Raw genomic sequence first — 71,145 nt, forward strand, 5'->3', positions numbered from 1 at the left:
ACTCTAAAAGCAATGTCGGTTTTATCTGATTAAGATTGAAAATGACCTATTTATTATCAAATTTGCACCACAAAGACAAATCCCAAATAAAGGAAATTTTTTTTTTGATCAAGTTCATTAATGGCAGACCAAAATTAGTTCTTACCGAGTCATAAGGGACAAGCATTGACATTGATGAAGCCATTAAACAGTAAATGATCGTCACTATAACAACAGAACCAGAAATACCAATTGGGATATCTTTTTCAGGAATTTTAACTTCTTCAGCCATTGTTGAAACTGCATCATATCCTATATAACTTAAATAAACCATGGCTGCTCCACTAAATACTCCTGATACACCATATGGAAAAAACCCACTTGGTTTTTTTGGATCAGATGATTCTGTAAAATTCTTCAAATTTCCTCTCCAAAATCCAATCAATATTATAAAGGAAATGAATAGTATATGAATTGCTGTTAATATCATATTCAATACTGAACTCTCCTTTGTACTGTAACAAAAAAAACAATAGAGACCCAAATCAAAACCTAGATCAGAATTTTTGGTTTTTAAGAACAACCCAAGATTAGAAAAGACTATTACCTGTAACAGATAATGAGAGTGATGATAAGAATTACTGAAACAGCTATGAAATCGATTTCATTAAACCCTTTTGGAAGACTTGAAATTGTTAACCTCCATTTTTCTGTTGTTGCTACACCAATAGAAGTTCCTAAATAAGCTGTAAAACTTCTAGCAATGGCGGCATTAGAAAGTACATACTCCATTACTAAATTAGCACCAGTTAAAAAAGCTGCAAATTCACCTAAACAAAAAAACAACAAATACCCATTTTCAGATTCATGTTCAAAAATCAAATTATCAAAAAAAAAAAGATTTGATCTTGAAACTTAAAAAAAAAAAAAAAAAAAAAAAAAAAACAGAGTATGCTAAAATGCGCACCAAAAGTAACCCTAAGGTAGCTAAATGCACCACCAGCAACAGGCATATCAACAGCAAATTCAGTATAACAAAAAGCAGATAGGAGTGCGCATAGACCAGCAACGGCGTAAGATAAGACAATAGCTGGACCAGCATAAAGAAGACTGGCTCGACCAGTTGTGACAAAAACACCAGCACCAACCATACCACCAATACCAAAACCTATTAAATCAAACCATCTTAGGGTTTTTTGCATGTTTGGACCGGACCGTGCTCGAACACGGCTCATTTCTTCAAACGTTGTTGATACCGAACCGGCTCTTAATGAAACCCGATTTGGGATTTCAATTAGGGCTCGACCATAGGCTCCTAAGCTTGAGAAGGAGGAACTAGAATTCTCCATCCTTCTCTAATTTGAGTCTCTCTCTCTCTATATAGATTTCTTCTCTTCTATTGATTGGAGTTACTCAAGAGGAGGGGAAAATATGTGTAATATATAAAGGCAAGGTAAGTAAGAAGGAGAGGAGAGAGAAAAAGGGTAAGGTCAAAGTGGAAAGACCAAAAAGTCTGACTAGTCAGATAGTGGGATAATAAATACTAGTACTACTCAAATGGATAAAGTTGAAATAAATACTACAAGTAGTAACTGTTTTTTTATCTCTCTGGCCTGGCCGATCCAGAACAGAGGGCTACAAGCCAATAATAGCTAGTATCAGCTAAGGGGTGGGAATTGGTTCAGGTCTAGTGCCTATGACTATAAGCTTTTGAATGAATTAGGCCATTAAACAAATTTAGGTGCCTTATTGGTTTGACAAATTAAATTGGAAAGGTCACATTTCAAAAGGGTTTTGCACCCATGATAGCTTTGGAGTTCTCAAATATTCGAGTTGAATAGGTTTAGATTTGGCAATTTCTTATGAATCTGTTGTTGTAAAGTGAGGAAATGAGAAGATTTCTACTAAATATTCACATTTCTTGTGAGAGATATTGAGGAATATGATTTTGTGAGAATCTGAAGATTTTTAGGAATATCTAAAATCTAAAGGTACGAAAAGTAAAGAAATAAAGATTATGATCATGTTATTTATAGCTCGGGTAACTCTTTCTATTCCAACAAAAGGTTAAATTCGAGTTTGACCCATTTAACTTCTTGGTCTAGACTCTCGAGTAGGTTAGCCGGTTACGTCGGGGCTTAGAGCCCATGGGCTACCTTGGAATTGAGCAAATGCATAAGGTATCAGTGAATAAACCTTGTTAATAGCCCTGTTCATTACCAATGATATACAACCTTTAATCTTTTAAACCCTCAAAGAGTTGGTCTTCCTTGCAAGTCTTTTTTGTTGTTGTTCAAAGTCTTACTTGCAATTATATGGAGATTTAATTAATAAAATTATGTGGAGATTTAATAACATATTATTGAAATGGCAAAGAACTGCAATTATAGCTAGAAACTCACATAATTTAATTAAACAAAATGTAGTTGTTTTAGCTAAAACTAACAACAATAAAAAATCAAAGAATGATTAAAAAGGAGTTATACAAGAGGCATATCACCTTATAACTTATTGGACCAAGCTCAATAATTGTTGCACATTAGTCTTATGTTCTTGGTTATGAGATTTCTTCTTATCGAGATTACTATCGCGTCTGACTTTCTTTTGAGTTCTCTAATATATATATATTTTATCGTTGACATGATATACGTGTGACTCATGACTTGATCATGCGTGAATCTGTCACTAATAACTATTAAATTTGTGGACATAGAACATCAATCAAGAGCAACAAATGTACTCTATTTACGACAAACCATTTTAGTTTTCATAGCATTGGTGTACATGTATAGAAATAAATGAATTCGAGGAATCTCATTTGTTTATTAGCTCGAAGAAATTATAAAAAAAAAATAGTTCATATTGAAGGTGGAATCTTTATAAAATAAAAATATTCTAACACTTCCAAAGAATGATGTGGTCCAAGGCTAAGTGTCTGACACGTGTACAAAGTTGAATACTCGAAAAAATTAACTTAAATGTTTAAACACCGCCTAATTGAGTAGCCGTGAAATTCGCAGATTTGATCCATTTTTTCATGTTCTCAATTGACATTGAAAATTAGTATTATATACATTTTATCTTCATTTATTGTACTTTTTTTCCCTATGAATATCAAGTTTCATTTGAAATGTGAAAATGCATGGATATAGATCAAGGGATTGCTTCATAGTTAATTCTGCAAAAAATATAGAAAATGAGTTCAATTTAAAAAAAAAAAGAGAGATATAGAGGAAGCGTATTTGACAGACAAACGGATACGAAACTAAAATCCAGTAAAGTTGTTTATGTAACTCTATAGTAACTCTATTGTGTACATAGTTGCATCGTTTTGTCTCAAAAATCACTAGCATATTATATATTGTAGACCAAGAGCAAGTTTTGGTGGTACAATTATTCATTTTTTTTAATACTAAAAACAGATATTTAATTAAGATAGATTTTGGCCCAATTGTGAAAAAAAATGTCATAGAATAGAAGTAATCTTTTTTTTTTTTTTTTTTGTTAAAAGGAGAATAGAAGCAAGCTAACTTACCATGGAAGGTTATCCTAACTATATAATTGAGAAACACTTATTCTTTCTTAAATCCAAGATATTTAATTAGTGGAATATTAAAAGATTAGGTCAACAACTTGTTGGTATTAAAAATTATTTGGAGCTGATTTTCAGATTATCTAAAAGATTCATTACTAGTTAAAAAAAATAATATCCATTTCTGATTTGCAAAATGAGAAAATGGATATTAAACCCAAAAACATCTCCTTAATTCAAATTCTAGGTAAATTTGTAGCACCAAAACCTACAAAAAATTAGTTTTCAAATATATTTTCACCAAAATCAATATAAATCATTGATATACTAGACTACATTTGGACGTTAAATACGTCTTCATTTTTGCAACAAGACAAACATTGAATTATGAAAACCCAAAGATGTGAGAAGAAGTGGAGGTTTGTTTTTCAATAATGATACCCTGACTGAAAAATCAATTGTGAAATCGGTCATCTAACGATGTAATTTGTTTGGTCAACATTTTACTTTTGGGTACCCAAGATCCTAGTGGTTAGTTCAACAAAAAAAAAGATCCTAGTCGTTGGCAACAATTTTGAGTTGATTCAATCTTACTATGGTCAGTCGTGTTATCAGTTGTATTATGTTTCATCATGAAAAACTACATTTTTTTTACAAGTATGATCACCATATAAACACCAGATTACTTCCCATATGTGAAAACCATGCTAGACCAGGATTGGAAGATTAAAATAGGGATACTATTACAACTATTAGTTGCAGTATTACATCAGTTTTAACAGTGTCAGACTTTATTGCTCAAGTGGTTGAAAATGTTAACATAAACTCCAAAACCCTGGAGGTCCCAGGTTCGATTCTAAGAGGAGGTGGAATCCATGGTTTATTGAACTTGGGTTATTAAAGATATAAATAATGTAATAAATTTGTCAGGCCTTAAACCTCTTTTATGTTGTTGGGCTTTAGGTCTCGCTCATGAATGGTTGAACTTAGACGGTTATCGTGCTTATCACATCTTCATGATGAATCAATGCCTTGTAACGACTAACGTAGATCGTATTCGACTTCTCAAACAAAAAAAGTGACTCACTGTACGTAACATTATTCAAGGTGCCAATCTAATGAATTTTGGCTTAGTTCCCAAATGCCCCCAAGTTTTTTATAAGCTACCCATTTGAGCCCCGCCTTTAGCAATATTCTAGTTTAGTTCTTTCTTTCCAACTCTTCATATCTTGACCATTAAACATTTTGTTATTTGCTAAAACTGCCCTTATTTATTTCTCTATCTGTGTTGTCTCTGGCTTGTATCTATTTCTTCGTTATCATTTTGAACTTGAATGGACTTTCCGTTGTGGAGGGGATCAGATATTACCTAAAACAAGAAAAAACTAACTTCTATAATATTTTTAATTAATTTCTATACATTTTCTTTCTCGTCTCCTAAATATTCTTTTAGCCTTCCCCGCCCTCGATAGCGAACAAGTCTTTTCATCACAGACTAATAGAACGAAAGGGAACGGCGACATCGCCTTCCATCTTTGGACGAAGCAGATTTCTTCCCTTACCTAACATTTGCTTCAATGGAGATACATAAATTCTATAACCACATAATTACAATGGGTTTCAAAAAATTTTGGCACAAAAGATCCAAACTTTAGCATTTTCAATGAAGAAATGTTCGTATTACCACCCAACAAAGTGAGTTTTGTTGAAGTATGCATGAGAGGGTGATATGAACCTAAGTCCTTCTCTAGGCCAGCCAAGTAGCCAACGATAAACGTAGTACTAATATAAAACTTTATTAATAACTTCAAGATTCATATTCACATCTTAACTACTATGAACTCAGCCATATATATAGGCTACAACCAAGCAAATTAGACTCTAACTAAGATTCCTAATTAGACTTGAACTAGGACTCAATATTCAGTAATATAGAAATATAGAAACTCATAAATTAGTTAGAAACTCTAAAATATAGAAACTCCTAAATTACTTAGGAACTCTTTAACATAGAAACTCCTAAATTGCTTAGAAACGCCAAAATATAGAAACTCCTAATATTAAATAACTATAGAATATCTATATAAGAATTGACATAGGTTTTGGTGTCATGTCATAACTTTAGTTTATAAATCTCGATCGTTCAATTTTCTTTTGTAAATCATGGCCCTTCATTTTAAGGAGTCTTTGAAAAGTTAGATATTTAACAGTCAAAATAACTGCCCACTCCCTAAAAATTCTCTAACTCTTTTTCTCTCTTTCCTCTTTTCTCCCTTCAAACAACTCAATATAATCTCGGTTATTATTTTAAATATATTTTTATTACTTCAATATTTGTATAAGACCAAAATATTTGATAATTTTGTATAACATATATATAGAAATTCACGTGCCCTACGGGGGCAGGCTATACTTTAGTCTTCCAAAATATAGAAACTCCTAATATTAAATATAGAGAATATCTTTCTCTATCATTCCTCCTCCCTTGACAACATCCTTGCCCTCAAAGATGTTCTTGATCATAGTTAACACCGGGTCTCCTTCATCTTCGACAATTGGTATTTCATCATCAATGACAATTGGTATCATTCCTCCTCCCTTGACAACATCCTTGCCCTCAAAGATGTTCTTGATCATAGTTAACACCGGGTCTCCTTCATCTTCGACAATTGGTATTTCATCATCAATGACAACATTGCAGATAAGTGTTCCTTTTAAAAAAACATGAAAAACAAGATGAATTTTAATTTCCTCTTGCAATTCCAACGATACGTTACTGGACCGATTCTTTCCTGTATTTTATATGGACTATAGTACTTTGGAGATAACTTCAAAGACACCCTTCTTACTGTAGAACTTCTCTTCTTAGAGCAGCTACTCTTGTTAGATGCATAGATGCTACTTGTCTGGAATATCCTTCATATATGATCAGTTTTGTTTCCTTCAGTGGATTGATGTTCATCGAACAGTTTGATCGAGGAGAAGGTCTAGGAACATTTTCTTCAATGTGAATTTCCTTATTTTTGGATTCTTTTTTTTGTATATTCATCAGGATGGCATCAATGTCGTCTTTCTCTGAGATTTTTGTGTTCTCTCTTTGAGCTTCCTTCTCCTTTACTTTGGTTGTTTTTTTCTCTATCACCTCCTTATCTTTTTCGGGCTCCTTAACCATATTTGAAAGACAATCAAAATTTTCTTGATATTCATAGTAGGATTTTGTTTGTCGTAATTTTGCTAGTGCATCCCCTGCATCTTCATACGTCGTTCTCCCGAAGCGACAGACAACCGCTTCGACAAACTCTTCCCATGAACGAATACCTTTTTTAACCCAACGACACCATTGCAATGCTTATCATCCAAGTAACTGATTGCAAACTGAATCTCTTGGTCTTGTGCAATGTCACATAACTTAAAATATTGTTTAGCTTGAAAAATCCATTCTCCCACATCTGATCCATTAAACCGTGTAAAATATAACCTTTCACCTTTAAAACGGTCACCTCTTTGAGACACAATCTCTCTATTTTTGACCAATCGACTAATCTTCTCAATCAATAACGATTGATTTACCGTCATCTCAGTCATCTTCTCCACCAATTTACCTAATTGCTCCTAAATCCTTCTCTAGGCCAGCCAAAGATAAACGTAATACTAATAGAAAACTTTATTAATAACTTCAATATTCATATTCATATCCTAACTACTATGAACTCAGCCATATATATATGCTACAACCAGACAAGTTAGACTCTAACTAGGATTCCTAATTAGACTTCGACTATGACTCAATATTTAGAAATATAGGAATATAGAAACTTCTAAATTAGTTAAAAACTCCTAAATTACTTAACAACTCTTTAACATAGAAACTCCTAAATTACTTAGAAACGCTAAAATATAGAAACTCCTAATATTAAATAACTATCGAATATCTTCCAAAATATAGAAACTCCTAATATTAAATATAGAGAATATCTTTCTTTATCAGAGTGCCCATAAAGTATATCGGCACCCTCCTGCCGACCGACCGCTCCAAGCAAATAAGAAAAGAAAATTTAGTTCAAATTTTCCCAAACCTTGTGTAACTATTATGGTAAACTCTCTACTTTATGTAAATTTCCTCAATATCTTCATATATACAAACCCTAAATTTATTATTTTTCCCCATTCTATATATATACGGGGGCACACTCCATGCCCGCCAGGAACATACAATCCTATCAAATGTGTAATCTTAGCACCGAAGAGGACTTGAAGATAAATTTGGAAGGTATAATTTCAATTCTTCGAGATAAGTTTGGGAGGTGTAATCTTAAGCATTAAAGAAGGTTTGGAGATAAGTTTCAGAGGTATAATTTCTACCATTTAAGAGGAGGGCATATTCTAAAAATGATACTTTCTTCCCTTATTATATAGATACATAAACAAAGATCAATAAACAACACTTTTTTTTCTCAATATTATTCTTCATTGTTCTCCATTGTTCTTGAATGCAAGCTTTCTATTTTTCGCATGATATCTATTTATTCTCTTCGAGGAGTCTCGTTTTCTTACGAAACTGAGAATCAATCTCGAGCTCTCAGTTTCTCTTGAAACCGAGATTCTTGAGTTTTTGATAGAGGCATATTGGTCTCCCTTTGTTAACAAGTTTATTGAGTGCAAACTTAATATTTTCACAAGCTTCACTTTCAGATACGTAAACAAATCAGAAATAAATGGGTTAACACTACGAAGGACGCGTTAGTCTATCAGGGTCGGCCCAATCAATTTTGAGGCCCAAAGCCAATTTTTTTTTTGAATGTTGACTACAATGGTCATTACAAAGCCATTGATGCATCGATATGATGTGATAAGCACGATAACAGCCGAATTACTACTTGCCTAAAGCTCAACAAAACTAATGGTCTAAACCCTGACGAAATTAATAGCCTAAAGCACAAAGGTATTACTTTATTTATACCCTATTCTAAAGCCAAATTGAGAATAGTGGTCTTTAAAGTATAAGTAAATTAAACACGAAATACTTCTTATTTTTTGGAATCAACATAAAATGATCTCGTTGCTTGAGAGTGGGTTCGAACCTTTGACTTTCATCACAAAAAATATGTTCTTAACCTCTAGGATATAGCTTAAATTTTGAATAAACAGTTCTAGTTTTATGTATGAAAAACAGAATAGTCCATTAAACTCTAAAGTAGAGGCCCTCGCATATGTTATGGCCCAAAGCAGCCGCTTTGGCTGTTTTGGACCTAGATCGCCCCTGCAGTCTATCACCATTTATCCATGGATAAAATTTTAATAAATTTCTATGAAAAATTGCAAAATATTTCGAAATTCAAATTACAAGCACAAATTCATACTTACAACTATTTTCTGCATAGTTTTCACAAACATGACGGAAAATCTAGCAATAATTTGGAGAAACAAAAACTAAAAGCATACCTTTTTCTGGAGGTCGTTTTTTGCCAAAAATGAGAAAGGGGTCAACAGATGTCGTGGAGACTGAACTAGATTGTGGAGACGTACTTTGTTATTTTAAGGTGCATCATCATCTTTGTTACATTTTTATATTCTTAAATCTATTTGGTTTACCCTTCACTTAATAATTTACATAAATTTTTATTTTAAGGATTATTTCCCTAATAGCCCCCAACTTTGTTACCGGTTTCCTGCCTAGCCCCCTACTTCATCAAAAATACCTAGATGACCCCCTTTTTTAACATACCGTTAAATCTCCGTTACTCTCTTTCCTCCATCTCATCACCTCTCTCTGCCACCTCATCTTCTTGCCGCCTCATCATCTTCACCGGCGAAGGTCGCCGACCGACAACTTTTCCGGCCGACGACCGACAACTTTTCCGGCCGACGACCTTAAACATAAAGAAAAGTTTTTTTCTCTCTCTAAAAAAAATCTCAGCTCTCTCTCTAAGTACTCCGGCAAAAGGAGTTTTCCTTCGACAGACCTATGAAGGTCTGCGAGGAGAGAGAATTTTTTGACCTATGAAGGTCGCCGGGCAGAAAAGTTTCCGGCCGGCGACCTTTGCCGGTGAAGATGATGAAGATGATGAGGTGACGAGAAGATGAGGTGACAGAGAGAGGTGAATAGATGGAGGAGAGAGAGGTGATGACTAGTTAACGTTGTTATAATGGAATCTGAAAAAGGAGGCCATCTGGGTATTTTTTTTACAAAGTAGGGGGCTAGGCAGGAAGCTGGTCACAAAGTTGGGGGTTATTTGGGAGATAACCCTTATTTTATTAATACCCCTTGTATAATTGTTGATGTCTCGCCTTTGGACGAGAAATTTACCAAAGAAATTGGTGCAGCAAAAAACTATGGAAAGGAGTGTTGAAGTGCCAACGCAGAAGTTGTCCATGTCGAATTATCACCCGTAATTCAGAGTGTTGATGCAAAACGGTGTTCCAAAAGAGATCCCCTCCTTATGCCATGAATTGACGAGCGTTAGAGTTGAATTTCAACGTTTAAACCCTCATAATGATCTTTTCGTTATTTTGCAATTCCATTTCTTTATAATTTCTTATAATTAGAAGTTGTTTAATTGGAAAAACCAAAATCAAAGTTCTCGATGCCTGAATTTCTCAGCCAAAACCTTTACATCAACTTATTGACGATAACTCCTCAAACTAACATATTTTGTTACCGGTTAATTATTAACAGCAAGAATGTTACCTTGTAGGTGTCATGTCAAAAAATTATCAACTTACATATTTATGTGTAATTGGTAATTCCCCTCAAACAAATAAATTCGGTTAAAATCCATTATTTACGTCATTTATATGTTTCGTCATTAATTAATAATCTTGTTATATACAATTGCATCAAATTATCTCACATCTATAGATTCGTAAAATTTTCACACACCTATTTCTTCTATCTCTAGATTGACAGAAATTTGCATCAAAACCGAAATTTATTTGTTGATTTTACCTTCCCTTTCCGTTAACCAAGTCAACCATTCAAACTTTGTGATTAGTCACATGCTTCAACTTATCTTATGTAAAATCTAACCGTTTAAGGAGGAATCCTACCATCCTAATCTTACCTATAATTTAGTGTATCTCTCTAGGTTTTCAAAAGACAAACGCTAGTTGGTTGGTCATATTCAGGGACGGAACCAGGATTAAAGAACGAGGGGGGCCAATGTAATACGAATTTGGTTAAAATTATGTCATTTAACTTTCATCACTTGAGACCGTCTTCTAAATAGAGATTTTTAGATTAAACTTTTACTAAGTGAGTCACAATTTGTTTTTATTTCGAATCTATGTGAATTGTGCGTCTCTTTCTAATACACTAAAAAAATTAAAATTTATCGACTTTATATGCGAGTTTTTCAACAAAAATAAGTTGCATGTGTATTAATTACAAATTCTGTATTACAATATTTAAATTTAAATTTATAAGAGAAATTAGATGGTTTATATACTATTTCCAAACACACCACCTAGAGAAGTCTTAAAACGATTGTAAAAAATATGCAGCCTCAGGGGATCGAAACTAGGTCACTCAAGTCATTAGCAAATACTTCTACCAAGAAGCCAACGAGTCACAGTTGTCACATTTAATGTATTCCTTATAATAACAGTGTAATACTTGTGCATTAGGGTTACAATGATAGTCAATACGGCTAGGCCGAGGGGGGCCATGGCCCCCTTCGGCCTAGCTGTAGTTTCGTCCCTATTCTATCTTTTGTCTGGTAAGAACAAATTAAAGATGATCATTAGGACCAGTCAAAACTCATAGCAAATCATGAAGATCTTGGCCTAGTGTCTTACCTAGTGTCTTACACTAGCTAATTACGTAGTATTTTAATTAGGGTTTTGGAACTTATTGTTTGTTAACTATCTAAAAGCCAATCAATTAGCTAAAATATATTTGAAAAGGTGTTCTAATATCTAAAAAGAGACAAGTTAGATTTGACTGCTACATTTTATATACCTTCTTCCACATGCAAACTAATATACCTTTTCTATCCACAAAGCTCACTTTCTTTTCATTTTGTATGTAAAACAAAGTCTAGATTCTACAAAGTAGAGAGAGAGAGAGAGAAAGATAGGGATAGATGAGATGATGATCTCTAATGAGATCTGGGATATTATGCTTTCGGTGGTCAAAAAAGTTAATCATAATTAACGCTGTATTGTTAACTTCATGACTAATCACTCTAATTCAACAATTAACTAATACAATCTATGATATACAACTTTTAAGACTCACATCATCTTATATAAATATTTTCAATATTTGAGTAAAAAAATTATTCAATAAAAATGTTGGTTGGAAGTTCGAACACACGTACCCACATCGATTTATTTTCTTGAGAGAAGAAAATGTTATGATACAACAGATTTTTTGAAAAAAAAATATATACATATATATTAAGCTTTAATTTATTTTACAGTTGTGATCCACGTCACTTTGAGTATGGTTCAACTAATAAAAATTGTCAACAGTTGGTAGCCCAAGTGGTTCCAAGGTGTTGACATAAACTCCAGAAAGCCCTGGAGGTCCCAGGTTCGAATCCCAGAGAAGGTGTCAAGTGCCAAATGTAACGACATACGTAGATCGTAGTCGACTTCCAAAAAAAAAAAAAAAAAAAACTAATAAAAATTAAAAGACTACGGGAAGAAGATTTTGGATGTTCTGAAATAATTGAATTGACAAATAAAAAGAGTAAACTTAAACTAATCAAAAGTGTCGCTTTTGAAAACTACTATGGGGTTGAATTACTAAAAGGAATTGTCAAATATAGTATTAAAAGGAATTGAATTACTTAAAAATGAATAAAATAATTAACAGTTAAAATAGATGATGAGATGGAAATATAGATGAAGGAGAATGAGAGTAAGAATGGGTTGACTTTATTTAAATTGTAATTGCTCTCTTCCCCATGAAATTAATGTGCCTAGGTCACTTTAATTTAGGTTCGAAACATCTTCTGTACTTGGATGTACTTAGATGTATCAAGTCCTGATTTAGTACCAAATCCAATCCCCAGTTTCTTGAGATTGCCATGGAGGATTAAGAAATCAGAAACAGCCCTACCAAGATTTCAACTCTCCTCTGTACTACAAATTATGATACATTAATTTATTAGATCCTTCATTTGTTTTTCATTGCAAGGTACAAAGTTAAAATCATAAACATCAACATTGGAAAGCTTTAAGCAGTGGATAATGGTAACATAAACTCTAAAATACTGAAACTCTTGGGTTCGATTCCTAGGCTTGGGTTCGATTCCTAGAGAAGGTAGTTTTATAGTTTATTTTATACTATAGTTTAATTGAATTTTGGGTCTGTTCTTATAAGAGTTTAAATTAGGTGGTTATCGTGCTTATCATTTCTAAAAAATAAAAAATTAAACCATAAAGACATGATTGATTTAGTGTATACAAATTGCTATATCACAAATATGAAGAACCGCATAGCTGCCTTATACGCTATTAAAAAGAACTATTTACGGGCTATTAAGGACACACAAAAACGGCCCAGGAGATAAACTACTCCATAATAGAAGTTACAAATTATGAGATCACCCATGAAGATAAACTTTGGCTTACAAGACTCGTGTCTACAAGTTGTTGATGTTTTCAAAGAGGTTCTGTCAAAGTTATTTCAGAATTAAACGAAATCAACGGTTTTCGATTTCGAGTCAACTTCATTTCACTGGTTGGACCGTTGATTCTCATTTAACTCTAGTGTAGGTCTATGTTTAGACTTTTCTATCATTTTTCTTATCATAACGTCACCTAGTTCTCCTGTGATAAAAAAGGACAATTGGTAAGATCCACTTTGTTTGGAAGTTTAAACATGACAATGACTGGTATATGAAGATGTGATATTTATCAAGATTTATGCTCTTAAGAGCTAGAGGAATATTAAGATTTATGCTCTTAAGAGCTAGATGAATATCATATGTTTACTTCGTAACTTATAAGCATCAGTGTTTCATAACGGGTGTCGGGAGCCTGAAGATTGCACGCCATTACTGCCTTAAATGGCCACGATGAATGCGTAACCTCCATTTTGGATGTCTTTCCTAGCATGTTCCAAATGTACTAGACGTGTTATTACGTTATGTACGGTTTGTGCTGCTACTCGTATTCCACGCCACAAATGACGATTGCTCACCCTTGCCCTTGGCCTGCACAAACATGGACTCATCTAACGCGTGAAACATTACTACTAGAGAGTGCAATCGCTAGAAACTCGTAGAAAATCCGGAAGTCCTACACAAGCTATCAAGGGTGCATCTTATTCAATACAATGCAAAAAAATCTTATCAGCCCCTGACATATACGAAACTCTATTATTAAGAGGGTGATGCTTTTGTACACATGTTGCATTGCTACCGTAAGCTCGTGTCATGAGATGTTTACAATGAAAGAAGTCCTCATTTTGTGTCGTTCAAGACATAAGCTTAACTTACAAATCGAATCCTTACTGCCACCAAAGTGATCCAAGGAACCCGTTACTAATTGACTCACATCTCATACTCCAAGCCCATCTTATAGGCACCTCAAACAAAACAAGATTTATGGGGTTCATCTTCATCCTACCCAAACGAAATCAGGTAAAGATGTAAGTTTTTTTTTTCTCTTAAATTCACTTGCCCTAGTTCAGTTTTAGGTTTTGCTTCATCCCCATAACATGAAAAAAAATTTGTTCTCAAGTCAAAATTTTGCCACATAATATTCTAAAAAATCTCCAACAAATCTTATTCTAAGGTGGCATCAAGAAGTGGTATACATGTTGGGTGGAAAAAGATTCCCTGGCTACAACACGTCTTCTCTAACAGAAAACAGTCATCAACCCAATAGATGAAAAACGTTACACCTTTAAAACTATTTAGAAAAAAACGTTCTTAATTTCTCATACAAACCAAAAGAAAGAATTCTTCAATTTCTTTTCCCTTCTTCCATGGATCTTCAAAATCTTGTTACGAAATTTCAAAAGAATTTGTTCAAGAAAGAAGTTCTCTATGCCTTTACCTTTCTTCTTCTCCTATTTTCTTTTCTTGATTATTTTCATTCTTCTCAACCTCAATTTCTTTATAAAAGTGATCTCTCATCACATATTTTATCAAATAATCGAAATCCCATTCATGAGAATTGTGATTATTCCAAAGGTAAATGGGTTCAAGATGAAAGTAATCAATCCTACAATGAAGATTGCCCATTTCTTGATCCTGGATTTCGATGTCATCGAAATGGCAGGAAGGATGACAATTATCTCAAATGGCAATGGCAACCGGATGATTGCAACATTCCGAGGTGGGTTCTCTATTAATGGCTTGCCCACCATGCAAAATTAAGAGAGAGAAACTCTTTCCCTATATATATATGTTTATATCATGATGAAAATTTTCTTTTGGATTACAGATTTAATGCAAGTGAATTATTGGAAAGAAGCAGAAATGGGCGTATAGTATTTGCAGGGGATTCAATAGGAAGGAATCAATGGGAGTCTTTGATATGCATGCTAGCACAAGGAGTTTCTAACAAGAGTAGTATCTATGAAGTAAATGGAAACCCTATAACCAAACACAAAGGATACCTCTCTCTTCGATTCCACGACTACAATCTTACAGTTGAATATTACAGAGTCCCTTTCCTGGTAATCGTCGATCGTCCTCCTCAGAATTCGTCAAACAGAATTCGAAGCTCAATTAGGGTTGATCAATTGCACTGGAGATCGAAACAATGGAGTGGAGCTGATATCCTAATTTTCAATGCTGGACATTGGTGGAATCAAGATAAAACTGTAAAGATGTAATGAAAAAAAAAACTCTCATCATTCTCTCTAATGGGTTTCTAATTTTTCGGATTATTTGAAGAAACTAACTAGTGGAGTTGGAAACGTTGTTACAGGGGCTGTTATTTTCAAGAAGGTAGTAAGATAAACATGACAATGAATGTAATGGAAGCATTTTGGAGGTCTTTACAGACATGGAGATCATGGGTTATTCAGAATACAGATCCTAAAAATAGCTATGTATTTTTCCGAAGCTATTCTCCTGTTCATTTCAGGCAAGTAAAACTGAGATTAAAATCACTGATGTTCTCCGAATTTCTTAAAACTAGATTTTTAACCCTAATTACGTAGAACTAAGTCATGATTTTGAACCCTAATTGTGCAGAGAAGGAACATGGGACGATGGAGGACATTGTGACACTAATACCGCACCAGAAACTAACTATAAAAAGCTGGAACCAGAGCCATGGAATAACATGTTTATCTATAAAACAATTGAAAAGATGAAAGGTTTGAAGAGAAATATACAGTTTTTGAATATTACGTATCTTACAGAGTTTAGGAAAGATGGTCATCCTTCGAACAACAGAGAGCCAGGCACTCCAGTTCCTTCGCCACAAGACTGCAGTCATTGGTGCCTCCCTGGAGTGCCAGATACGTGGAACAAGCTTCTTTACGCCCATCTGTTATCAAAAGATTACAGAACCAAGAAGAGCCAAAATGTATAGATTGTTACCAAAGAATGAGCTGTTCATTGATATTCGAAGCTCGTCTCTGGGGAAAGTATTTCCGACTCGAAACTTATAAATTGTCCGGGCCAGTTGTGATGCTATCCACCACTGCATTCTCGTCAGATTTCATTTCCTTGAGCTCCAACTCCTTCAGTTTCTCGAGCTTCCTTAACAGATCTAACCTCTCTGGTCCATATGTCGATGGTATCTGCCAAACGGAAGTAGTTCTGTTCTTAATATACATTTCTTGATTTCAGACTGGCAATTTATGGAGACAGAGAACAGGATCGAAATTCACATACCAAAGATGGAACATATCTTTGGATAGCGGCCAACATTGCTGCATGACCAACCGCCGTAACCTGTAGATCATCAGGATGCAGAACTTGGGTTATTGGGGTTCAAAAGTCATTGAGAAAGTATAATGATAATTGTTCTTTTTAAAGGATAAGTAATGGAAAGCGTAACCATGGAAAAATATAATAGGTACAAAATATGATCGAAGAACAATTTGAACTTAGCGAGTACAAGTTTACATCATGTATAGAAGATCAATGTGCTTTATGTTAACAATTTTCTTTCGAACGGTTTAGTATTAACATTTTGGTTCCAAACTTTGAAATTTGAATTGTTTTGTATGATGAGAAATCTCTTTCTCTTGATCACTTATAATGTCTACGTCCATTCAAAAATATGCTGACAAGTCGTGATTTTTATCATCAAGATGCATATGGCTCGTTATACCGACCACAGATCTCTTAGTACATCCACCAAAATGGATCGTAAATGAGACAATGCAACACATGCATGACAGAGCCCCCTCAGCCATCATCAGGAATTTAGATGAAGTGATATGCCTTGTCTTTGAATGCTAATGCATGACTTGTATACCTAAAGAAATATTAGAGAGACCAACAGATGTTTCATCTTTGTGAAGGCGTACCATCATTCGAGCAGTCTATTTTCTATAATGTACAACTGCAGTAGTAGTAATCATCAGTTAAGATGCAGATGTACAAACCTGGGGTTGGTGTTTGTTTAAGAGATTTTATTATAATAGTAAATCAGAGTAAGGGAAAAGGGATACTGAATGGTAATGAGTTTCATGTACGAACCGGAAGAAGCATGAGAATCCCAATAGGAACTACCGATGCCAAGTCGGTTACCGTTCTCCGAAGAGCCTTCTTTTCTTTTTCTGTCAGTTCATCTCCCGTAAGAACCCTCCCAAGCAACCACATAGCTGTGGATGTATCAATTGCTAAGAGCTGAGTACCTTGCCAAACATCCTGCTCATAGGAAAGATAGGATACCCATCATTGAAATGTCAGGGGCGTGTACTATTTAGATTTTTCAGAAAGATCTCGACTTCTTTTGAGTGATTAAGTCTACAGTTTTACTTAATCACTAGATATAAACTATTTTTAAAGCACAGGAGTCAGATATGTAGCCCTCAAATCTTTCAAGTTCACATAATCAGACACCTCCATGTACAGAAAATATAACCACGAAATTTTTCTTCAGCTGAAGTTTCATTTTAATTGTTGCAGATCTCGAGCAATCATACCAGGTGTGGTTCAAACTGTTTGTATTTGTTTCTAAGGACACCAGCACAAGGAAACAAAACTTATGGCTTAATGAATGTAGTATTGTAAGGCTCGGTGTCTGTAATTGTATTTTTTAATCGGGACGTGACCAATGGGATCATTGTGTTTATCTTAGATTTTTTGGCATTTGTCGGAATAAATAAGAGACTGATGATGTTGAAAGATGTTTGTACCGTGCCAGTCTCTTTCAGCTTGTCAATTGACTTTCCAATGATACTTTCTTTCTTCTGCACCATAACTAGTCCACCAGCTGCAGCTTGAGACGCGTAATTACTGACAATCTCTTCAGCAATATTTGTATCCTGCGAGAACACACCTCAGTCTATTTAATCAATCAGTAAGATGCATTCTGAATCCAATTACTCATGTGATAACTTATTGATGGACACCAAGACTGGTCAAGTTCAGGTTCTCTCCCAGCCAAATCCAGTTCACGTCTTAGGCAAAACACATTAGTTTCAGGCCAAACTACAATATTTGGGCTTCTAAGGGTTTTGTGTTCTACCTGTTAGAGAAAGGACATGAAGAGTAGATTGAGAAAAGGAAGGTAGAGGTGGTAGAAGAAACAAGAGAGCAGGAAGATACGAGAAGGATAGAAGAGAAGAAAGATTAATACTATGCATTAGAACAAAACTGTGACTCGCCAGATACAAAATGTACAGAAGATACCTCCTTCTCATCAGATTGTTGGCTACTCCTTTGAACTCGATTTTCAAGTTCAATTAACTCATGCCTTAAAAGTTCAAAGCGACGAATCTCATTTGACTCTGGTTCTGCATCATCAATACTTGAAACAGTGGTCTGATCTAAATATTTACCTTCCTGCGCAAAACGAAAGCACACTTTGCAAAGTTATGTTCTGAAAAAGCATGACATATAACACATGATATGTGGAACGGTGGATAAAGGATCATTTTTTACTTTAACAGATTCCTCAGGGGCAAAATCTCATTTAAGTGGGGGAAATAGTAAACATTACTACTTCCCATAAAATCATTGAGTGCTAGTAAAGACAATCAATACGTACTGGTGATCCAGGTTTATCAGGGGCGAAGAAGCTCCATGAACCACGGGAATTACTGACCACCCTGAAAGAGGAACTCTGTAAATCAGAGCACACCAACAAAGGAAACAAATCCAAAGCCAAGTCTTAAATAAGATAAGATGGCACTTGATAAAGGGGAATGCCACAAGAAAACTAGAAACATATGGCCAAAGAGTCAAACCTATCTGCAGCGTCGCTGCCACTACTATCTACCATCAGATCAGCACTTTTGCCAGTTTTTCTCTTTGATTTTTGTCCTTGATTACTAATTGAAGATGCTGAAAGACCTTCAATATCTTCCTGATTTATCAATAGAAACAAACACATCAGATATTATTACAATGACAAAAATTTTGAACTTATGGCACTGAACAAAGAGATTTAAGTGCATCGAACAAACCGAGATACGGGATACGAGATATGAAACGAGATATATATTCACACAAAGTTATCAGAGTCAAATGAATTGACAGGAAGATGAAGATTTGCAATATCATTTGGAGAACTGAGATCCAACTCCTTGTAATGCATGTTCTCGTAGACAAATGACATTCTGTCATAATCTAACCAGACTGTCAACTGTCGAACCCATCTATAAGTGGAATACTTTTATGCAGTCAAAATTAGGGGGAATTGTACAAAACTCCCTAGGCCAATTTTCTTTTGTGGAAAAGGATATATCATATTTAAGCCTCATCTCCTTATGAAAGGTTTGCACATAGTTTTGACGGGTTTGCACTGGTAGCAATGTGTTGTGCCAAATTCAAGAGGTTAGGCCTTGCACAATGTGGTGAGGCAAGAATCGGACCGTCTCACGACATAAAAAGATATCCATGGTCACATTATTTCACATATCTGGTAGACTGATATATGCCAATAGTGAATAATAATCATGAGTAAATTTATATTATTAGCAGTCCAATTTAATATTGCAAACACAATTTCGACACTAAGGTTGTTAATTCCCAGATCGTTCCTCGGGCCTATGGTCCACAGTCAATCCTACAACCGATGTTCTCTGACAAGTATCTATAGACAGATAATTAAATACCTCCTGAAAAGACGCAGCTTTTGCTCTGAAAGATGCCTCCAGAAATTCAGCTTCTTTTTTGAGCTTCCTTATCCTCTCAAGATCAGAGCAAGCAGCTTTTAAATGTTCTTTTCCCTGATTAGAGCTGGAAACGTGCAACTCTTGAAGCAAGTCTTCTAATCTCTTTAGAGCTTCTTCAACATTTTCCAATGCCTGATACCAGATTTCAAATATTATAAGCATTCAGAAAGATAGGAAAAAAAAGTATAAGAAAGGAAGGAAACTGAGGCTAGACATTCACATCCCTAGTCTACATGATTTTGGCAAGATAGGTGTGAATATCTGTTGTATTAGATATAGCTACACCAACACCTATTTCCCAAGCGCATCTCAACTGATTGCTTTATATGTTTGCACTTGAAAGGAAATAACAAAGAATACTGAATATTCACGACAGTTCACGCGTGTGGAATAAATGATCAAAGATACCTCCTTTGGTGTCAACATATTTCCATATTGTTTTTGAAAGTTACATTGTACCAAAAGATATGGCTACCTTGTCAAAAGAATCTAGTTCTCCCTCAGTCGGTAAATTTTCAAACCGAGTTCTCTCAACTTGATAGCGTGTCACATCGTCACCCATTTTATTCCTGCACCACATTTTGTAAAGTGTTTAACAAGTATTAATCATCCACATATTGCTAATAGAAAAACAGGCTCAATGCTTTTTTGTGGTAGTGGATTAGATTCGTCCGAGTCATATCTGTACCAGAGTGTACCTATAAAAACCACTTACTAAGAAAACAATTTCCGAATAATAATAATAATTTATAATCATAATTGTAATGTAGAAACTGGAAGGTGGTTCTTCAGTTTTCCACTGGAATGACTAAGTTCACTGTAGTATCGGTCTGAATGCAAGTCGAAAAAATCACACAGAGCATGGTCCTATTTCCAGCTTGTAAGGTATTCACTGAATAAGGGTGCACTACACTATGAATACCACCAACAAACTCCAAAAACAAGATGGTACATAGTAAGATAATAATAACTCAGTGAAATGAGAAAAAAATGAAGAACTGAATAAGAAAGTCTTGTTGCAAATGCATATTAGAGCTTACTTTAGTATTCCCAATTCTTTTGTGCACTCCTGTAATTTGTTGTGCCTAGGGAAAAGGAGAAAATATTCAGAATAACATACTGATTTAAAAAGTACTAAGTTTATGTTCCCTAAAATATACATACATATATATATATATATATATATATATATATATATATATAATAATTAAACGAATTAGTAGTTTAAATACCCTCTAGCAAGATAAGTCGCTGCTTTAATATGAGACGGATTCTCCAGCCATTTACTGTACTTAATAAAACTTTGCATCCAAAATGAGCACACATCTAACACTAGAGGAATTGCTGTTGCATTCGGAGGTCCCTTCGGTGTTTTAGTATGAGAACGAGATCGCTTCAATGTACCTTCTTTAATGGGATAGAAAGGAAGCCACTCCAGTTCTTCACAGACTACCTATGAATTTTAAATAGAACTCAAATCAACATGATTAGAAGGGCAACTACTTAATCAGAAAAGGGTACATTACAAAACATGCTGACCTCCACATACAGTTGATAAGAACTGATTGATGAAAGCTGAGGATAGTACAGAACGCTACCACCAATAAGGTACCTGAAAAACACATAGAAAGTGAAAAAAAAGGCAAACAAATGAAAGACGACAAGCAAAACCTGAAGATGTGGTATGCAAAAGTACAGGAAAAACCAGTTGTAGTATGAGGCGTACCTGATTAAGCTCTCAATGGGATCATCCACAACATCGAAGTTGTTTACGGATAAGAAGGATTGTGTACTTCTGCCTAAGGCGATAAAGAACCCAAATATTGCTAAATCTTTTTCCAACACCTGCATAATTCATGATGGAAATTGTAGGTGTCAAGTTTCTGAAGTACGCAGGTCAAGTCCTAAACTTCTAATCCTTACCAATCAACAGAGTCTGTGTTTTTAACCACATTTTAACCGCAACAAGGGGGTGTGGGTGTTTGCGAAGAAATTTGTTCGAGACTAACTTAAGAAGCAGTATCACTTGGATAGAACTACAAAATTGTCTTCAAAATTTTAAATATACATTTTCTTACCTCAATACTTTCAGATGTTGTCAGTCTAGACCAAATCTTCTCACGATCAATAGCCCGCTGCAGTTGTTGCTGTATCAGTTCCACCCAGAAAGCAAGCTCATCTGATCCTCTATCATTTACTCTACAAGATGCAGCCCGGGGGCCAAAATGAACAAGAAATTCTCTTCGTAGACCAATATCTCTCACAGAACTGTAAGCTTGACGTATTGAAATTAAGTCAAGTAGCATATCCATCAATCTACCGGTTTCATCTGGGATCAAAGAGAAGAATTGGGGGCAAGAAACTTTGGCTGGTCCAAGTTTTGTAATTGCAGCAACACATGTCAGAGCAAGCATGAGCAGTGATATGTCACTTGAGCGGCCTGAAGCCAACGTTAATCCTTTCCCGCATCTGGCAGTAATAGAAAATTACATATTTCAGCAATTTCATCGAGAAAAATGTGAACTCTCTAAAACGAGAAAAACAAGGAATATCGTACACTGAAGTTGCCGCAGTGAAGCGTGCATCCCTTTCAAGATAGTTAACAAAAGTTGTAACAACCATTGGAAGTTGCTCTGACCAAAACCATTCATAAGTCTCAGGTTGCTTGGTGGATAACTCGTCCTTAATTAAACTTTCCAGGGGAACAGATTGCCTTAATAAACTGCACCAGATAATTCATTAAATACTACATAATTGGCGAGGAAGATTAGTAGCATACTTAAGGTAAAAAAAAGCATCAAAATTGATGCTCACTCAGTATATGACTGCCTTTAGAAACATGAACAGGTGGACCAACAACACTGTAGCTTTAGATAGTTAAAAACTTAAAATCATGGCAACAACAATTCAAAAGTGATGCAAATCTAGAAAGGAAACTTGCTTATCCTATTTAGTTTCATTAAGTCAAGTAGAAAGGAAAAGTGTGGTTAAAAATTCAGTAAAACCTGTACGCCTCGAGGCGTGCCCCTAGGTGAAGTGGTCTGCTTTCGCCTCAAGGGGTACACATCTACCACATAAAACAAAACCTACAAACATCGTATATAAGAAGTAACTACATTTATATTTCTTGTTTGTTTATAATTGAAGTCTTTATATTACTATTGCAAAGTGAAAAGAGACTACATTATCTTATTTTTGTACATAAATTCGGTATCATTTATTTTTCTAAAAGAAATACTATACGCCTTTTGCGCATCGAGGCATACGCCTCAACGCGGCACTTTGCTTTTCCGGAGCAAACCGCCTTGAGGCAGGAAAACGTTATTTTTAAACATTCAGAGCCACTAAATTGAAGCAGTCGCAAGTAAAGATAATCTAGAACTGACTTACTCACCTCCGTTGAACCAAAACATTGACATCCCTGTCTCTTCTATCCCCTCGCGAAGAAATCTCACTAGCTGCTTGCAATAAAGAGTATATAGCCGCCTGGCAGAACAAATCATCGGTAAGTAGCATATAACATAAAATGTTCAAATTGACTATACCAGATCTTATTTAAACAAGCAATATATGCACGAAGAACCTTGCAGTATTTTATTCTAAGCAAAATCATGAAGGTCCAAAATTACAAAAAAAATTGACTTTCAATTTCTTTGTAACAGTGCTGGAGGAAGACAGCAAGTGTAGATCTCCTAGAAATAACTGTTATTATCTCAGTATACGGATTAAAGAAACACTCACAATACTCAAGGACGTGATACATTAAAACCAGAATCTCCTGTTTTAGCTCTAATTTGTAACTTGGTACAATCATCAATAGGATCTAAATCATAACAAAGCTATGTAACACAGAATATGCATCAAAGCTCAGATATAGTATGGCACCTACGATACTCAAAGAGTGAATCTGATCAATTCCACATGGATAATGTGAGATTTTGCACGTAGAACTTGCATGCACTTGCCCACGGTCATGTTAGGACCATAAACCATGATATGTTGACACATTTTGTGTATATTTGACAATGGTTGGTCAGAAGTAAAGACATCATAACATGAAGGACCTCCCCACGACGAAAAAAATATGGGTACAGTCACATCCCTAGCCTTTTCCACTTGCAGGACTGGACACCTCAAAATGTTTTGATGTGTCAATTGAGTCGATACTCGAACTGGTGTCCATGTGACATAGTATAGAAGTAACTACATTCTGACCATTACCCTTTTTCTTCTTTCCCCTTTTCTCTATTACTTTTAAGATGGTATCAGAAACTCTGAGGACAGTATTTGCTTTAGCTTGAAACATTGAAGCCAAAGCACGACTGAGAAACTACTGAATTTCATCAGGCTAAAGGTGATGTGTTTGTCAACTTGCAAATGCAAGATCTTTCTCGGAGCACTAAAAGTAAAGAGAAAAGTAATAATTGCATGTATGCGAAAAGTTGCAATTTGATGTAACATGACGGACCTGATATGATAGTGATTTCACCCATGCATTTTTGTCCACACCAAGCCATGCAGTTGAAAACCAAGGCGCTCTCTGTAAGGAGCTTTGTTGTTTAATGCCCAACTCAAAAACTCTTGCTGCATCATGTACGCACTGGATTAATCCATCACTGTAGTCTTCCCCTTGCAAAGTTTGATCCAATTTAGTCCTCATGTCCTCTACATCACTGCTTGGACTGGATTGAGGTGTCCCATTGACTTTCACACCGTCATCAGCTGAAGCTAATGGAAAGAAGGACCCTAATCTTCTAGCTTTACTAAACATTGGTAGGTACTCTTTGAGTTCAACCCACTTTACACAACGACTGTTCTTATCGTACTCCATTAAACCATGCCTCATTGGATATCTCTTCCTCGGAGAATAGAAGTTACACCTAACACGATTTACATCCACAATATTTTTGTAGAAAAAATGAATTCTTATATGTTTTCGTGAAGGATACGGATTTGAGTTGCTGCATAAACAGTAACAAAACCTAAAATTAGCTGCAATCATGGTAGGTGAAAATTTAAAACCACAAATTGAAATCAATTATACGTAAGTGTTAACGTGTAATAGTAAGACAACATCATTTCCAATATATCATAAATGCACTTAAATTGGCAGGAACAACGGTATAGATTCCGCTAAATTTCAAAAAGAAGAAAAAAGTGTTCATTGTTCTACAATTCGTAAGGGGAAATAAAACCTAAGTTTACTACATAAGAAGAAAACCTTAAGAATCTAACTGATTCATCTTCTAAACGTCTTAATCAAGAAAATGTTAGTAGAAGACTACCAGCAAATTTGATACAAGAATCAGCTGTTGCTTAATTCACTTATTACTCATAAGCTTGACACAAAACAAACAGATCTAAACTGAAATTGATCACTTTTAGTCCACACACAGTCAAACCAAAAGAAAAACTAGACTAATCCAGGAAGAAAAAAAAAACTTCAAATACAGCGATCGATTCCAAGTTTCTTAAGAACATATTAAAGGCATAAACAAAAATTAGATTAACAACGAAGAATCATAAATTCATACAATCTATGTTTCAGCGAATCCCTAGAACTTACGATTCCTGTACCTACATCGATAAATTAGTAATAACAGAGTAAAATTTCACTGAAACTAAAATGAAAATCAGTAGAATAGATGAGATTTGGTTGGTTGTTACCTTGAAGTGATGAAACTCTGATGTTGAAATTTAATCGACATTAATGGTGAAGATTTTGAGAGTAAAAGAAAGTAAAAAAAAGGAGAAGAAGTTTCTGGTGAGAGGAATTGAGTTGGTTTTGTTAAGGAAACAAAATGGATACGATTAGTGAGTGAGAGAGAGAGAGAGAGAAAATCAGAGAAATGGTGGGAAATGGAAGAGGAAAATTTTGGGCGCGATGATGAGTATCTGAGTTAGAGAGAAAAATGGAGAGCTGACGTGGCTGTTATCCGGAGACGTGGTGAAATAATCAATCACAAAACTGGTAGCCTCCCCTCCGCTTCACAGTACCCGGGGGTACCCATCAAAATTCAGTTCATCTTTTTTTTCTTTGAAAGACCGACTACTTAAACGGGTATAAATGTGTCTTATATTCGAAAACTAGATTATACATACTTATTTGGTTCACTCAAACAAAAAGATATCTCCGTTATACTACTTTTATTCCTATGGTCTGACGGCACACTGATTTGTTTTCCAATTGATTGTTTATTTTCTAAAGTACAGTTTCGAATTTTCGACTTGCGTAATTTATATCAAAAATACTAATTTCGACAAAAAAAAAAAATCTTTGTGGTCTCTATGTACACCGATTTTCTTGAGAGATTGAATATACGAATAAGGCAGTATTTTTGTAGGAAGGTAACGTTTGTCTAATAATTCTTCTCTTGATACAAAATTAAGCCTTTGTTTAGTATCCAGGTTGATCATGATTCTAGTAGATATTTCCACTAACTCTTATAAATCTTCAAACTAACACATAAAAGAGCTAAGAAAAATTAAAGGACGTCATGCACACTCAATTTTTATTTTGACTTTGACTCCAAAAATCATTACATCCAATAAATATATGAATTGAATAAGTTTCATAACTATCATTATCAAAGACATCTTGGACTATAAAGGTCATATAAAGACCCTTAAGGTTATCTTAGGGGTATGAATGTTTATTCCTCTTGGTATTTCATTTATGTCTTTTAACACAAGTCAATAAATGATAGATTTCATATCCACTGTGAATTATACTCGCGAGTTCCGATTTTTTTGAAGTGCACACTTTATTTGTTATTATTTTTTTTTTTAATAAAGTAACGTGCTATCAGGGTCCATGAATGTGTAGGTAATATCTGGATGGCTCAAAATTTTGCATAATGAGGATCGTCTGGAATAATGTCCGCTTCGGAGAAATAACAAAGAGTTCAACAAAAAAATCAAAGAGTTTCGGAATACGAGGACTTTTGGGTGGATTTGGTGGAAATTTTGATTTTTTTTTTATAATTGTCAGCGTGTCCCGAACCAAATTTGACTTTTCTCTCAAACACGCGCCACTATCACCTAAAACTAAATCCATTATTTCCTTTATTTAGTTCGTGCTATTCTCTCCCTCCCACAATTCTCTCCCACATTCCAAGTGAAAAATATAAATGACAATATTAACCCTTTAATTAAATTTTGAGAAGTCAATATAGATGTTATTTCTAAATGTTAGTGTAGGTAAATAAATAAAAAGTAGTTTTGATAAGCTACCAAATATAAAAAACTGCTTAGAACCGTGTAGTGAAGCTTAGAATGAGGAAGTAGTTACTACCTTTTAAATTTGTAAACGTGAGATAAGTTGGATGCTTTTAAAATGTGTCTCAAGATCAAGGGACTTTATTTACTAATGAAGATTGCATGGTCAAGATTTATACGCAATGTTTATGACATGGCATCAAAACCTAGCTAATTTGTTATATTTTTACTTGAAATGTGGGAGAGAATCGTGGGAGGGAGAGAATAGCACGAACCAAATAAAGGAAATAGTGGATTTAGTTTTAGGTTTGCTACCACTTAATCTACATCTTTTAAGAAAGGGTTTTTTGAACTTACCCCCTCATCACTAATTGGTAATTGAGTTTACCCCCCTCAATAATGAGCAATTGAGTTTACCCCCTTAGATTTGTTATTTTTGACAAAAACACAAAGATTGTGTTAGGTGTACGTGAAATAAATGTGACTACCAAGAACAATTATAATTCAATATGATTTCTCTTAATTGTTCCACTTCACTTTTATTGTTTGATTTAGTCGGTAATAAAATTAGTAAAGATTGATTTTGGTTGTAATTTGTGATTTTATCATCTCATGCCAAACATGCCCTTAGCAGTTTTGCTAAAAATACAAAATTCAAGGGGGTAAGCTCAGTTACTAATTACTGAAGGGGGTAAAATCAATTACTAATTAGTTTTGAGGGGGTAAGTTCAAAAAACCCTTTAAGAAAATCCAAGCATTGCCGCGCCAACCCATCTTTTATGTTATGTATGAATTTCTCCTTCACGTAGGACTTTACTTCAATTTGGAATCAGGGACGGATCCAGGATTTTCACTTAGGGGGTGCGGATTTATAATAATTTTTTTTTGCAAACACAATAACTAATAAAATACTTATATTCATTAATTATATTAATACATCTAGTATTACAAAATACTTATATTCATTAATTGACCTCTGCGTCAGTTCATATTTTGAAATGTTTGCATAATCAACTCATTGTCAATTTCACTAAAACTTATTTTTCAGTAAAGACTACTAAACTATCATTGCCATGCATCACTCATCATGTTTCTTAAACGTGTTTTAACTAGCTTCATAGCTGAAAAAACACTTTCAACAGAGGCAGTTGCAATCGACAAAGTTAGTGTTCGGTGAAACGAGCATTTAATTCTTGAAGTTCCATATCTATAACGGTATTGAAAATCACCACTTGATAGTGATAAAAGTTTGTAATTTGTTGTACATTCCTTCTGCTTCTCCCTTGAACTATGTACGAACCATTAAGATTAACAACTTCAATATTATGTTTTTCACAAAAAGTAGAAACATTCCAAACCAATGATGACCACTCATAGTCTCGTACATATTAGATTCTAGCTTTTGATGATTAACAAAACTCATGGCAGTCACAATATCTTGGTCTTTTCTTTGTAGTACTTGTGACCTATGCTTTAAAAAGCGGCTATTAGCCGATCGACTAGGGCATGAAGCCCTAATCGATTTTACAACCCGACTGATTTGGCGACTTTACCTGCCTAGCACTGAAATGACTAAGAAGTTAGGCGTCGATATCATCCGCTCAAACCAGTAACCTAGATTTTGGAAAAAAAAACTGATTTTGAGATCTTTTAGGGTTTTTTGTTACCATTTGTGTCATTTTTAGTTAGATTTTCTCTGCTATCTTTATCAATCTTGTTGATTAGTATAGAATGAGAAACAAGAAGAAGCAATTTTAAAGAGAAAATCAGATGAAAATAGTTGCAGCAACATCAATTGAAGATAAAAGAAGAAACTTTAGAGAGAGAATTAGAGGAGAAGAGTGAGAAGTTCAGCAAAAGTCTCGATCTCCTTTAATTTTGGGTTTCCTTCTCAATCCCTTCATCCCTGTTCTTCCTTATCAAACTGATCAGTCTCTCTCTCTCTATCTCTATCTCTATCTCTATCTTTCTCTCCCGTGTATCTCTCATCTCTTTTTATGTTAAGTCAAAACACCACGTCTCCCTTCTCTCTCTTGGCTGGCACTAGAACAAAGATACTTTTCTTTTCATCTTTTTTCTTTCAATAAGTCTATAAAGACCGTCCAAATCAAACCGTATAGAAACCGTCTTCCACCTTGTACAAAAGGACAAAAATTTACAAAGGGTCCCACACTTTTCAAATGCTTATTAAACTAATGAGTGGTTGTTTTAATTTAACGGAAGTAGGAGCATGCCGTTATTGAAAATCAATCTCGACCATTGGTTTTCAATGGTTAAGATTTAAATTTCAAAAAGCACTTTTATCTTTCTACAGCCTAAACACACCCCTTCCTTTTAACTTTACTCATTCACTCTCATTCAGTAAGAAATTTTTCTTCTCCAAAGTTAGTAACAAACCCTAGTGGAGAGATTAACCAACTATTCTGGGAGTAACACTTACTTGCATCAATTTCTCAAAGTTAGTAACAGTACTTGAAATTATTGAAGTATATTTTTAGATTTAATGTCTGAAATAATTTAGGGTTCCTTAAATTACAAAATCATATATCTTTCTAGATTCAGGGTTTGAAATCATTTTGAGTTTATGAAATTACTAAGAATTATGTATCTTTTAGCTTTAGGTCTGAAATAATTTTGGGTTATGAAATTACTAATAATGATGTATCTTTCCAGATCTAGGTTTGAAATAATTTTGGGTTTATGAAATTACTAAGAATTATGTATCTTTCTAGATTTAGTTTTGAAATAATTTTGGGTTTATGAAAATACTAATTGAAGTTTGCACCAAAGGTAATTTATGTTATAAAAAATTTAGACTAATTTCATTTCTGCTTAACAAATTATAAAGTGGAAGATACAACTGATTAATATAGAGTGGAAGATGAGTATGGAATTCTAAACCTTTTATTTTGTTATGACCATAGCCCCTTAAATTACTAAGAATTATAGTTTTCTTCAAGTTTATAGGCATGGAGATTAAGACTCATATATAACTAATGTATCTAAATATTTGCAGGTTGCACAAAAAAGTGGAACATGAGTGGATTCAATCATGGTTTATGCTATAGTTGTAGAGATCCCGGACATGATTTGGTTTCGTGTCCGAGAAAGAAAATGTGTCCGCAATGTGGAAAAGGTATAGTTCAATAGTTTAAGGTGAATAAACATTCTAAAAATCATGGTAGGTATTTCTTCAATTGCTCACGACATTGCAAATATTTCGAGTGGGATGAGAGCGAGGCATCTGGAACTAAAAACAATGATGAAAAGATATCAGTTGAAACAGAAGCGAAAGATGACGAAACTACTCAGCTGGAGCGTATGTTTGAAAATCTAGCTCAAATAGCTGAAAAGAAAGATTTGAAGATAACAACAACCGTCACAAAGATTGTTGTGTCAATGAAAAAATAGTAACTCGTAAAGCTTGAATGTGTATTAGTTACCTCTAATGTGTTTGAAAGTAGTTTCAATGTAGTCTGAATGGTGGTGTGACATCAATTTAAATGTAATCTCTGTATTTTTTGTTATTAAATTCATGAAATCTCATTGCATTTTGTTTGTTATTAAATTCATGAAATCTCTGTAGTTTTTCTCTACTAACAAAACCCATGAAACAAAGTTCATGAAGTCACTGTATTCATGAAGTTCATGGAACAAAAGCTCATGAAATTTTGAAAGTTCATGAAGCCAATGTATTTTGTTTGTTAACAATTATTCATGAAGTCACTGTATTCATGAAGTTCATGGAACAAAAGTCTTAAACGAAGTTTATGGAAAGAGCGGAAAAATTCATGAAACAAAATTCATGCTAAAACGTCTTACAACAAAATTCATAAACAATTCTTAAAACAAAATTCATGAAATCTTGAAAGTTCACTGGTCATTGTCATGAATTAAAATATAAATGTTTCAAAATATGCCAAACACATAGATTTGGGATTCTCTACCACCAATCTCTTCCTTCCTGGGACACTACCATAATCATAGATTTTGGAATTCTGTACCACCTGAAATTAAAAAAACAAAGTTCGGATTAAAACCAAGACCATGCCAATATAGATTTATATCATTTAGGAAGCATTTGACAAAAAAAAAAACAGATTTAAAAGTTTTTTACCACTCTATTTAGGATGCATTTGTCTCAGCAGCTCTCCAAAATTATAAAAAGGAGTCGCGGTGAATCCTACATTTTGAGTGACATCGAATCCTACATCTTGAGTGACATTGAATCCTACATCTTGTGGATCATAATGGTGACTTTCTTGTGTGGCATGGAGTTCTACATCTTGTGGATCATCACTCTTCTAAAATAAAATAGTCTTTAATTAATATACATGTTAAAATACATAACTAAAAATCAAATATGCACAATAACTAACCTTATTTTTCTTCTTGGTAGACACATTTTTCTTCTTTGATTTGGTGTAAAGTGTAGACTCTAACCGTTTTGTACGAGGTCGCCCCTTACGCTTAACACAATGTGGATCAAGTAAAGTTTCTTCATTAGCATTAGCACTTGAACTACTACCTACATTAACTCCGGACATTGAGGGCGGAACACCCTCTTTAAACAGAGGTATAGATTTTTTCTCATTCTCAACCCACTCAATATATCGTTTGCAACGCCGATCATCATCACATGATAAGTCGGCGAGTTCAGTAAATGCACGACATAGTCGATCATAAGTACGAAGATTTTCACTTAAATCCCAATCATCATATTCAATTGGGATCTTCGTATGTGCTCTTGTAACATCATTTCTCCATCTACGAAGAATATATTGCTCTGGAATGAAGTCAACACCAAGATCCTGCAACACCAATATAGAATGCCTACACAACATACCAGAACACTCGAACATAAAACAACTACAGTGTATACTACCATTTGTCTGATTGTAGTAAACCTTATACACCATTCTTTTCTTTTTACCATCTCCAATGACAATATCAGACCGTATGTCATGTACGGTAAACGCACCATCTTGATAACTATGTATGTCTTTGCAGTATAATAATTCAATCAACTCTTGCTGAAATACTTTGAATTTTTCAGTGGTGTACACTTGTTGGGCTTGTTTCTTAATGTTAAATCTAGTCACACATGGTATCTTGTGTGCGTATGACCTAAAGTCTGCCTCTGCTTCTTTTTGAGCTTTATCTCTCGGTGCACGACCATATTGTTCAACAAATTGTGATAGAGTTGTTTTAGCATGAACATAACCATCAAAAGGCATTCACACTTTCACTTCGTTGTGTAGTTGACATGCCTGCCCAGAAATTAGTTTTAAGATAAATTGGAACCCAAAGGTGTCTTTCCCCGTATAATTTATTCAACCATTTATGTTCATGTAAACCATACTTGTCAAGCATTTTTATCCACCCTTCTTCAAACTCTCTGAGGTCTTGTGAATCATACACCAAACACTGCAATGTAGAACTAATTTGATCTTTTTGTTTATTGCTACCAAATTTTGTAGGCAACTTCTTCAGAATATGCCACAAACACCATCTATGTCTAGTGTTAGGAAAGACTTCCACAATGGCATTTTGCATTGCCTTACATTGATCTGTGATTATTCCTTGAGGGTGACAACCATCCATGCAAGCGAGCCAGGTCTGAAACAACCAAACAAATGTGTTTGTGTCCTCATTTGAAATGAGACCACATCCGAATAAGATCGTATGACCATGATGATTTACACCGACAAATGGAGCGAAGGGCATTTCATACTTGTTAGTCAGGTAAGTCGTGTCAAATGCTACCACATCCCCAAATTCTTTATAAGCCTTTCTACTCTTCCCATCTGCCCAAAACACATTTTTCAACCTACCTTCTTCATCATGGTCCATACAATAGAAAAAATCTGCACTTTGCGATTGCATTTTCAAGAAATACCGTTGAACTGCAACTACATCACCTTTACCAAGGCGTAGTCGTCTAACTTGAGCTAGATAATTTTGGCAATCTTTCCTTGTTGCAGTTAGGTTTTCATATCCATGAGCATCTTCAACAATCGTGCCAAAATTCTTACATGGTCGAATTCCCGCTTTATCTCCTAATTCTAAAGCTCTTTTTACGGATGGTTTGATGTTTCTATTGCATTTATAAAATATAGATTTACTAGGACTGAGAGGGTGGTTGTGGTCAAGAAAAGACGACGTTACTTTCCATTTATCATCTCTTTCAAGCGTTATTCTAATCTTGACTTTACAACCTGTCTTGGATGAGGGTCTTGGTTTTAAGCAATTGGAAGAAGTACTTTTAGGTGTTCCTTCTCTACCACATGAAAATGTAACCCATCGTTGAACACCATTACAATCCTTTTTACTAGTTCTTTTCTTTGCCGGAAATCCTAATAAAAAAGCATATCTCTTAAAGAGTTCAAACACAATAGCAAGATTATTGTGTATTGTTCCTACCTTTAGTAGTTCTAATAATTCCAATTTGTTATATTTCAAAAAATTGACATCCATTTCACTTTCTACACATTCTTCTTCTATTTCACAATCATCTTCTTCACAATCATTTTCAGAATCAATATATTCCATAGAATCTAAACTATAGTGTATAGGAATTCCTTCCATATATTCCTCAAACAAAACAATAAAAAATGATTCACTAACCTTCAAATATGGAGAGAAGTGTGTTTTTCCAATAATTTGGGTGGGGATTGTTGAAGAAAAATCGATTTGTTAATGAATATATTCTTGAGGAAGCCAACGACAAGAATGAACCTCTCCACTAGGGTTTTACTTTCCTGGTGAATGAGTAAAGTTAAAGTGATGTGTTTAGGCTGTAGAGAAAGAAAAGTTATTTTTGGAATTTAAATCTTAACCATTGAAAACCAATGGTTGAGATTGATTTTCAATAACGGCATGCTCATTGTTCCGTTAAATTGAAACAGCAACTTATTAATTTAATAAGCATTTGAAAAGTGTGGGACCCTTTTTAAATTTTTGTCTTTTTGTACAAGGTGGAAAGACGGTTGCAATGCGGTTTGATTTGGACGGTCTTTATAGACTTACTAGGCATAATCCCCGCCCTACGGGCGGGGAAATGCCCTTTATGCAACGCAGAAAAGTAGACCGGATATTTGATCATTTAACTTTTCTTTGTTTCTCGCATTTTGTAGTTTTAACTTTTCTTTGTTTCTCGCATTTTGTCACAAATATCATGCATATGGGAGAAGCTTAATCTCCTTAATTTAGAATTTTTCTCCAACAAACTTGAATCTCAAATGAGTGGTACCAAAACATAGAGATAGACTATATATATTATTATTATTTTGAAAGCTATCATCTATTGGAATTTCAAAATTAGGTAGAAAAGTATATCAAGAGAAAACACAAGAGACTTATATGACATGAGCTAATGTAGTGGTTAAATTCCATTCAATGCAACTTCGAAGTAGAAAAATAAATCATGAGCGGAGTTAGGATTTTTGCCTCTTCCACCGTTACACAACCACCAAACCATCTTTTCTACCATGGCAATTTTAGAGAGATGAAGATAAATAAATCAACAATCGAATTAGGGCTCTGTCCTACTTTTTTCATTAGACAACCACCAAAGCATCTTTTTTACTACATAAATTTTAGAGAGAGAAAAAAAGAAGAGGGAGAAGGAAAGGGGGCTTTCTAGCGTTTCATTTTAGGGAGATGCTACAATGACTTAGAGGATGACATAATGACATGGAGTACACTAAAAACACTAAAAGACAAAAAAATTTTCAAAGTTTGACTACCGTGGGGACCCATTTGTTCCCAAATGAGGAAACATGTCATCTTCTAAGTACCAAATTCTAAGTTACTCTATCATTTCCCTTCATTTTAAGCCACATTTTACTTCGGTGGAAAACCTCAAATAAATAAACCCTTAAAACCTTGAATGCACTGAAAATTTAAAAACAATTAAACCCTTAAAACCCTGAATGCATTGAAAATTCAAAACAACACAAACAAGCTTCTGATCTAAAATTTCTGTTTTTGCCGCAACAAACCTGCCGTGTAGGCAAAAAAAAACTGAAGACAACTTTATGTGCATACTTAAGTACTCTCTACTATGTACAAAAACACAAAAAGACATAGTTTTTCAGTACAGCCCCACTTGAAAATAACCCACAAAGAAAAAAATCTAACAACCGAATATATGATGTGGGTGTCTGATTTTTAGAGTGATACGACATGGATTTCATTTATAAAATCAGAACTTATATTATATTAGAACCAAATAAGTGAAAAATGAGAAAATCGATACGACAAAAAGAAGTTCTACAACTTGGGTTTCTTCAGAAGATGAGAATTGGGTTCAACAGATTCATATGAAGAAATAGAAGGAATAACTTCAACATGAAGTGAAACAAAATCTGTTGCTCATGTAATTTAAGTACAATTAGAGCTTCTTTTGATAGTCAAAAACCATAATTTCTCACGACTTGTCTTGAGAGGCTGGACCTTTTTGTCTTTGAAGAATTAGGTAGACAAAGAAGACCTAAATCTAGAGAGTAAAAGCCACAATCTTGAAATAAAATATCTCAAATGTTAAAACTCACCTTAGTTAGAATGTATACCATTTGCTTTGCAGGTTTGAAGTTAAACTATGATTCCATTGATTTAGTTGCCACTTCTTTGATGTGTGTCCTCGCCAACCACTATCTTAAAAAAAATGGTTCTTGTTTTTTTTTGACTAAAATTCCTGAATTGACGAAGAGGGATGATGTGAGTAAATATGGGTTGTAGAATGTTAATTCACTACTGAACCTAATATGCTAGTGAATCCCAAAGGTTAACATATTATCTGTGGTTATATAGAGGCATTGCAAGGGTTTCAAAACACGATTGATAAGCAACATTTCAGCCAACTGTTAAATAGGCAGTCTAGATATTAACACTCAATATATCTTTTTCCATTCGGCAAAATAAGCAGTCACTCAAACTTTATAAAGGTCCAAAGCAAGGAGAACCTACTATTAAAATGATATAATTGTTGGAACGTATTACTAACAACTGCAACACTTGTGATCAAGACGTAAATTTACCTTTACAAGTGCCCAGATACTAAACTGAAGTTGTTTGTTCACTTTTGAAGCTGACACGCATCGATTTGCTTCCTTACAGGACCAAACTCAACACCTCCTAATGTTGTTGAAAAGTTAGTGACAATAGTTCCTCACCGAAGTCATTCCCTGACGAACAAATTTACACATATATCGTAAGTCTTCCAGTGAACCCCTGCAATGTAATACGTAAATGTAAAATACCAAAACAGTTGAAAACGAACTTTGTCTAAGAAGTTCACCTTCCTTAGTTCCCCCTTCGGATGTGTCACCAACCACCAGTTGTGGGATATCGTCATGGTCGTCCTAATAAGTTCTTGCTGCTTCAGTGACATCTGAAATACTTTGTTAGCTTCCTTAGTGGTCCAATTTGTCTGGTCCTATGGGAATGAAATAATCACCAAATAGTATGTAGTTAATACTATTAGCAAGAAATATCTAAGTTTCGACTATGATCGATTGGGGACCTCTTGTTCGTTAAAACGTTACATATAGGCAAATACCTATTTGGCTAATGATGTTGGATAGAAGACCTTCCAGTTTTGCATAACACGTAATAACCCATATTTTAGTTAAGATCGCAATAAATCAATGACAAATAGAACTCAGTTTCTATAAACAAAAATATAAAGTCACCGAGTGCTTACTTTTTATTTGATGAGTGCCACTAACAGTGTAAGCATTCACAGAGATGACTTGAAAGAAATAACTACAAGTACTTTTAGTACCATAACCATGCCACTAATCGACGAAGGAAGCCTATTCTTATACAATCACGGCAGGAAACCAGTTTACCATCTTTTGATTGCTATAGATTGATCTACATACATAACCAGAAAATAAAATGTCATTTGTATAGATTGATTTCATGTAAAAAAAACCACACCACATCGATTGACAAATTGAAATACCAAACATAAGATCAAGTAAGAACAAACCTGGCGAAATAACCCACATTCGAGTTGAGGCATTTTATCAAACACCTTGACAACAATTTCTTATTTACAAGATCTAACTCTACAAAAATCTGATGAAGCTCTGATCTAATTAAATAGGCAAAATGGAAAATCGGAAAATAAAAATTTATATCTTCTTTTATGAGCTTTTTACCGTTATCTTCTTTGTTGGTTCCAGTTCACTGAGTTCCTCGTAGAGTTTAAAATGCAGATTTTCAAATTCCTCATGATGATTTCGACAAATTTTTCTCTCTCCTGTGCACCACCATCTATGGAGTAGAAAGATGTTGCATAGGAGAGTATTAGATGAAGAAGAGTAAATGAGGAATTTACTTTTTTTTCTTTGATGAAGGAATGAGGAATTTACTTAGGAGCTTGTAACTGGAATCTTCACCCTCTTCAGACATAAAAGAGGGAATGAATAATGAAGCAATAGATTCACGGAGACGGAGGAACAGTGAGGAGCATCATCAGACATGAAGGATTGAACGAATTTGCAGATTCAATCAAAGAGACAATGAAGGTGTAGGAAGATAGGTGAAGAGTTTTGGCGTTTCAGTTCAAGAGAAAGAGAGAGGCGAACATCATGTGGGCGTTAGATTACAATCAAATCAATTATGTCCCAGTCTATATTAATTATGTCCTAGTGTCATGTCCATGTGTATAAATTTATCCTAGTCACATTGCCAAATCATAAGATAAATTAATTGTGTCCTAGTCACAAGGATCTGTTTTGTATAATAGATTGTTTTTCTTTTATCAATACTATAAATATTTTAGACTATTGAGGAACCTATATGGAGTATTAGTTTTTTTTAGCTGAAAATATATTTGTATATAATCTATATAAATGAATATAATACATAATATATGTATATAATATATTTTTTATTATATATGTAATTAATATTATATAAAATGTATATAATACATAATATATGTCTTAATATTATATAATATCTATATAACAAATGACATAGATTTTGGTGCCATGTCATAACTTGCAATCATAAATCTCATCCGTCAATATCTATAGTTCAATTTTCACCATTAGATTTTTCCCCACTAATTTAACTACCTCTCAACATATAACTCCCCACTTATTCTTAAAATAACTACCTACAAATTTCATCTTAAATTTGTGTTGGTCATGTTAATATTGAGGCAAAAAATAATTTTATTTTGATTTTCAAGAGACGAATTTAGTAGGAATTTGATCGACACTTCTTTTTGTTGTATGATTTTAATTTGTCTTCATCTACTAACATAATCGACAAATTATCCCGTGGCGGAGACACGGGCTATACCCTAGTATATATATATATATATAAACCGATGAAATGCGACTGGTCCCGTTGTAATCTCGACTGGTAGCTAGGCTCGGGTAGGCCGACTAGTCCTGATTTCTGACTTTTCGAGCATAGCTTGTGACTTTTCGAGCATGGTAGATGAATTGAAGTTTATAGGATTTATGATAGATGAATTAAAGTTTGTAAGGGTTTATGGTAGATGAATTGAAGTTTATAGGAGTTTAGGGTAGTTGAATTGATTATGTATGAATTTAGGATAATTAAATTTAATAATTTCAAAAATGAAATTTAAGATGTGGGAAGTTGGATTTGAACCCAATATAGTAAAGGACACATATATATACAAAATAAATAAATTAAAATGACTCGAACCCATGACTTAACCTTCGTGATGAATTGTAACCAGTGTCTTAACCACTACACGAAGGCCGAATACCTCAAGGTAAGTCGTCCACAAGACACACTGTTAGAACCATTAAGCTATGCTCTAGTTTTTGTCATCTCCACACACGCACAACTTGATATACAGTTAAGGACACACATATATACAAAAAAAAATTAAAATGACTCGAACCCATGACTTAACCTTCGTGATGAATTGTAACCAATGTCTTAACCACTACACCAAGACCTAATTCATGTCATTTGTAGACATCATTACATACATAATTATATATACCTACATATATAAAAAAAAAGTATTACTATTACGTACGTTTTTTTTTTCGGGAGGATCAAGGGGTGCGCGCACCCCCATGGATCGCCCCTGTTTGGAATAAGTATATAATTTCGGCTCACCCGCGGGTCCCAACGTGGGTCCACCCCTGGGGAGGAGAGGGTGAAGAAGAAAAAAATGTATTTTTTTTCTTTTAAAATCTGTAACGACCTTTGCCAAAGAAGATGTGGTAGTGGAAGTTTGAAAAAAAATAAAACAAAACAAAATCTTTTCTCCAACCAAATTTTTGTTATCTTAAAAAAAATGTCCACCCTTAAGCAGCCTTTGAAATCCCAATATATAAATTCATCAACTTTTAGTTGTGAATTTTGAAATATACATCTATAGATGAGTTCAATATGCACCCATTTAAGTTTTAGCCTTTTTATTTCTAGCCTCAAACAAGAAACACTTACACTTATCTAAATCAACTCCACTAATATAACAAGTAGTATTGTAAGTGGAATTTGTAGATTTCCAATACAGCCAATTCAAAGTTGGATTTTAGTTTATTCATGCCACTGTTCTTGATTTATTTATGATAGAGGTGATGCTTTTACTTCCAATATTTTCAAGAGCAACTCCTCAAAACACCTTCCAAACTTGTTCTACGATTTTATATATACGGGATAAAAACTTATGTCCATTGTCCAATTTGAATCTAATCTAAACTATACAACTGAAGCTGTGAAGCATAATAATCAGAATAACAACCTTCCGTAATCTAGTAGATACAACAACCATATTGACTAACCTAAAAGCCAACCTACCTAGATTATGACATTCTTTGGACATACTCCTAAGTAGATCAAGATGATGTTAGGTGATAGAGATATATGCTTAATTAACTATTTAACAATTAGACTGGGGTTATCGAGCTTATCACATCTATGATGTATCAAACTATTTAACAATTAGGTGATAGAGATCAAGATGATGTTAGGTGTAAATAATGTTGTTGGCCTTTAGGGCATGTTCTAGTTGGGCTATAGGCCCGGTCCTGTTAGTGTTTGAGTGGGCGGTTATCGAGCTTATCACATCTATGATGTATCAAGTGCCAAATGTAACGACATACGTAGATCGTAGTCGACTTCCAAAAAAAAAAAAAAAACAATTAGACTGGGGTTGTATTTATCTCCTCTAATAACTTTCAAGAGACAGATTCAAATCTTGAATTTTCAGTGGCCTACAAGAAAAATTGTAATTGTTGCTATGGAAATTAGGGGGTAATCAACCAGATTCATTCATTTCCCCACATCCCAGATAATCTCAACATTGTAACTAAGCAGTCGAGGATAACAAAATGGACCCCACTTGACTATCTATAGTACGAAATTAATACAGACGTTTCGTTTACTGACATTAAGAGTTGTACCGATATTATAGTTTTATTGATATTATAGTTTTATCATTGATCATGATCATCAAGCCAAATTCATGGAAACAAAAGTGTCAACAATCTATGGTAGAACCAGCGAAGAAGGTGAAGCAAAAGTTATTTTATTCAGTGTACGATGGGTGGTTGTAAACGACTATAAACATATCATTACAGAAAGTGACAATAAAAGTCTTATCCAACATTTACACGATTTTAAAAGAATGATACAGTGCAATCAACAACTCATATTCAACTAGTAAAAAACCTTTTCAACACACCAAAAAAAAAAATTAAGAAACCTCATTCCACAGTTCAATAGCATCAATTCTCCTACGTCAACAGAGCACAAAATAATCCATCTGACAAGCTAGCAAAATGGACAAAAAAAAAAAACAGGCAATAGATTCTAAAAATACATTCCAAATTTTATTTCTAACATATATTGTAATCGTACTTTTATATATTAAAATTATTCTCTTTTCAACAAAAAAAAATTAGGGGGTGCACTGGATAGAGATATTCCTGGACACTTATGGCCGAAATGTTCGTATACATTTGTCAAGACATTTTAAGATATTGTGTCCCTCAACACAATATCTTGTAGACATTTCAAGACATTTAGTCTGTTGTGTCAATAAATGGTTAGTTGTGACCAAAACAAAATGTCAACAAATTGACTTGACGTGCACGTGGCAATTTCATCCGCACATACAAAGAGCTATCATTTGCTAGAATTAAAATGGAGGTGGACTCGACCGACCCCTGACCGAGAGGTTTCTTTTTGTTGAACTTACTATGAAAGGAAAAAAGAAAACAAAAAGAAACTAAACAACATCCTTAATAAAAGCCGGGAGGGAGTTCCAAATATTCTATCGTTGATGCTTCTTTTCCCACTTAGCTAACGCATCCGCTTTTACGTCGATTGATCTCAAAATGTAGGAGAATTTGATGTTAGTAAATTCGCTTTTCAAGTGGAGGATTTCGGCTAAGTGCTTCCTGGATTGCCATTGAGTGGAGTAGATTTGATCTTCCAAAAAAGAAATAACGTTGAGGTTGTCACTCTCTATATGGACGTGGTGAAGTTGAAGATCTATAGCCCATAGGAGAGCCGATTTAATTGTTAAACATTCGCATTCTTCCGCATTTTGACCTCTGACTGTATTTGCGAGCGCTGATATTGAATTTGACTCCACATCAAATATAATGCACCTGATCCCTGCCAGTTCAGCTAAGTCTATGAAGGATGCGTCCGTGTTAATTTTGAGAAATGGTGTCGATGGAGGGCTTCATTGGTGTTGCTTTGGTTCTTTGCCTTTAGTAATAATCTTCAGTGGGACTGTTGAGGAGGCTTTGATTTATTGAATGGTCTGAATATGAGATTGTTTTTTTTTGCTGAGAAGCATGTTTCACACCTGACTTTCCAAATAAACCACATAATTTTAGCATATAAGTTCGTTAGTTTCTCATCTAGATCCTTCCAAAGAAGAATCTATTATTTTACCGAAGTGAGATGTTTCGTCCTGACCGAACGGTTGTAGAGAGATCGGTACAAGTCTCCCAAGCACCTTTAACTCTACTATAACAAGCAAAGACGTATATCCGAGTAAGTTTTGTTTGTGACCCCCTACCTTAACCAGAAGATAGAACATGGTGTGAGGTTTGTCCTTCCCGAGTAAATGGTGATTATGCGGAAGGGCAGATAATGCAAAAGATTCACTTTTCCAATTGGAATTGTTACTAACAAAATATATAATCACGTTTAACGACTCTTACCTTGTACGATCATTCGACATGGATATTCATTGACAGCAGACTTACCCCGTCTCACAATCTTCTAAGTATCACACAGGTTTACTCTAAAATATACTTAAATATCTACTAATGTTGTTCATGAAAATAAAATGTTACTAAATGATTGTGATCTCGTATCCCAAACGATAGTAGAGACATTAACAACATTATTATTACCATGTGTAAGGACAATTAACTACTTTTACTATGTTCTTTAATTAAAATGTAACAAATGTCTTCCTTTTGGAAGACATTCTCTTCTAAAAAAATTCCAAATTTACTTTATAACAGTATGTAGTATTAAAATATCTTGTAGTGTCTAGGAAACTAAAATTTTATAAATGTTTGCAATCTCGTGTCCCAAACTAATAATACGAATATTAGAGATTAAAATATTCTAAATGAATGATAGATGCATTGATAAATATTCAAAAATATTCCAACTAAAAACAGAGATATTAGTAGATATTTCATCCACTACACCCCACCGCCCCTTACTTAAGCATGAGTTTATAAGATGAAAAGTACTGAATAAACCTAATAATAGCATATAAAAGAATACATAATTAGACCCTACCTTATATACATCAGCTAATAATGCAATTATATATCTCATATAATATAACAGTAGTTAGTAAACTCTTTAGCTTGATATGATTAACATAAAAAGTAGCTATCTTATTTGTTCCCATTTTCAATGTAATGACGTAAAATGAAATTTGACCCTTTCTTTATTGAAAATTTGACTAATTTCTAGTTAATACTTATCTTAAGAATAATTTCTTTTTCAAACTGTTTGCATTATTTATTCAACTTATGAAGACCTAGTGGCTTCACTTGCCCGGTGACAAGTAGCACTAATCTATTATAAAGTTTCCTTCTTGTCCAGATATTCATTCAACTCTTTTAAGGAACGTGAAAAATACATAACTCAAATATATAGAACGAAAACTTGCGTACTTGTATGTTAATTGGCTAATTGTGGTGAACTTATCATGTGAGAGAGATATAAACACAAAGACATACAAAATTGAGAAATTTTAATACATGATTATAACACTTAACCTAGACTCGCTAACCGTATTAAGATTTTCTCAATTTTCAACTGTATTAATAAATATAATCTTGCCCCACAATTAAGTTTGGCGGAGTCATCTTATTCACGCATCAAACTGTCAATTGAAGATGAAATTTATGTAGACAGAGTTCTCAATTGGCAAACGCCACAAACTCAATTAGATTTTTATTATCGAAAAAGATTTGATTGGATTAAACTTTGGCTTGAAACTATTTTATAAATATTATCCATTAATATTTTCCTCCACTACCCTCTTTAGCAACCTGATCCAATTACTAAAGAAGAAGGTGACAGAGTGAATATTGACTAAAAAATAACCCAAAAGACATTTTCTTATTTAAATTAGTTTCTCCCTCCACATCGTTCACGCAGGAGGTCACGTCAGCCAGATGGGCCTACCGGAGGTTTTGGAGCAACAAGCAAGGAATACATTTTTGTATCCTTCCCTATATATACCGGCCTCTAACAAAAAATGGGCATCCAAAATTCCAAACCGATTTTGGACGAAACAAGACTAACTTTTTAGAGTTCCAAATGGTTTATGCGGCACCACCACCAAACACAACAACCCCGACAGTTTCCGATCAAGTTCAAGACGATGGTGAAGCCACCACCACAATCTCCGCCATCCACGACGACGTTCTCCTCACACATATTCTCTCTCGCCTCGACGGTGCAACCTTAGCATCCACTAGTTGCGCTTCTTCGGAACTCCACTCTATTTCCACCCAACAAAATCTCTGGTCTAATATCTGCCATAACACCTGGCACTCTACTCTTGATGTTCGTATTCAAAACCTAATCTCAACTTTCCCCAATACCCATCGTTCTTTTTTCTCCGATTCCTTCCCTCTCCTCTCTCATTACCCACCACCCAAAAGTAATCAAATCAATCCACACCATCCATCTATTCCAACCCCACCTCATGAAATAATCTCAGCCGTTGATCTTCACTACAAAAACAAATTAATCTTCTCAAAAGTTGAAGAAACCAAAACTCAATCAGATTGGTTCCGTTCTTCACCTTTTCAAATTGATCTTTTAGACCGGAAAGACGTAATTCCAACAACAATTAATCACAACAAAGATTTATTTCAAGGTTTGACTGAAAATTTGACTTTGAGTTGGATAATCGTTGACCCAATCGGACGGCGAGCTGCTAATTTATCGAGTTGGAGACCTGTTTCCGTCCAACGTCACTGGTTATCGGAAGAAATACAGGTGCGATTTGTGACAGTTTTGGGTGGAAATAGTAAAACAACGACGGAGTTTGTTCAGTGTGGGATATTGGTGGCGTTTGGTGGGTACGAAGATGGGAATATCCAAGTGAAAGAGGTGAGTTTAAATGTTGAGGATATGGATGGAATTAGTTTGAATGGGAAGGATAGTTTGGAGATTTTGCAATTAGCTATTGGGTGTGGGGAGAGGAAAAAGGGGTGTATGGAAGAGAGGAAGGAGAAGTATGAAGAGTATTTGAAAATGAAGAAAGAGAGAGAAGACGAGAAGTTAAGAAAAGAGAGAAAGCTGGATTTTATGTGTATAGGTGTAGTTGCTTCTGTTTTTACTGTTTTCTTGATGGTTGTGTTATACGTTTAGTGGTGTTATTTTTAGTTTTTACTGTTATACAGTATACAAAAGTAAAGAAAATAATCTATCTTTTTCGTCCTCCGTACAGTACCAACCAAATCCGGAGACCTACTTCACTCTGCAAGATCAATGATTAACGAATTTTAACGTCATCCCCGCGTTTGTGGTGAGGCGAGGCAAACACTGGGAACCAAACACAGTAAATATTGCTCCCACTTGAAGACTGCTCCATGATCCCCCATCCAAGACACGGGAAGCCAGAGCATAAATCAGGTGCCCGACCTAGACGACTCTAATGCTAAGTTGGTACTTCCTTCAAACATAATCTGTGTTATTGCTAGCAACATAATACCCAAACAAAGATCCTCGGACACAAAAGGGCCCATGTAAGAGAGAAGGTGTATTTACTTTTCTCTACTGCTTTACCAAAGTTATTATAATCCATAATTTTAGTTAGAAAGCAAAAGCTTATAAAAAGCTTCCATTTCAGAATTATAGCAAAAGAGGAAACAAAACACAATTAAACAACAGTGTAGTACTAACAGAAGTTGTTCTACTTTATTAAAATTTATTTATTGCAACTGGGTTGTGAGACTGCCCTCAGTTTTAAATTACTAGTAGATGATGATTTTTTATCCTCCTACAATTAATTATTAATTATATAATGTAAAAACCCTAGAAGAAGCATAGAAGCTAAAAGTGAATGATTTCCTACTCACTCACTCCACTCCACTCACTCAGTAGCCTTGCCTTTGTGTCTGCTGGGGAGGGTACTAGTACTGCCAGTCTCCAACAAGTAGACAACCATGGAGTCAACATCGTCACCGAATAAGCTGTACGCCTCCACCGCCTGCAAGTAACTGAACCCCATCGATAGCACAATCTGCATACTCTTACTCAGCACACTACTACCATCCCCCTTTACCTTCTCCTGTCCTCCCTTTGATTCATTCTTCGGTGATCCTGTTTTTCATCAAATAGGCAAACAGAAAATGTCAAAATTTTGGAACTCCTTTTTAACATGAGTTAAGCTTAGTTGCATCTAAACTCTGAATCCCAAGTCCTGCAATTTTTATTGATCTCTTCTTACACAACACAATTGAAGACTCATAAGACCTGTACAACGCAAAGTGTCGGGATAGACACACCCCTCTAAAGCAATTTTTAAGCTAAAAACTTTCCTTCAGTTTTTCATGTTTGTCTTTTACTCTTCGATTCCAGATTTTCGGAATGTTTGCTACTTTATCTATAGCTCATGCATTTGACTTGGATTAATTTTGGGCCCATTTGAGTTAAATGTAACGTGACCATTGTCTGAAATAACCTAAAATGACTCCCCTCCTAACCAAAACAAGAGAGAGTCGGACAAATCAGATTCAGACAGTAAAAAGACAAACCCCACTTAAACTATCAAACAGGGACCAGGGACGAAGCAGAAGAGATACATGGAGTATGTAAAACATGACGCACGGAATGAAGTATTTGGCTAGATTATGATTATGAACATAAAACAAAAGAATGATAGAACTCACTTGCTCCAGAAGATGAAGGTTCCGCACTAGTAGAAGTAGAGGACTCCCTAAAGCTCAGCTGCTGCTTAAATTTGTCATCAGCAAGATACTCAGCTCGTGAAGCTTCCAGTACCATACGCTCCATTTCCTTCTCAGTCAACTCAAGGTCCGAATAAAAGCGCCCCTCGGCTAGAAGTGCCTGCATTCAAATGATTCAGAAAACAGCAAAACTGAAGTTGCTAAAAAATAATATAATTAGGGTAAGAGTAAATAGTAATACTGCAAATAATTAACATTAATTACATTGTCTATCTGTTGATCTTGCTGAGCTTTTATAGCAGCTTTTATCTGATCCCTGTTGATGTTCGTCTGTGGAAAACGAAAAACATGACAGAATTTCGATTAAGAAACTTTACTCAAAGTAACAATAAGAAAGGAAACAAGTGACATACAATATCATCATCAAGTGAAGCATATGAGAAACCAATCATAAGAAAATAAGAAGCAATAAGCACAGACTTACCCCCTGAAGAGTGCTAAATCCAAGGCCAGCACCAAGTGACAGTCGGCGTGGGTCGACAAGCGAATTATAGTGGTTTCCATGATGATAACTAAGCCGAATAGGAGGGTTGTCCGTATCGTAGCTTCCATGGAAGGTGTTGATAGGTTCTGCATTAAGTAGGTATTTCTTAAGAAAGTTAAGAACAAAAATACATGTATTTCTATCATATGACCAGTTTTGGGAAGATTTAGAGTAGCACCTGTGCTGTAGGAATAAATATGGATCGGACGATTATAAATTTCAGATATAGCCTGTATCTCAACATTGTTCCCATAAACCTGTTGAAATTAAACAAAAGTTAGCTTATTTATAAACGGAGGTGTATATAATGATCTTGAGGGGGAGCATAAGATTTATTGAGGGTTGGAACGTAACATTATCAAGAATGGGATAGATAAACCGCAACCTGGGTTCATGAGAGGTTAGTGACCCATTTAGAATCAACTGAAGTTTCTAGGCTATAAGTTCGATGATCACATGCATAGGACAGGTTCCATGCAATTTTTTCTTCAGAAGCTCTTTGCTAAACTAGGTTGAAACCCATGGTTGTTTTCAGTAGCCACAACAAGAATTCAAATACAAACTTATAAAGATCCTCTAAGGTTCAACTCATAAGACAGATAACTACCCAAGGTCACCAGATTCGCTGGAACCCCCTGCGAACCACGATCTGGTTCGCGCGTATCCTTTTAGGGTACGTTTGCGAACCAGATCGCCCGATCTAGCGAACCGATTCTCATGAAGAATGGTAGGAACGCAATCGAAATTTTTTGGGATGAACACAATCGAAAAATGGGAGAATTAGTTACAAATACAATTTTTAGTGAAGAATTTTGAGAGAAATTTTATATTAATCGAATTATGTACCGAATAGGTATACACGTACCGGATACACTCTAATAGGCGTACCGTGTACCCGTTTTCGTACCGCGTACCGCGAATCTGGTAACCTTGTAACTACCCTTCAAGATCTCTTATATATTCCTCTTCATATAAGAATTTGATGTTTCAAAAGACAAATAAATACATATCCACGAGTCCGAAGAGCCAAAAATTCTTGAACAGAGACTAACAACAAAACTAACATGATACGACCAGTATCACAAGCAAGTTTCTAAAATTACATACAACACATGCTAAATTCCGTTTTCAGAGTCTCCATTTCTTTTATTTCCAATATAAACAAGCATAATTTTTGAAGACGTGGAACTGTTTCAACAAGTTTGTTTCCAAGAGTCAACCGAACCAAAAAATGAAGATTGTGTCCAAACTCCAAATTTGCTTACGCTACAATGTTTGACATCTTCTAATTTTGAATTTGTGTAACGATTATCGGTCAGAAAGTGGAAGAAATCAAAATTGTATATTAGTGCCATAGACATACCTTGTCTCGCCTCTTCCTCTTACAATAAGATGTAAATCCCTCTGTTATAAACTGAGAGAAGTGATCCCTTTCTTTCTCCTGAAGTACGAAAGAAATATAGTTATTGATCTGGATGTTTATATAATAAGGGAATATCAGAAATACCAAGTTCACTTCTACATAATAGAGGCATTATCGGTAAATACAAAATTGAAAACAATATTGAAGTCATCTCCCAGTAGGAATTATCAGTATACACTAATTTATTATAGGTGAGTGAATCATTAATTTGACAAACATGAGTGTATATTCAACAACCATTTTGCCTAATCCACCTTACAACTAAGAATTAAATAGTTCAGTCCTTGGAAAATCATAATACCAATGAAATCCTACATTCCTGCTAACTGTCTGTGAATCAGTTGTTGCTTTTAAGGCATACAAGCCTACTAGTTCAAAATTAACTGCACCAAATAACCTAACTACAGATTTGTACCATATAGTCGATGCACATCTGTCTAGCCAAATCATATGCTTCAGTGTCTCCATAAACTTGATCTGCAACAGCACGAAATAGGCAATTTCCGTCCTCTAGCATGCGCTTCACTTCTAATCCTTTTACTCGTCTAATATCACGCTCAAATTGGTGTTCTCTCTCCTGGAACAAAAAAAAAGGTTAATGTTTTCATGCTAGATCGAGACAAGAACAGCACGAGCATCCCAAAAATTTCCTAATGAAAGAAGACTGAATATCCCATAAGAGTACTGTTTAAATTTCAAAATTTACATAAAACTACAATTATTTGGAACATGCACGTTAGATAGTACTTGCTGAAATGAAACACCAACACAGTTATTTTGTGTTACATTTGAAGTTTATAGACCATATTTGTTATTTCTTCAAAACTATCACATGACTACAATTATTTGGCACATACACGTTAAATAGTCTTCATAAATGAAACATCTAACAAGTACCAAGTACCGCTACCCAGAAAGAGTTTTTCAACTTAAGAGCCAGTAATGGTTCCTTAGACATTTTGTTCACCAAAGGAAAATACTTGATTCCATTCCTTGTTTCCGAATTCTTATTATACATAAACAGGTGGCAAAGGTAACTCCTCGGCTCCTCACTAATTGAGATTCGACTATATTCTGCACTAAGATCTTGGATTAAATTCCACAAGCATAGAACTTACACAAGTACATACATATACATCACCCTAAAGATACTCTTACAAGCTATAGTTTCCAAACCTACTCCTTCCCCTTGTCTTTGTTTGATGAAAGTGTCAGCTCTATAGCAATTAGCAAGTAAGATTCTACTTATGTACATATACATCACCCTAAAGATACTCTTACAAGCTATAACTTCCAAACCTACTCCTTCCCCTCGTCTTTCGTTGATCAAAGTGTCAGCTCTATAGCAATTAGCAGGTAGGATTCTAATTATGTTTTGCATTAAAATCAGGGACTGGATCCCCATAAGCTAAGATATGATAAACATAATAATAAATAATACCCAAAAACAAAGAGAAATATTAGAAAACAAACTTACTGCATCATCATAGGATGGCCTAAAACAATGGTTCTGCTCATCAGCACTATTATAACCCTCTGCTTCACCATAAGACCTGGGAGAAGAAGGCCGAGAACCCGACTTGGATGCCTGAGCTGGAACCACTGGCCAGGCCACTGCTCTTCTAGAAGGACCAATTCTCACAGCACCCGAACCACCAGAAACTTTCCTCGAACTCATATTCACTGCCAATGGTTTTGGGGGAGGCACAGGAGGTGGTGGAGGAGGATGTGAACTTTCAGCAGTAACAACATTCTGCGAAGAACCACCAGTAGTATTCTCATTGAAACCTGATTCAACCTTCTCTCTCGTAACCTTTTCGGAATCTGCCACGTTATTTTCTTTGCCAGCATTGTCTTTATCGACCATTTCGGCTGAACTCCCACTATCTTGAACACATTTTGGCAGGCAATCATTTTTTGTTAATGTCTTATCATCTCCACTACCAGGATACTCAACCAAATCATCTAAAACCCCTGGTTCTTGAATCTCCCCTTCGTGTTCATCTTCTTTCAAATTAGGAGAACTTTGAGGACCAAAAAACTGTTGTGATGGAGTAGCTGAAGATGAACCAGCCAATGAAGATGAACCAGCCAATGAAGATCGATTCTGGTTGGATGACGAACCAGAGGAACCTCTTTGAACTAGTATACGAGTCATATTCTTGCTTTTTCAAATCCAAAAAACGAGAAGTTCTCAAAACCCTAAATTCAACAGCTTATCGCGAGCTCTAGCCTTTGGCAAGGTAACCCCAATTCCTTGACTGAAAGATTTTTCACAGATTAGTGGTTTTTGCTCTTCACTAATCGATCTCTGCATTCCCCTAACAATTCTCATGAGACCCAAGAACCACTTCTCACCTGAAACAAGAAACCCCTCAGGAAATATTTCAAATTTAAACTGAATAAAGGTTCTTCCTTTCTGATCGATTTCACCTCAATGAACTAAAACAAACAATTCTCATCCAAATTCCGTATAGAAACCCCTCATAAAGCTTCCTGCCAAAACTCAAAACCCATCTATCAACACAAATAAACAGTACAAATCTTTTCCCTAAAATAAATCAAATTGACATACAAAACCAAAAGAAACCCTAAAATATTGAAACAAACCGAGCAACACACACAGAGAGAGAGAGAGAGAGAGAGAGAGAGTTACCTGATGAGTGCAAAGTTCTTGTGAAATCTGTAATAAGTAAATCGAGAAATGGTCAATCTTTGAACTAGATTTAGGTATCTATAATGAAGAAGGGAAGAATAACCTAGATGATTGATTGAAGGAGAAGAGAAAAGGAAGAGATAACTTAAAAAGGGGAAGATGAGTTTTTAGGTTTTTTTTTCCTTCGTTAAGAGGGTAAAGAAAGACCAGCAACAGTAGAAAGAGAAGAATACAATAGAGATTAAGGATGATGCTTTTTATCGTGGGAGCGAGAAGCACCGTTCTGTGATGAGGATTTAGACAGCAACTGTGTTCGCTTCTTAAACTTACACCTGGCAGTCTATCAAGTAAACTGCGCACGTGCATATATTTAAGCGTGTCAATATATTTAGGATCCGGCTAATGACACCCGCCCAAATTGCTATTAGCATCCAGGTGAGGAAATTGACCTTGTAGTCAATCTGTTTGACCCCAAACACCTATTAGCAGTCGAGTATAAAGGGACACAGATCGATCCGTATGGGAGCCACGGCAAGGTCTTGGACAGGCAGCCATCGCTTTCGTGTTTAGACCGGACACCCCGAGCCCTTGCTTAAGGTCTCGGCCTGGGTCATGTCTGAGATCAATTCCGGGGTATTTTTCTGATTTTGTCCCTAGACATGTATGACAAATTCTAACCTAATTTGGTTATTCAATGTTAGATCTAAATATGCCTTGCGGTTTAGAATTCGATGAACTGAAAATTACTTGTTTTGGGACTTCCTATTTCAGATCTTTATCAAAGTTCCATGGTGGTTCGTTGGCGTGATGATGATGATGATGATGATGATGATGCGAAACAGAAGGAGAAGAGACGAAAGAGGAAGAGGAGAAGAAGCAGAAGAAGAAGAAATTAGGGTTCTCAAAGGGGGTCAGGTGTCTAACCCAAACCGTACCCAATGCCTATAGGCGCTCTGCGCAAATAACAATTTTGGCGAGTGTTTTTGGCCCCGATCTTACATATTGCATATTCTTAGGTGTCATTTGACTACCAAAAGTATAAGTACTTTTGCTTGTAGTAGAAGTTCTTTTGTTTTAAAAAAGTAAAAAAATTTCAAAAGTATATTTGGCAAAAATGTTACTTATAAGTAAAAAAGTCAAAGTTAGGTTGGTAACACAATTTACTTTTGATAATTTTATTTTTCATTTACTCATAGAGATACTTGATTTTAATGAATTTATTTATGATTTTCACGATTCCTCTTGTATACGAAGTGGTGGTGATATTAGTAGTAGTGGTGGTGGCGGTACCTTGAAGGTATGGTTATGGGGTTTTGTGGTGGTTGAGGCATGATGGTGGTCGTAGAGGAATGATGTTGGCAGTGACGGTGGTGGTGGTAGAGCTATGGTGATCGTAGTGGTGGAGGCATGATGATGGAGATGGTGGTGGAAGTACGGTGTTAGTGGTGGTGGTGGACGTATGGTGGTGGTGGTGGTGGACGTATGGTAGTGGTGGTGGATAAGGTCTGTGACTGGTGGTAACAGAGATATGGTGGTGGATAAGATATGTAGGTGGTAATGATGGAAATTTGGTGGTGGTGGTCGTGGTATAGTGGTGGTGATGGTGGATAAAATATGTACGTGGTCGTGAAGGTACGGTGGTGATGAAGGTACGAAAGTGGTTGTAGTTGAGGTATGGTGTGGTGGAGGTGTGTGGTAGTGGTGTTAGTGATGGAGGTATGGTGGTGGTAGTGGTGGAGGTGGAGGTGCGAAAATGGTGGTTAAGTTGTGGTGGTGGTGGTGGTGGTTGAGGTATGGTAGCGGGGGAGGTGCAATTGTTGTTGAGGTGGTGGTGGAGGTACAATGGAATGGTAGAAGTTTAGTTGTGGTGGTGGAGCGGAGGTAGACGAAGAAACCAATTTTGTCAAGTAAAATTTAGTATGTGTTGTACATAAGTTACTTTACTTTAAAGTCAAATTTTAACTTAAGTGAAGTCAGAAGTTTTAAATTACCAAACTAATTCTTTTACTTTTCTACTTAAATAAGCAAAAAAGTTACTTATTTTAGTGTTGCCAAACGACACCTTAATGTGTATTTTTAAATAAAAATCACAGAGTTAGACTATAAATCCAACCATGGACATGGACTACTCACGAGATCGTGCTTCTCCAAAAGGAATACATCTAGTGGTTCAAAGCGTAAAAGTGATTGTTTTTTCGTCTTTCTTAAATGACATGCAACTTTTTTCTCTTAGGTATATTAATTTTGTTCACAACACAATTCTTTTTTTGTTGAAATGAGGTCACAGCACACGGAGAAAAACGATTTTGCATTCACTTCAAGAATAAAATAAAATTTTGGCATAATAGACAATGTTCCTTCTTGATACAAAGCAATCATAATGCAAATTAAGGAGATTTTGCATAATTTCATAAGCAGTGGGGTATTTTAATCAGAAAAAAGTTGATTTTGAACCTTCCTTCAATTATATATCTGTTCCTCAATAATATTTTCTAAAACTAATATTAGTCCAGAAATTTTGGACTAATCGCCTATAGTAATTGACTATCTCATTGGGACGAGGAAATGTACTGTTTAATGGTTAAAAATCTCAGTGTGTATGTCTGTTCGACTTTAAGTTAAATGTTAGGTTGTTAAAATATAGAATATAACTTGTTTTTTTAACTTTAAAAAACATATAAATATAAAATATATATATATATGTTATGCAATATATTATTTGTATAAATATATACTTATATGTTAATATATTGTATATAAATATATACTTATATGTTAATATAAGTATCTACATAAATATAAATATCTATATAAGTATAAATATTTCTATAATATCTAAATATATTGTATATAAATAACAACTTTTTTTTTAATTTTATTTTAATGAAGTTAATTACTCTTATAATCTATTCATTTTATTTGGGAAAATGTTTAATAGTCAAAGTCGAATGGCCCTATAAGAGTTTAGACTATGCATATTAGTGAATGGCCTGATATCATGTCCAATAGGTAGTTAAGTTCAGGAATGGACAACGCGTATTTTGTTAAAAGGTTGTCATATTCCTATCGTGTCGCCCCCAGTCCGTTGAATGCTAAATAGGGGTTTCTCCATAAGAATTTAAAGAGCACAGTGATCTTGAAGACAACTGATCAATTAGTTATCATCTCTAGCCCATTATGCACGTAGGAGTTCAAATTGCTAAATTTTCAAAAACCAAACGATCTTGTTCCAAACGGCTAAATTTTTAAAATCAAAATTTCAAATTGAAATTCGAAAATTACTTTATATGGGTATACTAGGCAAAAATTTAAAACTACCGAATATTAATATATATATATATATATTAATTTATATAAAAAACATTTATATTTATAAGTTGTTAAAGTTAAAAAGAAGTTATATTTTATTTTTAAAAACCTAACATGATATGTCTTGTTCGACTTCAAGTTAAATGTTAGGTTGTTAAAAAGTAAAATATAACTTGTTTTTTTTAACTTTAAAAAACTCATAAATATAAAATATTTATATATATTATATAATATATTATATGTAAATTCTCTCCCTCTCTCTTCATAACCGCTTTTTAGAGTAAATCTTCCAGAGATATTTGTTGCTTCTCCGGCGAAGGGTCCTCCCTTCATCGGATTCCTTTCTTCGTTCTAATAAAAGGTTATATCTCTCCATTAATAAGTTAATAGGGTTTCGCAAATCCAGTTTATGTTGTGTACGGTGGTAGCGGTTTGACTTGATGTGTATGGTGGCGGCGGTGGTTTGAACGAAAGAGATGGTGGTGGGTTGTGTTCGTGGTTTTGGTGGTTCTCTAGTGGTTTCTTCAATGGTGGTCTGTTTCGTGGCCTGAGATGGTGGTGGTTTCGTGGTTTCGTGGTTTGGCCATGGTGGCTTCCAGGTAATGACGGTGGTTTTCTCATAGTGACAGCGGTCTTTCAGGGGTGGTGGGGGTTTTCCAGTGATGGCGACAGTGGAACTCTAGTGTGGAGGGATTAATGTTCTAGTATAATAAATTTGTTAATTTCTATTTTGTCGACCTTTAGGGTCTTTTCATTCTCGATCTTAAGGATATTTTTTTTCGACCTTTAGGGTCTTTTCTTTGAGTCAGTGTCTTGTCATTTCCTTTCCCTTCATGAGGCACTTTACATTCGAAAGTTCAGTGAACTTTACTTATGTAACTCTCATGTAGTTCTCAGAGGAACAAGAATGATCTACCTTGTAATTTTGTGATCATTATCACTTATGAATGAAATTATGGTTTTACTATTATATGTAAAAATATATATTAGTTCACTTGGACTATGTACATGTGCTTATAATTTCAACTTCTTTACAAAGACATATGACTTTCTACTTTTAATTAATTTTTTAGGATTTTTCCTTGAATTTTTTATTAATTTTATATTTTTTGTGGGTTTTTTCTTCTTTAATTTTTAAACGATAATTATCGATTACTCATACATACTTAACATTTTTAAGATTTACTAAGATCTATCAAGGCTACTAAAAAGTCATAGTAAATTTCGTAGAAAGAGGTGTGGAGATCAATTATGTGCATTTTCAGTTTTATTGTTACCGTAGAATTTGGCTTTATTTATTTCTCGCGACATTGATTCTTTTACGCCTTAATTAAAATTATAGACATCTTATGAAATAAAGTTGTACTACATTTACCACAGAAATATGGAATCATAAGGATGACAAAACTACGTTAATGATAATCTCTGCAATTTAAATCATTGTTAAGAAATCCATTATTCTTATGGGTAATAAAAGAAATTCATAATTTTATGGTTAATAAAAGTTTCAGCTTTCTAAATTATCAAATGACCTTTGAAGAAAAAGCACGTACATGTTTGTTGATTAACATAGTTAACTAATTGTAAGTAAATTAAATTTTCTTTTCTACCGCTTGTTTTATAGAAATTTTAGGTTAGCTAAGTGTGATTTCAAATCCTGACTCCACCCTTGATTTCAGGGCACAATCCACAAAGTGAATTTTAGAACAATTGTTTTTGAAGAAATGTTTGAATAACAATAAAATAGCAATTATGATTGTTTTACCAAAATACTATTGTTACAAGATTTCTTGTTAGAGCAATATGTCTTAAGAGAGAATTTATGTGAAGAATAAACATAAAAAATTACACTCTTGTTATAAATATTTGATTTATGGCGGATGACCACCACACTTTGTAACTCCCACCACCATAAGTTCTCCACCATTATTTATATTCAAATACCATTGATTATATGTAACTCTTGTATTAGATATGTATATCTTCAAAGACCTATATAAAGAGGTTTCTAGTTAATGTACCAATTAATCAAAGTATGAAGGTACCAAAGTAGAGAAATCTCTACAAACATAAGAATACAATCTAGTTATTCTTGTCTCCATCTCTTGGTTATATTTCCAGTGTATTTCTTCTTCCCTCTTTTATTTTCACAAAAACTCTAAATATTTTTTGTGCTGGTCATTCCAACTATTTTTTTGTTGAAAGTTGGTCATTCAAACTTCATCCTCTTCTGTAGAGAATTACTACTTTTTCTTTATCCCTTCTTGTGGCAAGTATATAGAAGATAATTTCTTCTCTCATCTAGCAACGTCATCCAATCAATATGAGATTGAATTAGGGAACATTTATTTATAGATCGAACCTATGACCACTGGATTTTGTACTAAATGTATAAAAGCAACTCCAACCCCACCTGTCTTAGGCTGAAAAAAAATATTTTTTAAATTAAAATTTCAGCCTCAGCTCAATTTAAAAAAGAGTTATTTCCTTAATGGCCCCTACTTTCTGACCAGCTTCCTTTATGGCTCGCTGTTTTTCATAAATTCAAATATGACCCCCTATTTTCAAGTAAATGCTATTATTACTCTTCATAATTCTAAATTTAAAACATTTAAAAAAATTATTTCCACCTCACCTCTCTCTCTCTCCACCTCATCTCTCTCTACAACTCACCCCTCTCTCTTCACCTCATCTCTCTCTTCATCTGTCCGATAATATTACAAAAAAATATTGACAACATCCTTAATTGGCCAAGAGAAAAGATTATGGGATTTTCTAATTGAAATTACTTGTTCCAAAGCCATGGTTAAATCAAAACATCTATAAACTAAATTGCTTCAAGAGCTAGGTTTCCCATAAGTTTGGCCAAAGGCAAAGGGCACTTGGTAATAATATCAAACCTAGAGGAATTTGAAGCATGACCAAAAAAAGACAGACCCAAACAAGCAAGCTCCTTAGGGCTCAACTTAGAAGACAAAAACCCTTGCCAATAATAAGGATCTAGACTAAAGAAAGCATCAAAAAACCTTCTCGTTCCCTTCAAATCAAGCTTCAAAAGAGTCTCCATTCCAAAACAATAAATATATCTACTACATCTCTTATCCAATGGCCATAATCCATCCCAAACTCTTTGATGTAATTGAGACCCTCTAATCATCCTAGTGGACCCTAAACACTCGTAGATCACGTCCGCGAGTACTGTCGATCGGGCCAAAGCTTGAGCTACCATGTATCCAGTTGAAGGGTGAACCAATCCTGCAGTTGCACCATAACACATTAGACTCTGTGGTATAGTAGGAAGAGGACCTCCCATTTGAATTTGACATTTTTCATCTTCTATAATTCTCTTCACTGTGATACCCAAATGTCTTAACCTTGCTACCATCCTATTCTTCACTTCATTATGTGATAAAGGTGGTCTACTCACTAATGATGTCTCTTCGAGAAAAATCAAATTCCGATCGATTGGCATTGCGTATAAGAATGTAGGGAACTTGTTGTTATTAGCACGTAAAATCGGTTCATTACCCATATGGGTATCTCTCCAATCCATTAAAACCATTTTATCCAAATCAAATGGATGTTCATTTACCTCTGCCAATATACCATGAGCAATTTGATATCCATGGTTTCTTGGTTTATTGTACTTCACAAAAGAACTTTGAAACCCACTTGCATCAACAATCAAACTTCCTTTTAATTCAATTCCATCTTGACATAAAACAATAGATTCAAATTCTTGGTTCAAAATCTCACATACTTTAGCTTTGAAAAACTTCACTCCATTTGAAACACAACTTTCTACCAACTTTGTTTTCAATAGATTCCTACTAACTCGCCCGTAAGGACGGTCGAGATACTTAGCTTTTCGATCATCAATATAGATTTTAGCCATTGCCCATTTCTTGTCCAAACAATCTTCAAGGCCTAGACTTTGAAACTCATCTACCCAAACTCCATAGTTATTAGACCATGTTGTGAGAGGTGAAGGATCAATACAACATACTTTAATTCCATATGAAGAGACTCTTTCGGCTAGACGAAGACCTCCTGGGCCGGTACCAACGATGATAACATCGTATTTTACGCGATCGTATTTGTCATGGAGAGATAGGTTGATGGATAAAAATTCTTGTTTCGGTTCGGGTTTTAGATCTAGGAAGCTATTAAATTTACAAGTAATTTGAGTTTTGAATTGTCTTCTTGAATTGGTGAGAGTGATAGGGAGGAAATTTGGGGTGATTTTGATGATGGGTAGGACAGTAAGAGAGGAAATCATGGGAGATATGAGAAGAGTTGCCATGAGAAAATCTGAGACTGATATGAAATTGGGTGAGTTGTTTTCTAGGTTCTCTGTTTGATGTCCTACTGAGATGGTATTCTGAAATATTGGACAAAAAGGTAACCCTGTTTTTTCCCCATTTGGAAGATGCTAATTAACTCTTCCCACCTAACTTCAATTTCATTTTAATAAGTAAATTGCTAAATTAAGCTATAGTTTTGTTTGATCACACTCTTTACTCTGTAACACCGAGTTAAACTCCTCCGTTGCATTCACTTTTAGGTGTAACCGAACAATTTTTCTATTTGTATTTACGAAAAAAAGTAAAGAGAAGTTCATAAAACCTTAAAGAGATGCTAGATGGTTATGTAACTTAAAAAAATGTTAAGTGTACAAAAGATCTTGACTTAATTTATGACATGATGATTCACTCAGATAAAAGAATAGTCAGGTTGTACTCAAACCTGTAATTCTTTTTTCTTTTAGTGAAAGCGTCTCATCAAGTTACAAATTAAATCAAACTCTTTCATGCACGTAGCACCGTTGTTTCACCTAAAATTATTAGTGTGTGAAGATGGGGTCCAAAAAATGGCAGGCAATGATTTAGGCACATATAAGATGGTAGATGGTAAGTGGACATCACATCCCACTACATAACAAAAGGAGCAAAAATTGGTGTAAGGTGGAATCTGTTTTTTTTTCCTCTCAAGGTTAAAGATTAATTTTGTCACATCATAAGAACTATTGAATATTGACACAAATGAGTAAAGATTGGATTCAGCCCAATGATAAAATCAGTAAAGGGGAGTTGGGATATTTGTTAATACTGAAAAGAAACTAAAACTTATGGCAGATTGAAGATCAACTTTCACAAATATGATTCAATAGAAAAACTATACAAAAGATTATTACTTCTTCTTTTTTACAGAGAAGAGTGATAATATACAATGGAATGACTACGAGTAACGAACCAGTATAAAATGCAGGAAACCTCATTATAAAACGTATTCTACCAAAGAAAGCTTCAATTTCTTTCACAGAGAAGATCGATATCGATTATAACATATTTCCAAGTTGAACAAACACAAATGAACTAAAATCTTATGTGAACAAACCCAAACTGACCTCTAACTAAATAATTCGATATTCAAGATCGACATGAAGGAAGAGTGATGCCTCCACAAGAAGCGGCTATGATTATGTACAGTAGCAAAACTACAAGAACTGTTAAGACGGCCCTGTAATAAATAGAGAAAATGTTATTCAGTTCCGAAATAGATTTAGAAATAAACCAAAAGGGTTCACAAATTCATAGGCAACACTACTAGAGTGATAGTCCAGAGAGTCGAGGGTCCAAAATCATAGATAGTGTTTTCTTGTAAAGGATAAAACCATAATCATCATCATCAATTGATCGATGGGGCCTCATTGAGTCGGTGCTGCTCATCATTAATGCTCATCCATCTCCACTTTCCTCATATTGGAATGCCAACTTATGAACATGATAACTAGTATAGCTAATCTGAAAGTGGTTAAGTTTATAGGTATCTAATGAAAATCCCTTTTAGCATAAACTATCATATAAACGGGTTTCATGTCCTTTCGAGAGGCACCATGCGAAAAGAGCAAGAGACGTATCAACATTCATGTGAGTATCAAAAAGCCTGAACAGGGCCAGTTAGATGATCGTTTTCTGAAAAACAGGTAGGAGTTCTATGACCAGACAATATATTCACATTATTTAACGAAATCAAAGCATTCAGAAAGTTCCCAAGCCAGAATAAGAATTAATACTCATGTTATTGTGAGGAAGTTGATATTGGCATACTCACAAAAGTTTGGCATTCTTCACCCATAGAGGTCGGTGTAGGCGCCTGGACTGCTTCTTGAGATGAAAATCTTGCATAATTGCAGGTTTATCAACCATTTTACACCGATTGTCTCTTTCTAGTATTTTATCAATATTGTCAACCATGATTGTACGTAACTGAATATCAAAGTCACCTTCTATATTAGTATACCGGAAACATGAAATCATACAGGCGTCTAAGATTCACCCAATACATGGGAAAAAAACTGCAACTTAAAACAACTTGCGGAGAGAAAGAATCTCAAGAATGCAATGGTTTTCTTGATTTAAAAACGATCCAATACCTCCACGTACGGAACATAAACTATTAGGACATTAGGAAAAGGGCGAAAAGAGGAAGAAACTCTTTCTGGACCATATAAAGCATCTACTTTCCATAGCATGAACTTAATCAGAAAAACTAACATTAAAAGCTCAAATTAATGTTTTCATATTCTAAGTCATGATACAGAGGAATCAAATTAGAAGAAAAATAAACATGGAGGAAGTAAGAGACTAACTAACTTCTGAAGGGGTCATAGGGAGGAAGGTGAGAACAAAGCTTCAGATGGCAATTTCTCCAAGATCCCTTTTGCTACACAACTTGTATTACCGGATACAACTCAACCAGTAGTACAACACCACCTCTAGCCATTAATATTGCTTAATGGATCAATGACCTTTTTTTTTGTGATATCCATCTCAAGACTCAGGCAGAGTTGACTTATGTCTTATCACAAGCATGTGCACATGAGATGTATACATTTTGACCTTGGGTGTCTCTAAAGGCGCCCCCCACTTTTTTGCTCATGCCCTTCTCCACTCTAGGCACACTCCAATACCCTCATACTGCTTATACTAGACAGTCTGAGGGCACACTGACTGCCCTGAGTCGGTGTTGTTCAAGCACAACACGGATTAGGACCAGTTCGAGTCCCCTCAGACTTGTTCTTTGGTCAACCATTGTGTTTTTTTTAGTATTGACTACAATGCTCAATACAAAGGCATTGATACATCGATACGATGTGATAAGCACGATAACTGTCAAAATACTACTCGCCTAAAGGTCGACGAAATTAAATGGCTTAATGCCAACTTCTACGTGGGACATCCGCATTGCAGAGTACATGCACTTACCAACTGGGCTACCAGTTGTTGACATCAATCATTGTGTTGTATGATAGTTTAGGAGAAATTCTTTTGTTGTTTGTACTCTATATCCTGAAATGGACTAACTTTTGTCTAAAGTTTAGGTATTTGAGTCAAAACAATATCAAAATAGTGAAATAAAAACAACAAATGAAATATTTATAAAGACTAAAAATATCCTTTTGTTTAACAAATTTTTTTAATTTCTCTTTAAACATTAATAACCTATAATTTTACATTATATGCCCGATTCTCTTTAAATTTATCTAGAAATGATTTTTGTTTCTCTTTCTAACAAGATCTAATTCCAATGCTTTTAAAATAAACATAGAGAAATCCTAATTTTTCTTTTCTGCAAACTCGATTTGCAGAACTTGCTCTTCTAATTTGGGGAAACCTTAAACAATAAATAAAGAAGACAAATCTTTGTCTTCCTAGACTTGTTGAGTGTTTCTCCAAACAAGACAAAGAAAGAGATCTGTCTTTTATGGATAACCTCTGAGCCCGAAAATTTTCTTTTGGTCTTCTTCGTCTATTTCGGGGTTCCCCAAACCAGACCGTCCGACAAGGGAGATGATTTCTTCCCCTTCTCAGATGAATTATTGGGAGCGAAGGAGAGCTCTCTTTCATCTGAACAGTGTAAAGAGAGAGGGGGATAAAGAAAGAGAAAAGAGATAAAGATGGAGAGAGGAAAAAATGAAGAGAGAGAAAAAGATGGAGAAGATGGTGGTGGGATGGTAGGTGAGGGAGGACTTTGAATTTCTTATTTTTTTACTTTTTATTATGCGAAAGCCGCTGACAGAAGGTCGGCTGGCCAATGACCTTCGGATAGCAACATTAGATTGAAGAAGCAGAAATGAGGTGGAGGAAAGGGAGAAATGATGTGGAGGTAAGAAGGTGAAGCAGAGGACAATTAAATAAAAATAAAACATAAATATCATGATATATAGTTTCGATAAAAAGACGAACTTTGCTCTGGAGGCCAAGACGAATTGTCGAACACTTATAGGGATCCAAGATGACCAGTTGGTCACAAATTAAGGGCGAAACAAAATTAATCCCAAAAAATAGAATTTTTTTTTTGGGATATTGCCAATGATAGTCACTACAAAAAGAAAAGATGTGATAAACACGATAACTCGAATTTAAACTCTTACAGAAACAGATCTAAAATCTAACTAAATTACATTGCCTGAAACCCAATTAAACTACTGGGCTAAAGTTTATATAACTTAACAGCTTTATTTTTAACCCAAATTCAATAGATCTTGATTTGCACTTATATGAAATCGAACCTGAGACTTCTGTATTGCAGATTGGACTCAAATATGATTGGCTCCGGCTGTGGAACTTGTATTTAGCGGTATACAACTGCAGCGAACGAAGGTCGCTTGCGTAAGTTGCGTTCTCCAGTTTCTACTCAGTTTGCTCTACTGGTTTGGTTGACGAGAACCGGAAAGGGGAAAATCAGATAACAGGATGTGGGGAAGTGCAGAAGGAGGAGCACCGGAGGTCACCGTCGAGACCTCCATGGGTTCCTTCACTATCGAGGTACTCTCTCTCTCTCTCTCTCTCTCTACATACTGTTTTCTAAACCCTCTTTCTCTCTCTAACACTGGATGCTTGGATCAGCTATACTATAAGCATGCCCCAAGAACTTGCAGAAACTTTATGGAACTTTCTCGAAGGGGTTACTACGATGATGTCAAATTTCACCGTATTATCAAGGTATTATTTGTTATAAACTGTTGCTAGATTGAAGTTTTCGCATCTTTTCTGTCTAATTTCTTATGTTTTTCTGTTCATTCTACTGTCTTGATCATGGGGTTTAGGATTTTATCGTGCAAGGTGGAGATCCAACCGGGACAGGGAGAGGTGGAGAGTCCATTTACGGGTAATTTTCTTTTATAAATTTTCTAGGGTTTATTAAGGGCTTTGTCAGGTCTGTTCTCTTAATTTGGTAAAATTTCTTAGTTTTCGTACTATTGATTTAATGAAGGCATTAGAATTTGATTCTTTGCCTGCAGCATTTTGGCTTGCTTGTAGATAAAAAGAGCAAAATTTGGGTTAATTACAATCTGCTTAAAGAAGATGAAGTGTTAGAAGTTCAGAAATTTACTACTATTTGTTATTAGAGTCTAATAGGCCAATAGGGGTATCTTTTGCCGACTTCACGCCAACATGAACGCAAAAGTTTTTTGGGAAAAATTGAAGTTATGAACTTAGTAAAGATTGTGAGTTTGTACATAATGTACCTTATCATGTGAATAGGATTAGGGCTTATCCATGTCTTGCTCTGCTGATCCATGCTGAATTAATCTGATCTCTGATGCCACGTGCGCAGTGCTCGCGGTATCTTGTCGAATATGTTCTTGTTTTACTTAGATTTTGTTAACTGTGCAGCTCAAAATTTGAAGATGAGATAAAAACAGAATTGAAGCATACCGGAGCTGGTATTCTTTCCATGGCAAATGCAGGTCCTAATACAAATGGAAGTCAGTTCTTCATTACCCTGGCACCTACTCAATCATTGGATGGTAATACTTAATCTATTTCTCCTAAGTATTATTCAAATTCTTAGATAGTTTTCCTATGCTTGCCTCTTTCAAAGTTTGACGAGTTGAAATCCTTTACATATTCTGATAGTCATTGAAATATGGTATCTTTATCCGATACGGGTCTGAGCATGTCAGATGCGAAGATTGGAAACATTAGGTCTTCTTTTTTACTTGTTCACACAAGATTGTACTTACAAATTTCACATTATACTTGTTCACGTGAATGGGTTAAACGAAAAGAGTGGATGAGTTTCTCCTGCTGCAAAAAAAGTATTTAAAAGTAGCATCCATGTTACATAGCTCTAAATTTGTATTTCCGTTCTTTCTTATCTCAATAATTTTTCTTGAGGTCCCCATAATTCATACATGAACTTCATTTTACAGGTAACATGCTCCTGCTTATTTATCATATTATGTTTCTTCTAGTGTTTGTAATATTATCTTGCAAGACCACTCGTATCAGTGTTTTCTGAACACATATTTCAAAATTGAAACCGTCTAAGTTTAACTCCTTTGCCTGGACAAAACGAGACCTTCTCTTTTTTCAATTCTTGAAAAATTTCCTTTTATTTCTCACATTTAGAGGTGTAGTGTTGTGATATTGACGAACTTTTGGATTGTTTATTGTGCTTTTCTAGGAAAGCATACAATTTTTGGGAGAGTCAGCAAAGGGATGGAGATCATCAAAAGACTAGGCAGTGTTCAAACCGATAACACCGACAGGTATGCTTCTGGCCTTTGTCTTCGTTCTTCACAATTATGACATACATACGAGTTCTTGAGACCCACCCCGTCAATCTCTTATGAAAAAAATGAATATAGCATGAGTGATCTATAACCATATTGTCATTTTTCCGACCAAATAGTATAGTAGGAATTTCACAAGAACATTGATTTTAGATAAAATTCAGTTCATGGTTAGCAAACAACAGTCTCTATGTATACTGAAATCCTTCAAATTAACTTTTCCTGTCCCAGCAAGTAGAGGACATCAAAAAAGTCTCATAAAGCGCAATATGTTTTGTGTTCTTGTACGTTGCAGTAGAGTTAGAATAATATCATGGCTGTTATTACATTAAGCTAAATGTTTAACGTTTCCCTGATTGGGTATTAAGCAACCAAGTTGACACATAAATATGATCTTTGTTTCAGACCCATCCATGATGTGAAGATATTGCGGACCTCGGTAAAAGATTAATCTTCAGAAGGACATAAACTAGGTATTGGTTGTTTATTACAGAACAGAATCACAACCACTCCAAGTTGCATCATTTCTTTGAAATCTTACAGGTTTCATAGGCTTTAACTCTTCTTTATCTTTCTTTGTTGAATTGCATGTTACCTGTTAAAGCCTTGAAGGCAGTTTCAAGATTATCTCCTTTCTATCTTTCTTTCAAGTGTTTTTTGCATTTGAGTTATTCAGAATATGAAGAAATCTAGTCCTACTCTTCGATAGTAATTGGTAAAATGGCAATAGAAGAAAAATGATCCGATTAATGGGGTTATTTCTCATTATCTACACAAGTATTACATTCTATCTTGTTTCATATTTACATGGAAGGAAAGGCAAAGGGGTTATTTCTCATAAACCATTTGGCGCTCCCTTAAGCCGGTTAGGCCGTTCACGTCGGATTCTAAAGGGAGTTAAATCCAGTCCATCCACGCTTGATTCCAACTTACATCACAAGTTATCATTTTTGTTCCTTGAACATGTCATTGTGAAACTGCCTGTAAAAAGAGATCAAACATAGATAGGTATCCAACTATCTAATTACAAGGGAATGTTACATACACTCACCATTTTTTCCTATGCACCCACCGTTATCTACACTCGCACCTTATATCTATTTTTACCCAAATACACTCACTTGTCACTTACACTCACATTTTGGTCAAAACCCTCTGGCCAAGTTCGGGTGAAACTTGTTCTGCTTCCCTATCTTCTTCTCACTTCTCAGTCCGAATTCGGGTGAAGATTCATGGTGAGTTCAGAGAGAAGTTAAAATCACATTCATCGGAGTTCAGAGAGAAGTTAAAATCACATTCCCCTAATTACAATTACATCACAAGGTGAGTGTATATAAAATTCCCCTATTTACAATTACATCACAAGTAAATAAGGGTCATTCTTCCTTTTCAAATGCAATAGGTAAGTGTTGTTCCCAAACCTCGAACTTTAACACTCACAATGTTTTAGTTCTCCCCAATTTCTCTAAATTTTCAAATGTAGACTAAAATTAACAATCACCCTAACCATTATTAAATCTCAATAGGGCAGAAAAGGAATGACTTTTGCAGTTCACACTTTAGGTAGACACAATGAACAGAATTATCGTATTTATAGGCCCGACTTTCAGAATTTTATACACTGTATTTTCAAAATCATCCTATATGTTCCAGGTGATTCCTTCATAAAATATTTATGAGTTCAATTAAATCACACATTTAGAACAGTAGCACTTGTTCTATAGTAGATTTATGCCTATCAATATGCACTTGTCAAATTTGTATTATATTAGTAAAATAATGTCCAAATCGAATTCGGATATGACGACATAAAGTCAACTAATTATGAATTATCTGATGATCATTATTATTTTCGTTTTAGATAAACATCTCGTGCATTTTTATCAATCAAAGGCTTACATAAGTTTTTATTATGGTGAAGATAGAGATTTGTATTATCAATAAAACAAAAGAAATGGATGATGAGGTCTTTCATTGAGATACCAATTTTATATGATCAATGACATTTTTCAAAATTTAGATAAGAGAATTCAACATATATGGATATTAGTTTTTTTTTTGTTGAAGAGTGTCAGACCATTACTTTAACTTTTGATATTTATAACCTAACATTCATACCACTAAATATGTTCTACATTTAGGGGAGGATTTCTTGATATACTCTTACAATCGCCCTTTCTATCTACAAGGGGTTCCATCAGGGGAAACAACAATAAATTGTTCAAATAACATATCGAGTCATTAATAGCCGTGTCATTAATAGCCGAGAAAGAATAACAAGTGAGACTAGACGATTTTACTCTATTTGTTTTCACGTGTACCGCCCACCAGCCTTGTACAACTTGTTTTAAGCTAGTAACAGAGTTTCTACAAAGAGCCAAATGGAGCAGCAACATAGACCAACTACAGTGTTCCATACAATGTCAAATAAGATCTTGCATAGATAGAGGCTGCTGCTGCTTTGGAGGATTTTTCTTTTTGTTTCTCAAATCTCACAACCTCTTCTTCACTTGCTTCCAACAAAGTTGTCAGCGAACTTCTGTTGCTGCCAACCTTCAATTTTTTTTCCTTCTTCGACCTCTCCTCCTGCCACCACCATAGGCCGTCCCACCACCACTTGTCATTGCCACCGTCACCTATGATTCTTTCTGCTCCTCTATCTCTCTCTCTAGTTCCCCTTCACCGGCAGGAACCCCGGCGAAGGGGAGTCTTTGTCTTCACGAAGGAGTTTCGATCTTGGAACTCCTTCATGCAGAGGAAGGGTTTCCCGTTCTGGAAACCGTTTGTCTAAGCGAAGGGATTCTAGTTTGGAATTATTTTCCCCTGAGGGTTTCCAGCGTCGTCCCCTTTGCCAGGGGTTCTTGCTGGCTAAGGGAAACCAGAGAGAGATCAGGTAGAAGGAGAAATCAGGAGAAAGAAACAGAGAGAGAGAGAATCAGAAATGATGGTGAATGGTGACGGGCTGGCGACTGTTGGTTTGCGGCCAATGGTGGTGGTAGTGGGAGGAAGAAGATTAGAGAAGAAAAAAAATTGGAATATGATTTTTGCACCCAAATAGTCTTTTTTTAGTAAACCATAATCTCATTCATATTACATGGTAGATAATTCTTATTCCTCTAAGAACTGCATGAGAGTTATATAAGTAAAGTTCACTGAACTTTCGAATGTAAAGTGCTTCATGAAGGGAAAAGAATTGACAAGACATTGACTCAAAGAAAAGACCCTAAAGGTAAAAAAAAGAGATCCTTAAGATCGAGAATGAAAAGACCCTAAAGGTCGACAAATATAGAAATTAACAAATTTATTATACTTGAACATTAATCCCTCCAAACCAGAGTTCCACTGTCGCCATCGCTGGAAAATCCCCACCACCCCTGAAAGACCGCTATCACTATGAGAAAACCACCGTCATTACTCGGAAACCACCATGGCCCAACTATGAAACCACCACCAGCTTAGGCAACGAAACAGACCACCACCATCACCATTGAAGAAACCACTAGAGAACCGCCAAAACCACGAACGCAACCCACCACCATCTCTTTCGTTCAAACCACCGCCACCATCATACACAACAAGTCAAACCGCTACCATCATACACAACATAAACTGGATCTGTGAAACCCTAGAAACTTATTAACGGAGAGATAATAACCTTTTAGGGAGAATTACTGAAACCCCCCACTTTTGATAATGCGTTTACTGAAACCCCCCACTTTTATTAGTAATTACTAAAACCCCCCACTTTCGTTAGATTTAACTTTGATATTTTCAATATTACTTACTTGCCCTCTTACGTTTTACCCCACCTTTTGGTAATGCGTTTACTGAAATCCTCACCTTTTATTAGTAATTACTGAAACCCCCACCTTTTGTTTTACTGGAACAAATTAATGGTTAATTTCAGACAAAAATGGGAACCTAGTTGGACAAATCCCTAATTCGAATAATCCTAGTTCGAAATTGAAGAAGTTCTAATGAAGTACACCACTAATTTGAAGATTCCTAGCTCGAATAAATGTAGTTCCAATCGGCAATCTTTAGAGAGAGAAACAATTCGAAATTGCAGAAATTGTGTATTGACTTCACCCCCAATTCGAAGAACCCTAATTCGATTAAAGGGTAGTTCGATCAGTACGATAGAGAGAGAGAGGGAGAGAGAGAGATGTATTACCTGGATTCGACAATCTTTAGAGAGAGAGACGCCTCGAAATTATCTCTCTCTCTCTAAAGAAAGTGGGGGGTTTCAGTAATTACTAATAAAAGTAGGGGTTTCAGTTAAGTAAATACACAAGCACTAAGGACAGTGAAGTAAATAGACAAGCATTAACCCAGATTTTTCGTTAAATCTAACGAAAGTGGGGGGTTTCAGTAATTACTAATAAAAGTGGGGGGTTTCAATAAACGCATTATCAAAAGTGGGGGTTTCATTAATTCTCCCAATCTTTTATTATAACGAAGAAAGAAATCCGGCTAAGGGAGGACCATTCACCGGAGAAGCAACGAATATCTCTGGAAGATTTACTCTTAAAGTATGGAGAGAGAGAGAGAGAGAGCACCCAAATAGTCTTTGTTTTCACAAAAAAAAAAAAAAAAAAAAAATTCCCTTTTTGGTGTGATTCAATGAGCTCAAGCTCATATAGAAAATTATGAGCTTGAGCTCGAGGACCATCGATCTTGTTAGATCTTAGAAGACAAAATTTGTACAGCTGCTACTCTAAAAAGAATAAGGGAAATGATAAAGTTACAAAAGATTTTGACAAAAAAAAGTTCCCAGCTGATGTGGCGGGTGTGGTTTCAAACTTTGACCAAATCTAGGCCGTTGAGAGATGAAAATCACAACCGCCACATCAGCTGGGAACCTTTTTTTGTCAAAATTTTTTGTGATTCTAGCATCTCTCAAAGAATAAACAATAAGCCATGCTTTGTTCCTTTAATCACAAAATTGCCATCGTCTTTCTATTCATCTCTTCGCCGTATTCTCCTCCCAAATCCTAGTTAATAAACAATGTCATGATTTGAGAGAGGGTTGTCTGGGTGATATGATGGTGAGGAAAAGAAAATCTTGCAAAAATGGAAATGAATTTAGTGTGTTATACATTCAATAAGTAGTGTTCATGAGACAAGTTAGCAATTCAAAATCTTCTCATGAACACACAAGAATCTAGGGACTCATGTTTGCCACAAAATCAATATGAAAATATGAACATTAGGTAATTATTAACATGAAATAATTACATACCTTTATCCATTGTAGAGATTAGAAATAACTTTTAACTTGAACCAATATAAGCTCCTTTCTTGTATAAGATTAACTCCTTAATTCTCTACTTACTAGAAGATGAACTTGTATACTCTTTTCTCTTCTATTCTTCAAGCACTAGTGATGGAGATACTAGCTTGAGTTAATGAGCAAGAGCATAGCTTTCCATCTCATTCTCCATCTCTATTTATACAATTCTCTAATCCATCATAGAGTTTGTACAAGTTACTACATGGGTGTCATGTGTCCCCTTATGTGTCAAGCAACAAGTCTATTAGGTGTCATTAGGTGTCTTGATACAAGACAAGTGTCTCTTATGTGTCAAGCCACAAGACCATTAGGTGTCAAGACACAAGACAAGTGTCCCTTATGTGTCAAACAACTAGACCATTAAGTGTCAAGACACAAGACAAGACAACACACCTCATTAGTCTATACACCTCATGCTTATAGATGGGCCTTGTTGTCAACACATAGTTAGTGTCCATAGATTCAATACATGAATGAGTTTTATGAGCCCAACAAACCTTTAGCCCAATAAGTTTATACATGGTCTTATTGTATGGGACATACTAATGGGCCTTGTTCATGAAAATTGGCGAATGGGCCTTGCATGAACATAGCCCATGTTTACATTCTCCCACTTGGACCATACAATTGAAAACAAAATTTTAGGTTTTCAAAGATCATTTAAAACTTTTAGTAAATGTATTGGTTAAGGCTTAGGCTCAAAAACATATATGCGCGCATTTTTTAAAAATAACTCCATTCATATCTAGTGAACACAATCTCATTAACAGGTAGGCTACTAGTGCGAGTCATAGCGGTTATATATCTTAAAGCGACATATTTCCTTCCATGTACTACGACATTAGCAACTTCCTAACATTACCATTCATTGGAGATTAGATACAAAACCAAGTACACAAGTGGTTTTGTTTCAATTCA

At 35.0% G+C, this 71,145-nt stretch overlaps 6 protein-coding genes, 2 long non-coding RNA genes and 1 pseudogene across 13 annotated transcripts in view; 4 read left to right on the top strand and 5 right to left on the bottom strand.

The window, feature by feature from the left end:
* The window catches only part of LOC147550032 (cationic amino acid transporter 7, chloroplastic-like), a 3,158-nt gene extending 1,737 nt beyond the window's left edge, over positions 1 to 1,421 (bottom strand). The window contains exons 1-3 of the mRNA XM_086670981.1: positions 947 to 1,421; positions 587 to 809; positions 146 to 494 (exon numbers count right to left, since the gene is read on the bottom strand). Of these exons, the coding sequence (XP_086527107.1) occupies positions 146 to 494; positions 587 to 809; positions 947 to 1,328 (954 nt within the window). The 5' untranslated portion in view covers positions 1,329 to 1,421. The remainder of the gene's footprint in view (positions 1 to 145; positions 495 to 586; positions 810 to 946) is intronic.
* Positions 1,422 to 14,387: 12,966 nt separating this feature from the next.
* On the top strand, positions 14,388 to 16,680 carry TBL9 (TRICHOME BIREFRINGENCE-LIKE 9). Its single transcript, XM_086669764.1, has 4 exons — positions 14,388 to 14,803; positions 14,912 to 15,301; positions 15,401 to 15,559; positions 15,670 to 16,680. Exons 1-4 carry the CDS (start codon positions 14,451 to 14,453, stop codon positions 16,010 to 16,012), a joined length of 1,245 nt encoding a protein of 414 aa, XP_086525890.1. The 5' UTR covers positions 14,388 to 14,450; the 3' UTR covers positions 16,013 to 16,680.
* LOC147550034 (uncharacterized) lies at positions 15,796 to 25,896 on the bottom strand. Of its 2 annotated transcripts, XR_015237798.1 has the most exons (19): positions 25,443 to 25,896; positions 24,244 to 24,736; positions 23,170 to 23,261; positions 22,333 to 22,497; positions 21,854 to 22,244; positions 21,502 to 21,620; positions 21,315 to 21,387; positions 21,008 to 21,228; positions 20,816 to 20,860; positions 20,251 to 20,344; positions 19,716 to 19,907; positions 18,846 to 18,964; positions 18,647 to 18,707; positions 18,289 to 18,441; positions 17,793 to 17,921; positions 17,131 to 17,301; positions 16,318 to 16,377; positions 16,021 to 16,223; positions 15,796 to 15,926 (listed from the first exon to the last, which is right to left on the bottom strand). XR_015237798.1 is itself a non-coding variant. In XM_086669763.1 (18 exons), exons 1-18 carry the CDS (start codon positions 25,481 to 25,483, stop codon positions 16,086 to 16,088), a joined length of 2,757 nt encoding a protein of 918 aa, XP_086525889.1. In that variant the 5' UTR covers positions 25,484 to 25,896; the 3' UTR covers positions 15,796 to 16,085. The 2 variants fall into 2 exon arrangements, 1 of the variants encoding a protein (XP_086525889.1); XM_086669763.1 differs by having other exon boundaries at positions 15,796 to 16,223.
* A 3,483-nt stretch (positions 25,897 to 29,379) lies between these two features.
* Positions 29,380 to 30,541, top strand: LOC147550035 (uncharacterized). The gene is made up of 2 exons (XR_015237189.1): positions 29,380 to 29,451; positions 30,010 to 30,541. It is a non-coding gene; the product is annotated as an uncharacterized LOC147550035 (long non-coding RNA).
* A 5,002-nt stretch (positions 30,542 to 35,543) lies between these two features.
* On the bottom strand, positions 35,544 to 37,640 carry LOC147550036 (uncharacterized). Of its 2 annotated transcripts, XR_015238053.1 has the most exons (6): positions 37,163 to 37,640; positions 36,991 to 37,079; positions 36,700 to 36,872; positions 36,295 to 36,432; positions 36,035 to 36,181; positions 35,544 to 35,691 (listed from the first exon to the last, which is right to left on the bottom strand). It is a non-coding gene; the product is annotated as an uncharacterized LOC147550036 (long non-coding RNA). The 2 variants fall into 2 exon arrangements; XR_015238052.1 differs by having other exon boundaries at positions 36,991 to 37,640.
* Positions 37,641 to 43,653: 6,013 nt separating this feature from the next.
* LOC147550037 (putative F-box protein At2g36090 pseudogene) lies at positions 43,654 to 44,941 on the top strand (annotated as a pseudogene). The gene has a single exon (XR_015237800.1). The product of XR_015237800.1 is annotated as a putative F-box protein At2g36090 pseudogene (transcript).
* A 459-nt stretch (positions 44,942 to 45,400) lies between these two features.
* Positions 45,401 to 51,355, bottom strand: OTLD1 (OTU-like cysteine protease family protein). Of its 3 annotated transcripts, none has more exons than XM_086669766.1 (10): positions 51,041 to 51,355; positions 50,818 to 50,880; positions 49,862 to 50,742; positions 48,800 to 48,961; positions 48,325 to 48,402; positions 47,140 to 47,218; positions 46,902 to 47,047; positions 46,682 to 46,747; positions 46,400 to 46,577; positions 45,401 to 45,830 (listed from the first exon to the last, which is right to left on the bottom strand). In XM_086669766.1, exons 3-10 carry the CDS (start codon positions 50,540 to 50,542, stop codon positions 45,601 to 45,603), a joined length of 1,620 nt encoding a protein of 539 aa, XP_086525892.1. In that variant the 5' UTR covers positions 50,543 to 50,742; positions 50,818 to 50,880; positions 51,041 to 51,355; the 3' UTR covers positions 45,401 to 45,600. The 3 variants fall into 3 exon arrangements, with proteins under 3 accessions (XP_086525892.1, XP_086525893.1, XP_086525891.1); XM_086669767.1 differs by having other exon boundaries at positions 51,052 to 51,330; XM_086669765.1 differs by having other exon boundaries at positions 49,862 to 50,880; positions 51,052 to 51,355.
* Positions 51,356 to 57,051: 5,696 nt separating this feature from the next.
* Positions 57,052 to 61,212, bottom strand: LOC147550039 (capsanthin/capsorubin synthase, chromoplastic-like). The gene is made up of 3 exons (XM_086672058.1): positions 61,006 to 61,212; positions 60,464 to 60,618; positions 57,052 to 59,869 (listed from the first exon to the last, which is right to left on the bottom strand). Exon 3 carries the CDS (start codon positions 58,650 to 58,652, stop codon positions 57,177 to 57,179), a length of 1,476 nt encoding a protein of 491 aa, XP_086528184.1. The 5' UTR covers positions 58,653 to 59,869; positions 60,464 to 60,618; positions 61,006 to 61,212; the 3' UTR covers positions 57,052 to 57,176.
* Positions 61,213 to 62,839: 1,627 nt separating this feature from the next.
* LOC147550040 (Cyclophilin-like peptidyl-prolyl cis-trans isomerase family protein) lies at positions 62,840 to 65,584 on the top strand. Its single transcript, XM_086669747.1, has 6 exons — positions 62,840 to 63,180; positions 63,262 to 63,357; positions 63,462 to 63,523; positions 64,033 to 64,166; positions 64,826 to 64,910; positions 65,340 to 65,584. Exons 1-6 carry the CDS (start codon positions 63,109 to 63,111, stop codon positions 65,383 to 65,385), a joined length of 495 nt encoding a protein of 164 aa, XP_086525873.1. The 5' UTR covers positions 62,840 to 63,108; the 3' UTR covers positions 65,386 to 65,584.
* Positions 65,585 to 71,145: the final 5,561 nt, after the last annotated feature.

The sequence above is a fragment of the Eschscholzia californica genome, unplaced genomic scaffold, assembly GCF_041429995.1.
Source record: "Eschscholzia californica isolate CP2 unplaced genomic scaffold, dmEscCali1.0.p SCAF_3, whole genome shotgun sequence".
Classification (NCBI taxonomy): domain Eukaryota; kingdom Viridiplantae; phylum Streptophyta; class Magnoliopsida; order Ranunculales; family Papaveraceae; genus Eschscholzia; species Eschscholzia californica.

Coding starts and splice junctions, on each gene's coding strand:
- TBL9 (XM_086669764.1), top strand. CDS start 14,451: ATGGATCTTCAAAATCTTGTTACGAAATTTCAAAAGAATTTGTTCAAG. Junction 14,804..14,911: donor GATGATTGCAACATTCCGAG/GTGGGTTCTCTA, acceptor TTTGGATTACAG/ATTTAATGCAAGTGAATTAT. Junction 15,302..15,400: donor CAAGATAAAACTGTAAAGAT/GTAATGAAAAAA, acceptor ACGTTGTTACAG/GGGCTGTTATTTTCAAGAAG.
- LOC147550034 (XM_086669763.1), bottom strand. CDS start 25,483: ATGTCGATTAAATTTCAACATCAGAGTTTCATCACTTCAAG. Junction 21,229..21,314: donor CTTATCAACTGTATGTGGAG/GTCAGCATGTTT, acceptor TAAAATTCATAG/GTAGTCTGTGAAGAACTGGA. Junction 18,708..18,845: donor GGCAGCGACGCTGCAGATAG/GTTTGACTCTTT, acceptor TTCCTCTTTCAG/GGTGGTCAGTAATTCCCGTG.
- OTLD1 (XM_086669765.1), bottom strand. CDS start 50,542: ATGACTCGTATACTAGTTCAAAGAGGTTCCTCTGGTTCGTCATCCAAC. Junction 48,403..48,799: donor AGATGTGCATCGACTATATG/GTACAAATCTGT, acceptor TTCGTACTTCAG/GAGAAAGAAAGGGATCACTT. Junction 47,048..47,139: donor TATTTATTCCTACAGCACAG/GTGCTACTCTAA, acceptor TACTTAATGCAG/AACCTATCAACACCTTCCAT.
- LOC147550039 (XM_086672058.1), bottom strand. CDS start 58,652: ATGGCAACTCTTCTCATATCTCCCATGATTTCCTCTCTTACTGTCCTA.
- LOC147550040 (XM_086669747.1), top strand. CDS start 63,109: ATGTGGGGAAGTGCAGAAGGAGGAGCACCGGAGGTCACCGTCGAGACC. Junction 63,358..63,461: donor AATTTCACCGTATTATCAAG/GTATTATTTGTT, acceptor CATGGGGTTTAG/GATTTTATCGTGCAAGGTGG. Junction 64,167..64,825: donor ACCTACTCAATCATTGGATG/GTAATACTTAAT, acceptor GTGCTTTTCTAG/GAAAGCATACAATTTTTGGG.